Source organism: Mobula birostris, chromosome 13, assembly GCF_030028105.1.
Source record: "Mobula birostris isolate sMobBir1 chromosome 13, sMobBir1.hap1, whole genome shotgun sequence".
NCBI classification, from domain to species: Eukaryota; Metazoa; Chordata; class Chondrichthyes; order Myliobatiformes; family Myliobatidae; genus Mobula; species Mobula birostris.
Genome location: NC_092382.1, coordinates 13087382 through 13159470, shown reverse-complemented (window position 1 = coordinate 13159470; position 72089 = coordinate 13087382). Strand labels below are relative to the sequence as shown.

Genomic DNA, 72089 nt, shown 5'->3' with positions numbered 1-72089 from the left:
TAACACCTCCAATTTTTATCCCATCTAGGTCTTCTATTTCTCTGAGAATCATTTCACTATAGATATTAAATAATTCCAGTGAGACAGCACATCCTTGTCTAACTCCTCTTTGAATTTTAGTCCAACTGCTTATTTTATCATACTTTTTTTAACTGTCGCTGTTTGATTCCAATATAAATTTTGAAGCAGTTGTTGGCCCCTTCCGTCAGTGTTTAGTTCAGCTAGAGTTGAAAGAACTTTTCATGTTTCACTTTGTCGAATGCTTTAGTGAAATCAATAAAACATAAAAAGACATCACTTTGATATTCAATGGCCCTTTCTGAAAGCATTCATAGTATGAAAATTGCGTTCCTAGTTCCTCTATCGTCAATAAACATATATTGCAGTTTAGAAGTTGCTAGACTTAACTTGTTTTTAATTCGACTCAGAACAAGTCTCAACAAAATCTTTATTATGTGATTCACCAGACTGATTGTTGTATAATTTTCGCAGTCAATAGTTTCAGGAATTTTTGGCAGAGTTATAAATACTGACTTCAAGAGATCGTCAGAGCATACACCAGACTCATATATGACATTAAACAGTTCAAAAAGAATATCTATGCCCAGATCCTCCAGGACTTATATCATGTCCACTGAAATTTCATCAGGTCCAGTGGCTTTACCATGTTTTATGCTTTTCATTGCTTTAGTTATTTCTTCTTTGGTAATAGGTGGGCCAGGATTAGGGTGTTTAATATCTGGGAGTTCCCCTCTATTATCTTCAAAAAGCTGATCTATATACTGAATCCACCTCTCACATGCTTTATTTGGGTCTGTTAGCATGCATCTGTCTGCTGATCTTATGCATCCTGTAGAGGAGGTTTTCTTAATTAGATTAGATTATGAGGACACGCAGTCCTCTTTTTTGTCATTTAGTAATGCATGCATGAAGAAATGATACAATATCCCTCCGGCGTGATATCACAGAAACATAGGACAGACCAAGACTTAAAAATTAACAAAAAACACATAATTATAATATATAGTTACAACAGTGCAACAATACCATAACTTGATGAAGAACAGGCCATGAACACAGTAAAAAAAAAATTCAAAGTCTCTCGAAAGTCCCACATCTCACGCAGACGGGAGAAGGAAGAAAACTCTCCCTGCCATGCCCGACCACAATCCAACTTTCAGTCGTCCAAAAACTTCGAGCTCCGATCAGCCATCCGACGCCGAGTACCGAGCGCCATCTCTGCCGAATGCTTCGACCTCAGCCTCGGTCACCAGTGGCAGGCAAAGCCGGGGATTTTGGGGCCTTCCCTCCAGAGATTCTCGATACCACAGTAGCAGCGGCAGCGAACCGGGTATTTCAGAAATTTCCAGATGTTCCTCTGTGCCTTCTCACGTCTGTCTCCATCAAATCAGAATTGTGCACGGTACCCGATTTAACAAATATGATATCATTTCACTGGAGAGCTGTGTGCGCCGCATCACGTCGCCATCTTCTCCTTCTGCCTGAAATTAATTCCTCCCGAAATTAATTACAGTAATTTCCTTAATTTTCTTGTGCATTTCTTTGCTGTTGTTAATATGGCTTTCTACTTCATTGCATTTTTGAATCAGCCATTCATCCTTTGCAATATTGCACAATTGTCTGGTCTATCTGTCTAGCTCTCTGTGTTCCACTTCCTTATTCTTCACTAACCTCCTTTGTTCCATCAGATCCGGAATTTCTTGAGGTATCCTCCCCTTGTTGGTGTGTTGGATTTCTTGTACTGGGATTATCTCCTCTGCTGATTGCTGTATAGCATATTTAATTCCATCCCAAGCAGTTTTGAATTGTTGCTTAGCTATGCTACCATTTTTAAGTTCTCCCAACATATACTTTTTTCTCTTTTTTCCAAGTTTTAGTTTCTTTAATTTTGTTTTAATGGTAGTTACTACTGGATGGTGATCTGAACCACAGTCTACTCCTGGGTAGGTTTTAGAATATGTGATATTATTTCTAAAGCCTTCATAAAACCTGTCGATATCTTCTTCATCTGCATCATTTGTTGGCACATTGGCTTGGATTATGCTAATATTAAAAGGGTTACCGCTAAATTTAACTAAAAGCAGCCCAATATCGCCCAATATCCCATAACACATTCTGATACTTGTTTGTTTAAAATAATTCCAACTCCATACATATGCTGTTGACGTCCAGAGTACATGATCAGAGAACTATTCTCAGTGAATTTGCCACTATTGGTCCATCTAATTTCTGACACGCCTAAGATATCAACTTCCAACCTTTACATTTCAGTTAAAGTGTTGTCCAACTTCCTTTCTGGTAAAGTACACGGATGTTCCATGTTGCTACCCTTAGCCTTTCCCTATTGCTTACAGTCTCTGGATGACGGACTGGTGTCACCTGCAGCACGTGACTACCCCGACCGAGCGAGGTGTTGTTCTGTTCATTAGAATAAACCCCATTCCCGCTGTTGTCTGGTTTCCTTCTTTTGTTTCTTTTCATGACTGAAGAGGCAGAAATTTCAACAGTGGGTTGCCGTTGCCTTCTGTTGCCGCAGTGCTCATCTAACTAGAGCATTTGACCTCTACTGGTGTTCCCGATTGGGAATCATACACTAGGCGTCGCCCTACCTTTGCTGTTGTTGTACAAAGACAATCCTCCACCACAGCTTGAAATCAATCTCCCTGCTGCCAGAGCCTTCAGTGATTTTAGGTGACACCACCAGCGTCGGTCTGGTTATTTTTCTGGCGCTAAACACTCGCCATAGACAGAGCTCCTTCAGCGAGACAGGCTGCACCCGGACCTGAGCCCGACGTGAAGGCGGAGTTGTCTTGGGCGGCAGAAGCTATATAATCGCTATTGCAATTTCCTGATATTTAGTCAGGACCCAACCACCCCATACACCCCCATTGCTTAACAGGATAAAACTCAGAAGAAATACTGGCATGGATAGAGGAATGTCTGGCAGCCAAGAGGCAGTGAGTGAGAATAAAAAGAGCCTTTTCTGGCTGGCTAACAGTGACTCATGGTCTTCAGGGGTCAGTATTCGGTCCGCTATTTTTCACATTATTTGTCGATGATTTGGATAAAGGAATTGATGGCTTTGTGGGAAGGTTTACGGATGATACAAAGATAAGTGGAGGCGTTGGTAGTGCTGAAGAAGCAATGCTATTGCAGCAGGACACAGACAAATTTGGAGAATGGGCAACAAAGTGGCAGATGGAATACAATATTGTGAAATGTACAATAATGCATTTTGGCAAAAGCAACATTAGTGAACTATTATCTGATTGGGCAAACGGTTCAAACAACAGAAGGAAATACAAGTAACACACATCAAAGTTGCTGGTGAACGCAGCAGGCCGGTCAGCATCTCTAGGAAAAGGAACAGTCAACGTTTCGGGCCGAGACCCTTCGTCAGGACGAACTGAAGGAAGAGCTAGTAAGAGATCTGAAAGTGGGAAGGGGAGGGGGAGATCCAAAATGATAGGAGAAGACAGGAGGGGGAGGAATGGAGCCAAGAGCTGGACAGTTGATTGACAAAAGGGATATGAGAGGATCATGGGACAGGAGGCTCAGGGAGAAAGAAAAGGGGGAGGGGGGAAAACCCAGAGGATGGGCAAGGAGTATATTGAGAGGGACCGAGGAAGAAAAAGGAGAGAGAGAAAAAGAATGTGTGTATATACATAAATATCAGATGGGGTACGAGAGGGAGGTGGGGCATTAGCGGAAGTTTGAGAAGTCAATGTTCATGCCATCAGGTTGGAGGCCACCCAGATGGAATAAGGTGTTGTTCCTCCAACCTGAGTGTGGCTTCATCTTTACAGTAGAGGAGGCCGTGGATAGACATATCAGAATGGGAATGGGATGTGGAATTAAAATGTGTGGCCACTGGGAGATCCTGCTTTCTCTGGCGGACAGAGCGTAGGTGTTCAGCGAAACAATCTCCCAGTCTGCGTCGGGTCTCGCCAATATATAGAAGGCCGCATCGGGAGCACCGGACACAGTATATCACCCCAGCCGACTCACAGGTGAAGTGTCGCCTCACCTGGAAGGACTGTCTGGGGCCCCGAATGGTGGTGAGGGAGGAAGTGTAAAGGCATGTGTAGCACTTGTTCTGCTTACAAGGATAAGTGCCAGGAGGGAGATCAGTGGGGAGGGATGGGATCGACGAATGGACAAGGGAGTTGCGTAGGGAGCGATCCCTGCGGAAAGCAGAGGGGGGAGAGAACGATGTGCTTATTGGTGGGATCCCGTTGGAGGTGGCGGAAGTTACGGAGAATAATATGTTGGACCCAGAGGCTGGTGGGGTGGTAGGTGAGGACCAGGGGAACCCTATTCCTAGTGGGGTGGTGGGAGGATGGAGTGAGAGCAGATGTGCGTGAAATGGGGGAGATGCGTTTGAGAGTCAAGTTGGTGGTGGAGGAAGGGAAGCCCCTTTCTTAAAAAAGGAGGACATCTCCCTTGTCCTGGAATGAAAAGCCTCATCCTGAGAGCAGATGCGGCGGAGATGGAGGCATTGCGAGAAGGGGATGGCATTTTTGCAAGAGACAGGGTGAGAAGAGGAACAGTCCAGATAGCTGTGAGAGGCAGTAAGCTTATAGTAAACTTCTGAGTCCTCGGAAATATGGAATATGAGTCCTCGGGCAAGACTCCCAGAAGGTTAATTTACAGGTTGGGTTTGTGGTAAAGGAGGCAAATGCAACGCTGGCATTTATTTAAAGTGAAGTAGCATATATAAGCAAGGAGATAATGCTGGTACTTTCTAAACTCTACTTAAGAGTATTTGGGACCCATATCTCAGAAAAGGTGTGTTGTCATTGGAGAGAGTACAGAGGATATTCAAGAAGATGATTCCGGGAATGAAGGGGTTAAGGTATGAGGAGTGTTTGCCAGCCTTGGTCCTGTACTCCTGCACTGACCTATGTTTAATAAACGCGGGGGGGGGGGGTGTTAAATCTCACTGAAACCCACCGAATGTGGAAAGGTCTCGATGGGGTGGATGAGGAGAGGACTTTTCATATGGTGGGGGTAGCCATAACAGAGGGCACAGCCTCAAAACTGAGCAGCGACCTTTTAGAATAGTTAAGGAGGATTTTATTTAGTCAGAGAGCAGTGAATCCATGGAATTCACTGACACAGACGGCGATGGGGGCCAAGTCTGTTGGTACATTTCAGGCAGAAGCTAATAGTTTGCCGATCAGTCAGGGCATTACAGGACATGTCGAGGAGGCAGGTGTATGGGGCTGAGTGAGAACCGGGATCAGCCATGATAGAACGGCGGAGCAGACTTGATGGGGCTGAATGGCCTAATTCTACTCCTATGTCTTATGGTCTTTTACTGCTAGTGTCTTACACAGTGAAGATTGACACAAAATACTTACTACATTCCACCACTATTTCTTTGCTCTTTTACTAACTCGCAGCATCATCTTCCAGCGGTACAATATCAACTCTTGCCTCTCTTTTGCTCTTTATATATCTGAACAACTTTTGATACTTGATATTATTGGCTCACTTACCTTAATGTTTCATCTTGTCTCTCCTGTGTGTTTTTTTTTTCAGTTGTCTCCTATTGGTTATGTACGTTTGTAAAAGCTTTCCAATCCTCTCATTCCCACTGTTTTCTTGCTATGTTATATGACCCTGCTTTTGCTTTTATCAAAAACAGGAGAAACTCTGTGGATGCTGGAAATCCAACTAACACATAGACAAAATGCTGGAGGAACCTAGGAGGCCAGGCAGCATCTATGGGAAATAGTGAACAGTCAATGTTTTGGGCCGAGACCCTTCATCAGAACTGGGAGAAAAAAGATGACACGTCAGAGTCTGGGGGTGAATTGGGTGGAAGAAGTGGTAGGTGATAGGTGAAACTGGGAGAGGGGGAAAAAACTTCTTAGGATATAATTTCCTTAACGATTCTTGAAAGATCATTGCTAATGCATCCACATCTCTTCAGTCACCGTTTCAGATCTCTGGGGTGTACACCATCTGGTCCAGGTGATCTGTTTACCTCCAGACCATCTCTGTTTCCCAAGACCCTTCTCCCGATTAATGTAACTTTACACATTCTGACCAGTGACATCTGCGACTTCCATATTCCTGCCAGTGTCTTTGAAAGATAAGAGTGATGTACAATACTTATTCAGTTCATCTGCCATCACCTTGCACCCCCACCCCATTACTACCTCTCCAGCATCATTTTCCAGTGGTTTGATATCCACTTCCGCCTCTCTTTTACACTATATGTAACTGAAGAAAAAAATTGGTATCCTCTTTAATATTACTGGCAAGCTCACCTATGTATTCCATCTTTTCCTTCTCAATTATTTTAGTTACATTCTGTTGGGTTTTAAAAGCTTCCCAGTCCTCTAACTTCCTAGTAATTTTTGCTCTGTGCCCTCTCTTATCAGCCATGGGTTTACCACCTTACTATTAGAATACTGCTTCCTCTTTCTGATGTATATATCCTGTGCCTTCTGAATTGCTTCCAGAAATTACAGCCATTGCAAATGTTTTCATCGCTACCTGTGTTCTTTTCAAATCAATATTGACCAATTTTTCTCTCATGCCTCTCTAATTCTCTTTACTCCACATCTGACTTTAGCTTCTCCTTCTCCAATGTCAGGGTGAATCTGATCACATTAAGATGACTTGCCCCTGAGAGTTATTTGAACTAAAGTAACTATATTAATTCCGGTTCATTACAACACCCAATCCAGAATAGCTGAACCCAAAGTGGGATCAACCATGAGCTGCTCTAAAAAAGCATCTTGTAGGCATTCTAGGAATTCCTCCTCTTGACACCAACACCATCCTAATTTTCCTAATCACCTGCATGATAATCCTCCATGACTATTGTAACATTGCCCTTTTGGCAGGCATTTTCTATCTCCCATTGTCATTTGCTCCCCATATCCCTTGACTCCGCTATCATTAAGAGATCTATCTAACTCTTTCTTGAAAGCATCCAGAGAATTGGCCTCCACTGCCTTCCGAGGCAGAGCATTCCACAGATCCACAACTCTGTGGGTGAAAAAGTTTTTCCTCATTTCGGTTCTAAATGGCCTACCCCTTATTCTCAAATTGTGGCCTCTGGTTCTGGACTCACCCATCAGCGGGACATGTTTCCTGCCGCTAGCGTGTCCAATCCCTTAATAATCTTATATGTTTCAGTCAGATCCCCTCTCATCCTTCTAAATTCCAATGTATACAAGCCCAGTCGCTCCAATCTTTCAACGTATGACACTCCCGCCATCCAGGGAATTAACCTGGTGAACCTACGCTGCACTCCTTTAATAGAAAGAATGCCCTTCCTCAAATCTGAAGACTAAAACTGTACACAATATTCCAGGTGTGGTCTCACCAGGGCCCTGTACAGCCGCAGAAGGACCTCTATGCTCCTATACTCAACTCCCCTTGTTATGAAGGCCAACATGCATTAGCTTTCTTCACTGCCTGCTGTACCTGCATGCTTACTTTCAGTGACTGATGAACAAGGACACCTAGATCTCGTTGTACTTACCATTTTCCTAACTTGATACCATTTAAGTAGTAATCTGCCTTCCTGTTCTTGCCACCAAAGTGGATAATCTCATATTTATCAACATTAAACTGCATCTGCCATGCATGTGCCCACTCACCCAACGTGTCCAAGTCATCCTGCGTTATCATAACATCCACCGCACCCTAATTGGGATTTCAAGCGTCCTAAACTTCATGATTATATGATGTTATTTTTCTTCGCAAGAATATCAGTAAACACTCAAATTGTTGAGGAAGAACGCTCGTTTTGTTTTATTATCATTATCATTATCATTATCATGCCGGGGTAGCACTCCGAGTGGACCAGAGAAAGAACGCGTTTCTCGCACAGGGTTACACATCGGTAAGACCTGAGGAATTTGCTACACTTAACACCGAAGAATTTTGTGATTTATAAGTTCAAATTTAAATCTCATCACTGTTCAGTTGATTAGCATATAAAGAACCTGAAGTTACATAATCATCTGCCGATTGTATTCAGTGGCTAGACGTAATGGTGCCGACAGTAGAATCTAGTGATATCTTTCTTCAGCATTTACTGTTTATTGAATGTTACACAACTGTGCTTGTCTGATGTCTTGTGTGACAAAGAAATATGTTTTAATGTAACATATATACATTTAATAAAACGTTTCCCAGCGTTAAACACCTTTCTTTCGAATTTATTGCTATCAACAACGTGCCCGCTGTTTCTATAATTCTAAGATTTATGAGAATTCATTGCAAACCACAACAAAGTTAAATAACAGTCAAGAAAAGAAGCTTTGGTTCACCAGTTTCCGTTCGGCCTTTGTAGGTTCATAAATATACCATGTTATTAGTCTGGGGAAAATGAAAACAACACTGGTTTCCAAAGATTTTGGAATAAGTGATTGCAGATACTGCTCAAGTGAGAGGAAGCATTCCAAGAAACCGAATACATAGGGGAAAAAAAATAAACTGAATAACAGATTTAGAGCACTGGTGGTTTCTGGTTTGTGTGACCTTCAATGAAGGGTAAATTGTACAATGTTACAGCGTCCATTGTGCTTACCAATAAACACAAAGTCATTTTGTAGAAAGATGCCGAATCTCTCGGATTAACGCTTATCCTATCACACCGACTCTTTACACCCAGTGGAACATCATCAGCTCCAACGCAGTGATAATGTGTCTATGACTGCGGCGTTGGCCCTTGTAGGGGATATGGGTATGGGTATGGGCCGCAAGGAAAGCGTTTTCTTTTCTTTCTCCTTTCTGATTCAACAGCATCAGGAATTCGCAAGGAATATATTGAAGATCATCAAACTACTAGTATATCGGGATGGCATGAGAAATAACAATCAGCCACTTGTAAAACCACGGAACCAATGCGCAAGGAATGACGATCGGCCGCTCAGTGATCTGATCCACATCGTGCTGGAGGAAATACAGTTTCCGACAGCTACTTCAATCATTCTCTGCATCTGTCTCTCTCTCTCACTCTCTGCCATGCTTTCCTGCAATGGATTCTGTGGGAGGCATCATATCAGTTCCAATTCCCTTCACCGTATCCTTTGCTCTGTGGTTAACACATTCAACATCTCTCTCTCTCTCTCTCTCTCTCTCTCTCTCTCTCTCTCTCTCTCTCTCTCTCTCTCTCTCTCTCTCTCTCTCTCTCTCTCCCTCTCTCTCTCTCTCTTCCCTTCCTCCCCATGAGAGCATGTTTGCACAGAAGGCTGATAGAATTTTTCTCCGTCATAATCTTCTGAGGTGTGTCTATGTCAATGCAAGGAGTATTGTGGGGAAGGCTGACGAGCTGTGGGCGTGGATTGACTCATGGAATTACTACCTTATAGCCATTCGTGAAACTTGGCTGCAGGAGGGGGAGGACTGGCAGCTTAATGTTTCAGGTTTCCGATGTTTCAGACGTGATAGAGGCAGATTAATGAATGGTGGCGGGGTGGCATTGCTAGTCAAGAGAATGTTACAGCAGTGCTCAGGCAGGACAGATTAGAGGGCTTGTCTACCGAGGCTATATGGGTGGAGCTGAGAAACAGGAAAGGTATGACGACATTAATGAGGTTGGATTATAGACCACTCAATATTCAGCGAGAATTGGAAGAGCAAATCTGCAGAGAGATAGCAGAAAACTGCAGGAAACATATAGTTGTGATAGTAGGGGATTTTAATTTTCCATATGTTGATTGGGACTCCCATACTGTTAAAGGTCTAGACGGTTTAGAGTTTGTAAAATGTGTTCAGGATAGTTTTCTAAATCAATATATAGAGGTGCCAACTAGAGAGGGTGCAATATTAGATCTCCTCTTGCAAACAGGTGGCAGAAGTGTGTGTAGGGGAACACTTTGGTTTCAGTGATCATAACACCATTAGTTTCAACTTGATCATGGATAAAGATGGATCTGGTCCTCGGGTTGAGGTTCTAAACTGGACAAAGGCCAAATTTGAACAAATGACAAAGGATCTAAAAAACGTGGACTGGGACAGGCTGTTCTCTGGCAAGGATGTGATTGGTAAGTGGGAAGCCTTCAAAGGAGACATTTTGAGAGTGCAGAATTTGTATGTTCCTCTCAGGATTAAAGGCAAAGTGAATAAGAATAAGGAACCTTGGTTCTCAAGGGATATTGGAACTCTGATAAAGAAGAAGAGAGAGATGTATGACATGCATAGGAAACAGGGAGCAAATAAGGTGCTTCAGGAGTATAAAAAGTGCAACAAAAATCAGGAGGGCAAAGAGAAGACATGAGGTTGCTTTGGCAGGCACGGTGAAGGATAATCTAAAGAGCTTCTACAGGTATATTAAGAGTAAAAGGACAGTAAGGGATAAAATTGGTCCTCTTGAAGATCAGAGTGGTAGGCTATGTATGAAACTAAAAGAAATACGGAAGATCTTAAATGGTTTTATGGCATCTGCATTTACTAAGGAAACTGGCATGGAGTCAATGGAAATGAGGCAAACAAATAGTGAGGTCATGGAACCTATACAGATTGAAGAGGAGGAGATGCTTGCTATCTTGAAGCAAATCAGAGCAGATAAATCCCCAGGACCTGACAGGGAATTCCCTCGGACCTTGAAGGAGACTCGTGTTTAAATTGCAGGGGCCCTGACAGAAACATTTAAAATGTCGGTATCTACGGGTGAGATGCAAGAGGATTGGAGGATCGCTCATGTTGTTCTGTTGTTTAAAACCACGCTCTAAAGTAATCAGGGAATTATAGGCCGGTAAGTTTGACGTCGGTAGTTGGTAAATTATTGGAAGGAGTACTAATAGATAGGATCTACAAGTATTTGGATGGACAGGGACTTATTAAGGAGAGTCAACATGGCTTTGTGCGTGGTAGATCATGCTTAACAAATGTATTAGAGATTTTCGAGGAGGTTACCTGGAAAGTGGATGAAGGGAAGGCCGTGCAAGTTGACTACATGGACTTCAATAAGGCCGTTGACAAGGTCCCGCATGGGCAGTTAGTTAGGAAGATTCAGTCGCCAGGTATACATGGAGAGGTAGTAAATTGGATTAGACATTGGCTCAATGGAGGAGGCCAGAGAGTGGTAGTAGAGGAGGCCTGTGACTAGTGGTGTGTCACAGGGATCAGTGCTGGGTCCATTGTTATTTGTCATCTATATTAATGACCTGGATGATAATGTGGTAAACTGGATCAGCAAATTTTCTGATGATACAAAGATTGGAGGTGTAGTGGATAGTGAGGAAGGTTTTCAAAGCTTGCAGAGGGATTTGGACCAGCTGGAAAAACGGGCTGAAAAATGGCAGATGGAGTTTAATACTGAAAAGTGTGAGGTATTAGGCTTTGGAAGGACAAACCAAGGTAGAGCATACAAGATAAATGGTAAGGCACTGAGGAGTGCAGTAGAACGGAGGGATCTAGGAATACAGATACAAAATTCCCTAAAAGTGGCGTCACAGGTGGATAGGGTCATAAAGCCTTTATGGTACTTTGGCCTTTATAAATCAAAGTATTGATTTGGAATGTTATGGTGAGGTTGTAAAAGGCATTGGTGAGGCCGAATTTGGAGTATTTTGATCACCAAATTACAGAAAGGATATTAATAAGGTTGAAAGAGTGCGGAGAAGATTTACAAGGATGTTGCCGGGACTTGAGAAACTCAGTTACAGAGAAAGGTTGAATAGGTTAGGACTTTATTCCCTGGAGCGTAGAAGAATGAGGGGAGATTTGACAGAGGTATATAAAATTATGATGGGTATAGATAGAGTGAATGCAAGCAGGCTTTTTCCACTGAGGCAAGGGGAGAAAAAAAACAGAGGACAAGGGTTAAGGGTGAAAGTTTAAAGGAAACATAAGGTGGTGTGGGGGGGTGGTTCTTCACACAGAGAGTGGTGGGAGTGTGGAATGCGCTGCCAGATGAGGTGGTAAATGCGGGTTCTTTTTTAACATTTAAGAATAAATTGGACAGATACATGGATGGGAGGTGTATGGAGGGATATGGTCCGTGTGCAGGTCAGTGGGACTAGGCAGAAAAATGGTTCGGCACAGCCAAGAAGGGCCAACAGGCCTGTTTCTGTGCTGTAGTTTCTATGGTTCTATACAACTTCACATTCCAAGCTAATGCCGCTTGTTTCAGAACCGTTGTTTTCTCTCTCCTGACTTACGGCTGCAATGGAGCAATCAAGTGTAATTTTTGACTAATTTACCGCTTTCCTAACACTGAATTTTTAAATAAAATACTTATATTTGCTTATTCTGTTTGGACCATATTTTCTACTTCAAACTGTCTTAACCCACCGAAATCTTATGAGATATTTTATTTATGTTTTGCAATTTCATGGTATGTACTAGCAGCAGCACTTATCTCCACAGTTGTTTCCTAGGCCACTGGGTAAACCAAGAGTTAACTCTTTCTGGACTTTCATGCAAAATAAATTGCGTAGTTTCAAGAAGCGTTTAACCAATTTCCCCCGGGGATCAATAAAGTAAGATTATGACTATGACTATGACTATGACGTCACCAGAGAGTTTCTCTCACTGAGTTTCCCCAGCTTCAGCGAGAACAACCTCTCCTTCCTGTCACGGACAGAGATCAGGAGCAGCACTGTCAGGGAGCGTAAGGACAGACTGGCTCGATCTGTCATGGATCAGAATTCTGGAAAGACAGCATGGAATATAACAGGAAATGGGAAAAACATCTGGGTGGTTTCATTTATTTTTACACTCGATGCAGTAGATGTTCGAATCGCTCATGCGCTTCCTACCATTCAGGTGGTTTTCTTCCCCGTCCTCGCCATCATTGCTCTTCCCGGTGAGTCAGTTTGTAATTCTTAACCGCACATTTGCCTTCTCACGCGTACCTTTCTAACTATAATAATTAATGCTCCTATCGCACATACTAGTTATTGATTAAGAAAACCCTTGCTCTATGCAGTAGGGTAGTTTTCTGTCCTGAAGATCTCTGTTTCATAAAATATGTGGTGTCAGTGGTGATGATCCAGAACAGGTTTACGAGAAGAATCGACCCAGCGATTGAACGATCTCACGTATGAGGCGTATTTGATGGTCCCGTGTCTGTATTCGCGTAACTTAAGCGGAGGTTAACAACGGCATCAACGTTTATGTAGAGAAAGCAAGAAGACGGCTTTGGGAGGGAAATGCATCGACCATAGCGTGTGGTCCTATGCTGTGGTCATACCGGCGCAGTTTATGCTCCCGATGTGACGGTTAAACCTCTGACTTACAGTTATTCAACACAGCAGCCTGTCACTGAGACGTTAACACATTACATTTTGAAAGGATATCCCCCTTAAACCCAATCTAACCTCGCCTCCTGCCGTCTACGCGCCAGCACCTCCCTGAGCATTAAACAGGTCCCTCCGCTTTTAAGATCTTCTCATGTGTCCACCATATTATCAAAGAGCACATTCGTATTTTATCTCGTAACAGAACTATCTCCCGAGATACCGTCGTTCATTCTTCACGTATCCGCATTAGCTATCGTTCAGCAATAACATTTTGCGCACGTTCTCTAAACTGTGAACGTTTATCTTAATGTCTCCGTTTCTGCCCATTTTGCGTTCGCCTGCTCTGTATCCACGTTTCTTTTGTTCTCATTCCAATCGGCAGTCGGAGGCTGTCGCAGAACGGTGTTGCATAAATCGTCGTATTATCTGTCTTCCCGTCGGAAGAATAATATTATTGTCAACACCCCTCCTCCATTTCTCCCTGGCCATTTAACCACAACGGTCGCAATACAAAACTAATAAATTCGTTAATACCTTTCCAACTGCCATGTGCTGTCCGAGATTCCCCTGAAGCGAAGTAATCATTCCCGCCGCGAATGTAGTCACTGGTTTCCTCTTCCGGCTCTGGCTATCCTCCTCCAAACTGTGTTCGTAAAATGCATTTTCCGATCAGGGACCGGAATCTGTGCTTCAACTAAACCTGGTGGGTGTCCAGGACACTTAGTTCACGACAGCTGAGATCCCGCAGGTTCCTCGGATGCACCATTCAACTCTTTTTCCCTCTGCACGTACAGAGTTTCCCGATCACCACCATCGTTGTCTGTGTTCTTCGCTTTCTAGTTCGTTGCTGATATTCGGTGGAACAGACAGCAGTGAGTTTACACCACTCTGCAAAACGGTTTAATTTTATTAATTGGTAATCGCTACCATTAAATTATTCCGTCAGTTAAAATCATTTCTCTCATTGGTACACAATATATGCTCGCTTTGAGATAAACCTTCTTGGTGTGTTAACCGTAATCGCATATTTTGTTTGGCAGTGAACATGGTGACCATCTTCATCCTGTCTCGGGGAAAGTGCGGCCTCTCCAGAGTTGTCACTTGCTACCTGGTTGCCATGGCAGCGGCGGATCTTCTGGTTCTGATCCTGGACCTGATATTGAGCAAACTTCCACTTACGTACATGTCAAACCCGGTTTTCCTCCGCTCTATGCCCAGTAGCTGTAATGTCCACGCTGCTCTGATGTACACCACAACCGATTGCTCGGTCTGGTTCACCGTCACTTTCACCTTTGATCGGTTCGTCGCTATTTGTTGCCAGAAGCTGAAAACAAAGTATTGCACCGGGAAAACTGCGGCTGTGGTTTTGGGGACAGCGAGTGTGATCAGCTGTTTGAAGAATATTTACTGGTATTTTCGTCTCTTAAGGGAATACACATGGATAATCTCTCCATTCATTTGTTTCGCGAGAGATTATTATTTCTATATCATGAAACAAATTGAACTATTTTATAACTTCATCACCCCTGTGTTCCCATTTGTGCTGGTTCTAGTAACGAATGGCTTCACCGTCAGGCACGTCTTAGTCACCAGCAGACCTCGCAGGAAACTCAGGATTCCCGGCAACGGACAGAGATCCAGAGATCCGGAGATGGAGAAACGCAGGAAATCTCTCGTTTTATTGCTGATCGTCTCGGGCAATTTCATCCTGCTGTGGGCACCTTTCACTGTGTACTCCATGTGGAGTCGGCTATATGATCTTAGCACATCTGTGTATCCGCCAGATTCGCTGCGAGAGCTGGGCAGTATTCTGCAGCTTCTTAGCTGTTGTACAAACATGGCCCTTTACGCCGTTACACAGACCAAGTTCAGAGAGCAGCTAAAGAATGTGGTAAAATCTCCGCTCGCTCTCTTTGTTTCGAAGAAGTCGTGAACTCGCGGCGTCTCCCGCTGTAACCGTACATTTCGGTATTTTCTGTTCCTCTCGGCCCGTCGCTATATTTCTTCCACTTACACTTCCCAAGCGGAAATGACGTACAAAAGCCCGTTATAGAGCCAAAAAGCTCTTCCCTCATTTGCCGGCCTATCTTCCAATCTCTACCCTACAGATCGTAGTGCATTTTGCCCCACAGTTCCACCGTACTGTCCTTCTGGCGCCCCGGACACATTCGTCCTGCTGCAAGGCCATACCCCTGCGAGGTCCCGAAACAACCCGTTCGATCCCGAAAGTGACGACTGAATTGGTGCTGCTAGTCCATTGACTGCTCAATGGGTGCTCCTCCTTGCACGTAGGCTGAGCTCGTCATTTTCATGTACATTCCCTGCACTTTCCCACTCCGCCCTCAGAACGGGCTGGTCCCATTATAACACGACTCTCATCTCTCGATCTCTCTGTCCCCAACTCCAGAGGAAGATCATCAAACAACATCTTTTACAAAGCCAGTCTACTTACTCTCACAGTTACCTTGTCGATCCCTCCTTCCACACGGACACTCGGAAAAGTGCTATTCCATTCTATCATTTCCTTGGGTGAGAATTTCTGCTCAAGGCATTTTTCAGTAAAGGGAGATTCCCCTTCCCCCACGATCGATGCTGTCGTCACCATTTCCTGCAGGCGACATCGATCCAACTCATCACCGTACACCAAGTTCCACCTCTGGAATCCTTGAGAATTAAGCTGCTTATACACTACTACCATTTTTATTTTTCATAATGAGGTCGCTCCTTATCCTGTCGCATCACTAAACATAACGACAACATCTGAATTTAAACACGTCAGTCAGTAGAACCAGACTACCAAAGACGAATCTCAGGCATCACCGACAGCAATGTCGGTTATACAGACCCAACTCAGATTTTTTTTCCCGATAAAATGTATTCAATTCGCAATTCTCGCTGACTTGATAACACATACAATCCCTATGAAAAGTATTCACACCCCCAACCCCTTGGAAAACCCTTGTAGCCGTGTGTATCCCAGCTATGCCTGCCTTTTCATCCAGCACGTGGAAAGGTCTCTGTTGCAGGCCGACACTGGCGTCACTCCCTGATCTTTCCTTGGCGACATCGACGACTGCATTCGGGCTGCTTCCTGCATGCATACGGAGCTCGTCGAATTCTTCGACCACCTCCAACATCCAACCTGCCTTCAGCTTTGCCTGGTCCATTTCCGACAAGTCTTTCCCCTTTCTCAGTCTCTCTGTCTCTATGTCTAGGGGCAGCTTACATACTCTTGTGTTTTACAAACACATCGGTTCTCACAGATACCTGGACTACACCTCTTCCGATCCTGTACTTGTAAAACTGTGATCCCCTTCTCTCAATTCCTCCCATCTCCGCTGCTTATTCTCTCACGATGAGGCGTTTCATTTCAAGACGAAGATGATGTCTTTTTTCTTCAAAGAAAGGGACTTCCCTTCCTTCACCATCAACACTGTCCTCTCATCCTCAGCTCCTCCATTTCACGCAGGTTTGCATTTACATCACCTTCCCGCCACCCCAGCTACGATATGGAACTCTTGTCCCCATCTATCATCCCACCAGCCTTTCGCGTTCAGCACATAATTCTCCGTAACTTCCGCAATCACCAGCGACATCCCACCAAAAAAACACTTGGCGCTTTCTACAGGCATCGTACCTACGCGACTCCCTTGTGCATTCGTCCCTCGCCCCTGATCTCCCTCCTGGCACTTATCCTTCAAGCTAAACAGGTGTCTAACACCCTCCTCTACACAGCCTCGCTCAGTAAGATTCAGATCCTCAAAATGTCCTTCCAGGTGAGGCGACACTTCAACTCTGAGTCTGGTGAAGTCAATGATTTTATCTCCTGTTTATCGGTGAGACGAGATGCTGAATGGGAGAATGCTTCACCGAAAACATTTGCTCCCTCTATCAGAAAATGTGGGACCTCCCAGTTGCCATCGACTTAAATTCTCCTTCGTATTGCCCATTCCAACATGTGTGTCCATGGCCTCCTCGACTGTCGAGATGAAGCCGCTCTCTTGTTGGTGGAGCGACACCTTATATCCCGCCTGGGTCGCCTGCAACTAGGTGGCGTGAACATCCATTCCTCGAATTTTTGGTAATGCTCCCCCATTTCACCATTCCCCATTCCCATTCCCCACTCCAACCTTATCTCCAATCCTGCCCCTCACCTCCCTCCGGTCCTCCTCCCCCTTTTCTGTCTTCTATGCCATTCTGTCTTCTCCTAATAGATTCCCTTCTCCATCCTGTTTTACTTTCACTAGTCTACTACCCAGCTCTTTACCTAACCCTTGTCTCCATCCGTGTTTCACCTTTCCCCCTGTGATTCTTCCTCAGCTTCCCCAAACGTCTACATCCGTCTCCTCACCTTTTGTCTCGAGTCCCGCCGGAGGGTCTCGGCTTGAAACGTCGACCATCACCTTTCCACAGATGCGGAGTTCCTCCAGCATTTTGGGTGTGTTTCTCAATAAAGATAATTCCCTGAGTATTTATGGTTGGTAGGCGGTGGGAGAGTGCAATGCCCTGGTTCAGAGCATTACTGCCAGGCCGTATGTGTTTCCTTCAGCAGCTCTGTAAGAGCAGTCTGTTCTGCTTTCAGTCTGTTCGGGTCATCGTTGAAGATGAGGAATCTGTGCCATCCAGTTAGGAACTAGGAGGCGGGGGGGGGGGCGGGGAGGAGATTTTTTTTATTGTTGTTGTTGTTGAGGGGAAATGAGGTCGATCCCGAGGTTTTTTTCGGCGGAAGATGAAGAGGGAAGACGCTGGGGAAAAGCGGTGGGAGACCCGTTTGTTCGAGATGGATTGCGAGCAGCGTTGGGAAGCGGGGTGTGAGTTCTCACGCAGACCGACGACCCAGCGCGTGTGGACGGAGATGTATAAGATGAGCTCCAACTTGTGCAATTTGTTCAAATAAATTTGGCTTTTTCGGTTTTTTTTTCTTTCCTTTTCTCATGCTTAGGTTAAGATTCATAAATATAATTCCTTTATCGTATGTAGTGCACTGTCTTTTACTTCTGTTCCACAAATCTAATATCTAAATAGAATAACCGTAACAAGTGGATGTTGCAACTATTTGGTTTCGCTTGAACAAATGGACCCAGACTTGGCAGTTCCTCCGAGACTCTCTTTATTGTTAATTTAAGACATCCGTTAGTCTTACGAGACCATGGATCTGCGCCTGGAAAGTCTTCACTCTCCAGGGTGCAGGCCTGGGCAAGGTTGTATGGAAGACCAGCAGTTGCCTATGCTGCAAGTCTCCCCTCTCCACGACACTGATGTTGTCCAGGGGAAAGGCATTAGGACCCATACAGCTTGGCACCAGTGTCGTCACAGAGCGATGTGTGATTAAGTGCCTTGCTGAAGGACACAACACGTTCCCTCGGCTGGGGCTCGAACTCATGACCTTCATGGCTCTAGTCCAATGCCTTAACCACTTGGCCACGTGCCCACTATTGTTAATACATAGAAGAAAATAGAGTTGCGAGAAATGCTTTATGTTGTACACTACCTACACCACAAACAGGTAGGGCTAACTGAAGCAACCCCTAGTAGTCTACACCGCCCAGTATACTTAGCAATGTCTGCGTGGTCCCTGAGGCAGGCGATCGACCGTGGACTGGCTGGGGTGGAGGTCCTTGGCGCCGGTTCGGCTGCTCGGCCCGAAGCTGGGGCCCAGGCGAGTGGTCGGCGCAAGAAAGAACTTCCACACCTTTATAGCTGTATTGCCACCTCCTAGTCCAGCTGGTAGGGCCCTGGCATCCAATCCGACGCCTGCACATCTCCCCTTGTTTAGTATCAATGGTCAATCTGCCCAGCAACATGAATTCCTACTTGTTAACCATTTCTTTACCGCATCCATTGTCATACCCACTCAATCCACCCATACACTACACACTTACCTGTACACTCCACCCCCTGACCCTGGTGCAGCGGATCACGGACGCCTGAAAGCAATTACAGCAGCACACATTGACTTCAGCACATGCACAATAACTACTGTAACGACTAATATTATTACAATCCATATTACCCATTGCTGTATCTTATGTCCAATGCCCCTAAAGGCGTTAGATAACCAGGAAAAGGATATTTGGATCATAGGAGCCCCTCCCAATGCATGCAATGCTCCCATTGAACACACCCAACATTTTGATACATTCAATCGTACAACATATTCATAACTCATTCTCAAAAACGCAATTGGATGCCCGATACTATCACCAAAGTCCTCAATTCCTGAATCCTTTGACGCGGACGGCCCATCCAGACCTCCTCAGTCCATATGCGTCGACGAGGAGGGACGGCAGAGGGAATCCGCGACTCCGGACGGTGACCTATAGACCAAAGGTGTTTTCTTCGCGCCTTAAAGCATCTGTATCACTCATTGATCTGGGAGAACGGCTGTATTGATCGCGCAAGGTTCCACTTTCTTTTTTGATCGGCTGGGGAGGGGTTCCAAGCTCAGACCCCAGGCTCTTCCCCTCAAGTGCCCTTAATAGAGCACTGTACCTTAGCAACATTCCAGCCATCGGTCTGTAATACACAAGAAAACATTAATTCTAGTTCCGAGCTGTCAGGCGTTCGGAATTTAAACCTTACAATTCTACCTGTCCTTCTATAGCGACCCACCGAGTGCTGCCCTGTGCGGGGCTACTATTTCCCCCTTCTGCTGTTCCCCTATTGGCCCTGTCACCCATGCTTTACCAGCTACCTGACTTATCTCACTTAGACACAGGATAAGTCTGCGTCAAACGGGAAATAGGGGAACCTCCTGTTGTGGTCGATTGTTCAGAACATTCACCGCTTGTTGCAGCACTGAATGCCATCTCTTCATGGGTGGGTCATCAATCGAATCTGCTGCTTCACAAGTCCATTTAATCGTTCAATCAAGCCAGCTACTTGGGGGTAATAAAGTATATGGTGGACCCAATAAATACCTTGCTCTTTCGCCCAGTCCTGGATCTGTTGCCCTGTAAAATGGGATCGATTATCAGACTCTATTTCCTCGGGTGTGCCATAATGTGACATCAGGAGTTCCACCCCCGGAATAGTGGACTCCTGACTGGCACTAGAAAACGGTCTGGCCAACAGGAATCCAGAATAAGTGTCCACCATTGTCAACAAATATTTATCATTCTTATGTGGGGGCAGGGGTCCAATGTAATCAATCTGACATACTTTCGCCGGGTACGGAGCTCCTCTTAATATGGCCGAAAGGTCCACGCGGGACAGAGCGAGACTTGACTTGCTGGAAATAGACATTCCGACACAGTAGTCCGACAGTCATCCACCGTCAAAGGTCTCGTCCCCACTCTCGCCTCCCCTTCTCTCCGGGACGGCCGGACTGCTCGTGGGCCCACCTAACTAGAGGCACTGTAATCGCAGATACCGCAGCCAATCCATCTACCTGACTATTGTAGAGCGTCGTAGGGCTAATGTCCTCCTGGTGAGCATTCACAAGATACACATAAATATCGCGCCTCTGCACCTCTTGCCATATCTGTTGCCAATATTCCTTGCCCTAGATAGGTTTATTATGAACTGTCCACTGGTGCATCTGTCAGCTCACCATCCAGATAGCCATTCCAGTAGCCACCACCCGCGAGTCGTTATATATTCTAATTTCCTTGGTGGGGAGTGAAGAGGGCAGGGTAACAGCTACAGGTTCCGGCAGCTGACTGGATCCGCCCTCTCCTTCTTGTATTAGCTGAGAATCGTCCGAGGGTCGCAGGGCAGCGGTCTTTCACCGTTGGCGCCCCGACACCCAACGGTTCCAGCCGTCCGTAAACCAGGCACCAGCCTTTTCATCCGATGTCAATTCCTCGTCCGGCCGGCCCCATCGAATGGAGGAGGGTTCGAGGTGGGGAGACGCCTTCTCTTTCTTGGTTCCCGCTGTCATAGGTCATCTGGCTACTTGTTCATGAAAACGGCTTTGTCGGCCCGGTCCTGTATACACCATTTCCACTTCACCGTGGATGACAGCTGTGCACACCCCTGTCTCACCTTCGTATCTGGGCGAGCACCCAGAACATAATAGGCAAATCGGGTCGCAACACCGTGGGGTCCGATCCCGTGATGGACTCCGTTTCCACCAGGGCCTAGTAACAAGCCAGGAGCTGTCGTTCTAACGTGGTATATCGCCCGGCAGCCTCCGGCATAGTGCGTGACCAGAACCGGAGGGGCACCCTCCTTCCATTCTGCAGTTGCCACAGACTCCATACGGCCACGTTATCGTGAACAGACACCCGTAATTCATACGGGCCCCCGGGAGCCGAAGTGAAAGGGGAAGAGTCTCTTCAACTGCCATTTTGGACTGCTCGAATGCCTCCTTTTGCTCATCTCCCCATGTGAATTCACTCCTCTTACGAGTGACCGCGTACAACGGTTTCAGTAGGAGAGTCAATTCGGGAATATGTCTTCTCCAATATCCTAATAACCCCACAAAGCGCTGAGCTTCTTGCTTATTAGTGGGGATAGCTGTGGTTTGTATTTTATTTCGTACCTTTTCCGGTATAATCCTCTCCCCAGCATGCCAGTGGATGCCCAGAAACGTCACGGATTGACTGGGACCTTGCACCTTATCTTCACTCACACCCCATCCCCTCTCTCACACACTGTAACAGGGACCGCAGCGCCTCTGCGACACTCTCCCCGTCCGGTCCCTGCAACATGACATCATCGATGTAGTGGTGAACTCCGACGTTAGGGGGCAGTGCGCAGGTCTCCAGATCACCTGCCACTATCCCGCGGCATGAGGTCGGACTATGGACAGGTCCCTGTGGCAAACGAGTGAAGGGATATTGCCGACCGTTCCAGGTGAAAGCCAACTGCTCCTGTGATGCCTCCTCCAAGGGAATCGAACAGAAGGCGCTGGCCAGATCAATAACAACATACCATCGACCATCTGCATCATCCGGAATATCATCTACCAGCGTCACTATGTCGGGCACAGCAGAACTCAACGGGGAAGAGTATCGATTCAATTGTCGATGATCAACAGTCATTTGCCAGGACCTGTCTGGCTTCTTTATCAGCCAGACTGGGCTATTGTACGGGGACGTGGCGGGTCGAATAACCCCAGCTTGCTCCAAGGAGGCAATAGTTTCAGTCATTTCCTTGTGACCTCCCGGGATCCGGTATTGTGGAACCGACACTAACTGCGTCGGTGGAGGCATAAACAGGGGCTCCCACTTTGCCCTCCCGACTACACCCGCATGCTCCGGATCCCAAAACTAAAGGTCCCTAACGATGTCTTCAATTGCACTCCCCGTAACGCATTCATTCCGAAGATACGCTCGGTGGTTACAGCAATTAGGACAGACACAGAACGCGGGACGTTTTTGTCAATCGTTACTCGTACCGTTACTTCCTGGGCCCTCGTAAGGGCACCCCCCCCCCATCCCTTCAATATTATACTCGGGTCCCCTCCACTTATTGGGGTCTCCCGGGATCACAGTATGTTCTGCCCCAGTGTGGACCAGGACAATCCGTTGATCATTTCTCTTAGCCTAATGGACATAATGGTATATAACGCCTACGGTCCCCCGGGTCCACATCGAATGGATCTTATATGTCGGGGGAACCCGGTCACCCCCTAGGGGTTGGGAGGCCACCATTTTCCGGTCTCCTCCAGCTGACAATGGGTACGGTGAGAAGGCAGGAGGAGCAGGAGGGTCCACCGGCGTCTTCCCAGCTTTCATGTGCTCACGATACATAGCATACAATACACTAGTGGGCACACCGTCAATCTTCTCCTTACTGATGCCTGCTTTCAAAAGGGTAGGGAACATCTCCCCTGCGCATCAGGGCAGGTTTCCTAGTCCCATTGGTACCGTTAGTACCTCCCCCTCCCCCCCAACTCCAACATTCGTTAGCCGTGTCGAACGGACTCGGGGTTTAACCACCTGCAAGTCCGAAAGGTTCGCCAAGGCATTAGTCACGTCCTCCACATCCTCCTGAACTGAGGGCCCCAATAATGCAAGAACCACACCCCGAATGGATGGAGCGGCTGACCGCACCAATCTCCTGTACATCCCTCTGGTGAATTCCTCTTGGTCGGGATCTCGACCCAGTGGCCACTGTGCACCCCAGTCCCCATACATCCTATTGACCAGGGCCTGTTGTCTTCAGCGGTGAATGCCTTCAGCGGCAGTCTCCCAGTCCCACTGTACCTGTGAATCCCAATCAAGGGGGTGCCGAATACCTTCTTAACAGCATCCAATACTTGCAATAAGAACCTATCCGCACGGGGAGATTGGCGTAACTCAATGTTAATACGGGTATTCGAGGTTAAAGACCCTAGCCTCGCTTGTTCTTCAGGATGAAAGGTTATACTAGCCCCTCTCTCATCCCACAAGGGGAGTAACCATTCCGCTAGCGACTCCCCAGACCTTTGTTTAAAACGGGCAGCCATTTCAGGTAGCTCCTTATCATTATACTCGAGAGTCTGTACTCCCGGCTGCCCGGGTACAGTCTTTTGAGAATTCATCACAGCAGGCCGAGCCTGCAATGGTTCTGGGGGAAAAGCAGTTTCCCCCTCACCGAAGGTCCCAATACCATTATCATCATACCATACATCCCCATCCCAGGTATCTAGATCTCCCTTGGGTAACAACATTGATCTTATCTTCATGGCATCGGGGGTATAATTCTGGCGGTGAGCGCCTCCTGATGTTTAATTCGCACTAGCCTACATGCCATCTGAATTCCCTTCTCCTCAGCTTCCTGCGCCCTATTCTGACTGGTCCTCACCACCTCAATCATGACTGAGCACCTCTCCTTCACAGCAATCCGTCATCCCTCGACATATCTCTTTCTTGTTCCACCTCACGGGTCCTTTCCAACTGTTGGCACAAGGCTGTGGCCAGCAGCCAATAGCCATCGGTATGAGAACCTCGGTTCGATGGAAAATTTATTTCTCGCAACAACCTAGCCATCTTACTTCCCCATTTCTCGCCAGTATTATCTAGGCGATCATCCCAGTTTATGGGAGGTCCCAGCTTAGCAAGGGTGTTAGCAAGTACAGCAAAACCATCAGTATTATCCGCCCACCTTCTTCTTACAGAAACATCTGACTGATGCTAAGCTGGGACACATCATCAGTGACGTTACCTGGGGTCGTCAGGTGTTTCGGGTCTTTCAACATCATACACCCTCGCCCAGGCGACCCACCCGGGGTTGATCAGACCCCGGCCTGTGTCCTAGCAGCTACCCACGGATCTGCCCTCTTTATCCAGAGCCATCCTGACGCTTTCTCTGCCGCATCTATGGTGGTAGAAATGGCTCTCCTTCTTCTCCCTCCCGTGATTCCAAGTGCAGTGTGTACTTTGCAGAGCGACAGGCCTGCAAATCCACGACACCCGACCTCCACGGGCCAGCACTCTGCTCTCCAGCCTCTTCTCTGCAAGTTGTTCTTCAGATCTTCATACTTGGCTCTTTTCTGCTCGTAGACCCCCTCCATGCGTTCTTCCCGCGGCACGGTAAGCTCCAGCATAGGGACGTGCTTCAATGAGTCGGACCACAACACAGTGTTACCGCAGTGTAGTCTCTGTGATGTGGGGAGGAAACTACAGCTGTTTTCCCAGGTCTGCCTTTAGCTCCAGTCCTGCGCAGTGAAGAGCAACCCGCTTGCTTTCTGGTGCTCTGTTGGTCTTTCCCCCTCTTTGACACAGCAGATGGTATTCTTGACCAGACTTTTTTTCCAGCAGATGTTCGATCCCCTGATTTGTCCGGAGGACCAAGTCATGGCGCCACCGATAACGGCCATCAGCAAGAGCTCTGGGGCAGCAGCTCAGAATGTGCTCTAGCGTACCGGTCTTCTCACAGAGGGGGCAAGCTGGTCATTCTGCAAGGCCCCAGCAGTGCAGGTTGGACGGACTAGGAAGGACGGCATAAACAGCCTGGATAAGGAACCTGATGCGGTGTGAATCCACCTTCCAGAGATCATTCCACGTGATCTTTCGCTCGATCACCTGCTCCCATTTGGTCCAGGCTCCTTGCTGTTTCATTGCCACCGCTCTGCTGGTCCTCTCCTCCTCTACAGCTGCCCTTACTTCATTCTGAAGCAGTTCTCGTTGCTCTTTCCCTTGTACTTTGTCAAAATGGGGGACTTCAAGGCTTCCGAGTCCAACTCTTCCCTTGGCGACCGCCCCCACCAGCACTTTGTGACGCAGTCGCGCCTCAGCTTCTCCCACCGCAGCTTCCGCTCTCCACTCTCTTCCAGTTCTCACCGCCACTCTTGCTCCGGCAACCTGTGGATCTGAAGATTCCCGAAACTGCAGCACCTCTCTTGCTCGCAAAACCTTGAACTCCTCCTCGAAGGATTTCAGGAGGAGCCTCGGTTTGCAGTTACTCCCGTACAGAGCGATGTTGCTGATGTTCCTTGGTAAACCCAGCCATCTTCGCAGGAACCGGCTGACGACCCTCTCTAATTCAGCAACAGTGGGAATTGGAAACTCATAGAGAAGCAGTGGCCAGAGGATTCTGGGTCGTACACCGTGCTGGTAGATCCATGTCTTAAACCACCCTGGAAGGCCAGTCCTGTCAACCTCTTGCAGCCATTGTTCAAGCTCCCCACAGGTATTTCTTATTGCCGCCTTATCTCTGAGTGTTGCATCAAACCTCTTCCCAAGACTTTTAACAGGGTTCTCTGTGATGGTAGGGGCTGGAATGTCCTCAATAGAGAAATCTCTCCTGTGCTCTCCCCCTTCTTCAGCACTACAGATCCTGATTTTGCAGGCTTAAAGGACATCCTTGCCCACCTCATCACCCTTTCCACCCCCTTCAGAATCCACCTAGCACCAGGCACTGACTCCGTAGTGATGGTCAGATCATCAACCAAGGTTCGTATTGGTGGTTGGCGGATCCCAGATCTTCATTTCGGACCTCGACACTCTGGCTCTGCAGATTTTACCAGCGTGTTCATTGCCAGGTATGCGATATTGTTCCGGGACAACCTCTTTGTTCCAGCGAAACATTTTCGGCAATCCACGTATCCTGCTGCCACGCCGCCAATTGTTTCACAGAACTGATACCCAATAAGAATAACCGTGACGGGTGGATGCTGCGACTATTTGGTTTCGCTTGAACAAATGAACCCAGACTCAGTAGTTCCTCCGAGTACTCGCTTTATTGTTAATACAGAGAAGAAAATAGAGAGTTGTGAGAAATGCTTTTTTATTGTACACTACCTACACCACAAACAGGTAGGGCTAACTTAAGCAACCCCTGGTAGTCTACACCTCCGAGTATACTTAGCAACGCCTGCGTGGTCCCTGAGGCAGGCGATCGACCGTGGACTGGCTGGGGTGGAGGTCCTTGGCGCCGGTTCGGCTGCTCGGCCCGAAGCTGGAGCCCAGGCGAGTGGTCGGCCCAAGAACGGACTTTCCCACCTTTATACCTGTATCGCCATCCCCTCCCCCCCTCCAGTCGATGGTCGGGTGACATGCAACAACCGGCCTTTGCCTCCTTCAGGGACAATACATCCTATTAATCTTACAAACAAACAATGTTAAGAAAAACATTCTTTAGAGACAAGGTGATTAATTACTTTTAAACAAATCAGCACTTTTAGTTTGCTCTGAGGCATATGATCGGTAGACCAGAGTCACATATATCGTTCTCCCCTTATCTAGTATCAAGAGTCAATCTGCCCAACAACATAACAGACCCACAGATTTGTAATTGTTAACCATTTCCTTGCCGTGCCAATTTTCATACATCATACGCTTACCTATACAAGTAGTTAAGGAGGATTTTACTTAGTCAGAGAGCAGTGAATCTGTGGAATTCCCTGACACAGACGGCAGTGGGGGCCACATCTGTGAGTAAATTTCAGGCAGAAGCTAATAGTTTGCCTATTAGTCAGGGCATTATAGGATATGCCGAGGAGGAAGGTGCATGGGGTTGAGTGAGAACCGGGATCAGCCATGATAGAACGGCGGAGCAGACTCGATGGGGCTGAATGGCCTAATTCTGCTTATGGTCTTATACTGCTAGTGTCTTACACAGTGAAGATTGACACAAAATACTTACTACATTCAGCCGCTGTTTCTTTGTTCTGTTACTAACTCGCCAGTATCATCTTCCAACGGTACAATATCAACTCTTGCCTCCCATTTACTCTTTATATGTCTGAAAAACTTTTGATACTTGATATTATTGGCTCACTTGCCTCAATTTTTCACCTTGTCTCCCCTGTGTGTTTTTTCTAGTTGTCTCCTGTTGGTTATGTAAAAGCTTTTCAATCCTCTAACTTCCCATTTTCTTGCTATATTATATGACCCACTTTTACTTTTATCAAACCCAGGAGAAAATCCGTGGATGATGGAAATCCAAGCAACACATACACACAATGCTTGAGGAACCTAGGAGGCCAGGCAGCATATATGGGAAATAGTAAACAGGCGATGTTTCGGGATGGGACGCTTCATCAGGACTGGGGAAAAAAAAAGATGAGACGTCAGAGGAAGAATTGTGGGAGTGAAAGGGGTGGAAGAAGTGGTAGGTGATCGGTGTAACTAGGAGAGGGGGACTAGTGAAGGAAAAAAAACATCTTAGGATATAATTTCCTTAATGATTCTCGAAAGATCATTGCTAATGCCTCCACATCTCTTCAGCCACCGCTTTCAGATCTCTGAGGTGTACACCATCTGGTCCACGTGACCTATTCACCTTCAGACCATCTCTGTTTCCCAAGAACCTTCTCTCAAGTAACCTAACTTTACACATTCTGACCACTGATATCTGGGAATTACATATCCTCGTCAGTGTCTTCGACAGATAAGAGTGATATACAATACTTATTCAGATCATCTGCCATCACCTTGCACCCCCACCCCATTACTACCTCTACAACATCATTCTTCAGTGGTTTGATATCCACTTCCTCCTCTTTTACAGTAAACGTACCTGAAAAAAACATTTGGTATCCTCTTTAATATTATTGGCTAGCTCACCTATGTATTCCATCATTTCCTTCTTAATTATTTTAGTTGCATTCTTTTGATTTTTAAAAGCTTCCCAATGCTCTAACTTCCGAGTATTTTTTTGCAATATGCCCTCTCTTCGGTTTTTATATTGTCTTTGATTTCTCGTATCAGCCACGGTTTTGTCACCTGACCATTGGAATAAAACTTCCTCTTTGTGACGTGCATATCCTGCGCCTTCCGAATTGCTTCCGGCCGTCACTGTCCTGTTTTCATCCCTGCCTGTGTTCTTTTCAAATCAATTTTGACCAATTCTACTCTCATGCCTCTCAAATTCTCTTTATTCCACCTGTGACTTTAGCTTCTCCTTCTCTATTGTCAGGGTGAATTTTATCATATTAAGATCACTCTCCACTGAGGGTTCTTTGAACATAAGCGACCTAACTAATTCCGGTTCATTACAACACCCAATCTAGATTAGCAGATCCCCAAGTGGGTTCAACCACGAGCTGCTCCAAAAAAAACATCTTGTTGGCATTTTAGGAATTCCTCCTATTGAGACCAACACCATCCTAATTTTCCTAATCAGCTGCATGATAATCCCCCATGACGATTGTAAGATTGCCCTTTTGGCAGGCACTTTCTATCTCCCATTGTCATTTGTGGACCACAGACTTACTGCTGTTTGGGGGTCTCTACACAATTCCCATCAGGGATTTTTTTTTTTTTACATTTGCTCTTCCTTAATTCTACCCACAGATTCTACACCTTCCAACCCCATGCCACCTCTTTCTAATGATTTTATTTAATATTTTACCAACAGAGCCACACAACCCCACTACTGGCTTGTTATTTCAAGAAACATATAAGTATCTGGGAAACAAGAGGACCTGCAGATGCTAGAAGTCTAGAGAACTACACACAAAGTACTGGAAGAGCTCAGCTTGTCAGGCAGCATCTGATGGGATGGGAATCAACATTTCAGGCCAAGACCCCTCTTTGGGACTCTTGATACCCATGTATCTGGAATGTCAACAAGCAAAGACAATAGAAAGTAGTATGAAATAGGGAAAACCTTTGACAAAATTTAGTTCAAGGCTTAAAAAAAAACCTGCCAAACAGAGATCAATAGCTAACAAATACAACAAAGGCAGTAAACACTTTCATCAAAAAGGACATTGACTTCCTTTTAATAAAAATATCTTAGTCCCATTTCAATCCATAAAATTTACAAACGTAAATAAGAAATTTAGAAAAGCATATTTACACTTAAACCCACTTGGATTAACACTACCTTGGACAGAAGGAGGGAGAGAAATAACACACATGGAAAAAAAACACAACGATCAGATAAAACTTCTAGGTAAACATTTTCATCAAAACTGAACTGGATTCAGCACTCCCTGTGTGTATCTGCAATTGTGATAAGAAATACCAGAAAACTTAAATGAGAGGCCCATTCAGAAAAAAGAATCATCACTATGGAAGAAAACATTAACAGTGGAATGAGTATGACCCTCCATGGGAGACATCCCAGTGATCTGAGCAGATGAGATGGTGACAAGGAAGCATCGAGCACCTGACTGAGAGTTGGAGACCTCTTCCCAGAAACAGAGGGGTTCCTTTCAGAAATACAGGACAAGGTGGTTAACAAAAGGCAAAAAAAAATCAAAATTACATGAAATGCCAAGAAAAACCAGACACAATCCAACATATTCCAGGATCCTGCAGCAGTTTAACTCAGTTTGATTACTTATGAAGGTACAATCAAGTGGAAAGTATCATTGACCAAAATCGTGCTTTAAAATGCAAACTCATGAATGCCCTCCATCACTTCATAAAGGCACCATAAATTCAAGCCTGATCCAGTTTTGGAGTCAAAATCTTACAAATTATTTGATAATCAACACATTATTTCAGATAGGACAATCCATAATAACCATGGGGATATAATATTACAGGATAAACAAGCAGGAACAACCCCCGCAATAGAAAAAAACATTCCCAACACACACGTTCCTCGACCAGTGGAGCACCTCACCAATGGTGTTGTTTGTGTCATCAGTCACACAATCGAAATATTTTCTGTCAATCAGCTTCCAAATGTTGCTACTCTGTCATTCGTCGCCACACCCCACTGCTGATTCCCTTCTCCTCATCATACGTTCTTACCCCGACCATCGTCCAGAGCCCCAAACTCTGCCCTGTGCAGACCCGCCTCTGGTTTCTGACCCTGCTTCATTGAGCATCCAACTAATGGTTTCCCATTCTGCTTTCAGTCTTTAGAGGACAGTGGTGTTTTCAACAACCCTTCAGAAGCAGGGAAAATGACCCATAACGTGGAAATGAGTCGTGATTAAGGAGGTTAACTACCAATGTCATGCTTCTCAGCACAGAGATTAGAGGGGCGAAGAGCATCCCAGACAGAACTGCAGTCAGCTCCACTTCTTCAGTCTGCAGAGAATTCAAGGGAAACCCATCACCACAGGGAGAGTGAGAGATGAACAACAGGGGAGGATTTAAAAGGCCTGTCGTGGAACAGAATTACTGGCAGGGTCCAGCCGGCCTGAGTTGACTCTCTCCTGTACACTAGTTGTGTTATAAATTCACTAAGTAATGGAGACAGAGTTTAAAATAGAACTGATTTATTTGTCTCAGATACAGGAATATTAATCTCCAGTCCCATTAGAGGTGAATGTGCAGCAGAAGAAACTCCTCCCATGCCCAGTGACCAGGGTGCAGAACTGGGTGTGGTGAGCGGCAGCAATAATTGCAGAGTTCAGCACCGACAGACACTCTCGAAATTGCATTCAGCAACGGTGATGGACAAATATCCAGCATGCAGCTTATTGAAACTTTCTGCCAGTGTGAACCCAGCAGTCTGCCACAAGTGTATCACACTGTAAGGTTTCACCACTCATTTAATGGCCTCTCTGTAATGTTTCACTGCTGAAGTAACAGTTTCAGTGCAGCAGCAATGTTTAGGTTATGAATAGAGATAACAGGGTTTTAGATTGCGGTGCTATCCAATGTTACGTAACCGCACTAATGAATGTCAATTGAGGCAGATTATATCCAAACAACCAAACATTTAGTAAATATCGATAAACACTGGGGAAAGAATGAAAACCTTAACCGGAAGTAAACTGCTACATGGCCCTTCAACAAACCGCCACTCGGTACTATTTCTTAAAACGATAAATGCGAAAACAGTTCTTAAAGCGATAAATTCAAACACAGTTCTGAAAATGGTAAATTCAAAAATCCAAGAGATTTATACAGTCAATTGGGAGAGACTTCTCTGGAGAAGGATTTTCTTCATAGATGCGACTTTCCTGCAGGTTCTGTCCAAAGGATTCACAACGAAGGAAATAGACGGCTTAAAGCAACTGACCTTTCTTCTGGCGAGCAAATCCTACATGAACTACCTTGCTCTTTTGGCAGCAGTTATCTTTGATGCAGGTCGCTACTTCTTCAATGAAGACTCAATAAGGTCAATCCTTTATTAAACTGCCAATCGATACCAACTTTTCTTAATCTTTCAGATCCTGTACTTCGATAAAGTCTTCACTCTCCAATACGACTGAAAAGGTACATCAACAAATCTGGCAGAAATTGGGTAAATTACAAGTCCAGCACTTTAGTACCTTACAACAGAACGTAAACCTCCGTTTGAAAAATGAAACAGCGTCATAAGCAAATACACAACAGAACGGAGTCTCCAGCTAACGTTCTAGCTGGAAAACTAACTGCGTCACCAGAGTCTCCCTCTTATATACCTGTTCAGAACAGGTCATCATGTGACCTCACATCGGCAGGAAAATTACATCCGGTGACCTCCAAAAAAAAACAAAAACCATTACATCATACTCACAAGACAGTCACAAGATATCCATGAGCAAAGTAACACCAATGACAGAAATGTTCTTTCTTGTGAGTCTGGAACAGAGATTTTCATGGTCTTTTGCCAGGGAGAGTTGAGAAGATGTGAATGGAGAGAGAGGGGCCTTTCTCCTTTTTTTTTGTTTTCTTTACTAACCCTATAGTCAAAGTAAGAATTATAAAGCTCAATTGTTTAATCACATATTGTGTACCATTTGTTATTTTGGGGTACTGATTCGTAAAAGGGGACATATCGAGCAGCATCCACCCAAATGAGATTTCTTAAGTTTGGCCGGGCTGGGGGACTATCACCCCCTATATTAATCTGCTAGCTGAAGCAAGAGTTACATAAGGTTAGATGACTGAGTGAATCGCTTACCACATTCACAGCAGGTGAACGGCCTCTCCCCAGTATGAACTCAGCGATGCACATTTGATTGATTTGGCTAAGAGAATCTCTTCCCAAAGTCTGAGCAGGTGAGTAGTCTCTCTCCAGTGTGAACTCTCTGATGTACCTTCAGTTGGGATGACCAACTGAATCACTTCCCTTCAGTCTGAGCAGATGAATGGCCTCTCTCCAGTGTGAACTCTCTGATGTACCTTCAGTATAGATAACCGAGTGAATCCCTTCCCACAGTCCAAGCAGGTGAACGGCCGCTCCCCGGTGTGAACTCGCTGGTGTGCCATTAGGTCGGATGACCGAGTGAATCCTTTAGCACAGTCTGAGCAGGTGAACGGCCTCTCTCCAGTGTGAACTCTCTGATGTACCTTTAGTTGGGATGAGGAAGTGACTCCCTTCCCACAGTCTGAGCAAGTGAACGGCCACTCCCCGGTGTGAACTGACCGGTGTGCTTGTAGGTGGGATGATCGAGTGAATCCCTTCCCACAGTCTGAGCAGGTGAACGGCCTCAGCCCAGTGTGAAATTGCTGATGTACCTTCAGTTGAGATGACGATGTGAATCCCTTCCCACAGTCTGAGCAGGTGAACGGCCTCTCTCCAGTGTGAACTGACTGGTGTGCTTGCATTTGGGATGATCGATTGAATCCCTTCCCGCAGTCTGAGCAGGCGAACGGCCTCTCTCCATTGTGAACTCTCTGATGCACCTTCAGTTTAGATAACCGAGTGAATCCTTTCCCACAGTCTGAGCAGGTGAACGGCCTCTCCCCTGTGTGAAGTGACTTGTGTACCAGTAGGTCGGATGACCGAGTGAATCCTTTCCCACAGTCTGAGCAGGTGAACGGCCTCTCTCCAGTGTGAAGTCTCTGATGTATCTTTAGTTGGGATGAGCAAGTGACTCCCTTCCCACAGTCTGAGCAGGTGAACGGCCACTCCCCGGTGTGAACTGACTTGTGCACCAGTAGATCGGATGAATTAGTGAATCCTTTCCCACAGTCTGAGCAGGTGAATGGCCGCTCTCCAGTGTGAACTGACCGGTGTGCTTGTAGGTGGGATGACTGAGTGAATCCCTTCCCGCAGTCTGAGCAGGTGAATGGCCTCTCTCCAGTGTGAACTCTCTGATGTACCTTCAGTTTAGATGCCTGAGTGAATCCCTTCCCACAATCTGAGCAGGTGAACGGCCGCTCCCCGGTGTGAACTCGCTGGTGACCCATTAGGTCAGATGACCGTGTGAATTCTTCCCCACAAATTCAGCAGATGATCAGCCTCTGCCCAGTGAGTACTGACTGGTGTGTCCACAGGTGGGAATACCAACTGAATCCCTTCTCACACACAGAACAGGTGAATGGCCTTGTCCCAGTGTGAACTTGCTGATGTACCTTCAGTTGAAATGACCCACTGAATCCATTCCCATTGTCTGATCAGATGAATGGGTTCCCCTGTGTAAAATGACAGGAATACCAGTCGGTCAGATAACCGAGTGAGTCCTTCCCCAGAGTCTGAGCAGGAAGGATGATCGAGTGAATCCCTTGCCCCACTTCTTAAATATCTGGACGAAGACAGCAAAACTGGTGTGTTGTGTTCGAGATTCCCGTAGACAAATTCCTTGTTGTTTTTAATCTGTAAAAAGATTTACAAAATCGATCAATGAATGAAGGACAACATTTCAGATGAGATCACTTGAGTTGCCAAGGTGTGATCTGGCATCACACCGTTACAGTGAGGTTCAACCCAAGTTAGAGAGAGAAATCACCTTCTAACTGGGCACAGTGCTGGTATCTGTAATGACCATCAAACTCTCTGATGCTCTTCTTGTCTCTATAAGAATGGGGCATTTCTGCCATCTCCAATCTGTGACCTGGCTCAGTTTGACTCTCTCCATTGGTATTATTCCCTGTTCCCACTGAGCTGCATGGGTTCCTGTCCCCACAGTAACTGAAACACTCTCACACAAATAGCCGGCAGTGCATTCCACGCACCCACCACTCTCTGGGTAAAAAACTTACCCCTGACATCCCCTCGGTATCTATTTCCAAGCACCTTAAAACTATGCCCCCTCGTGTTAGCCATTTCAGCCCTGGGAATAAACCTCTGGCTATCCACACGATTAATGCCCCTCATCATCTTATACACCAAAAAAGGCTCTAAACATGAACAAGGAAATTATACATTGCTTTGAGGATTTGCCAGAAATACTGTATACAAAATTATGAGGGTATAGATAGGGTAAATACAAGCAGCTTTTTCCACTGAGGTTGGGTGGGATGACAACCAGAGGTCATGGGTAAATGGGGAAGGTAAAAATTTTACGGGAACATTTGGAAAAGCTCTTTCCTGAAATGGTCATGAGAGTGTGGAATGAGATGTCAGCACAAGTGAAGAATATGAGCTCAGTTTCACTATTTAGAAGAAGTTTGTTTGGGAGCCTGGATGGTGGGGGTATGGAGGGCGATGGTCCCGGTGCAGGTAGTTGCATTAGACAGCCTAAGTGTTTTTTCAGTATTGACTAGATGGGCTAAATAACCTGTATCTGTACTGAACTTCTCCATGTTTCTATGACAGAGAAGCTGGTCAAACTTGTTTGGAAGGAAAAGGTAGGAGTGACAACGGAGCAGCAATGGCTGGAGTTTCTGGGAGCAATTCGGGAGCTGAGCGATCAATACATCCCAAAGAAGTGGAAGCATTGGAAAGGCAGGAGGACACAACTGTGGATGAAATGAGAAGACAAAGCCAACATAAAAGCCAAAGAGAGGGCAAACAGAAGAGCAAAAACTATTGGGAAGCTTTCAGAAACCAACAGAAGACAACAAAAAAAAAGTCGGATGAGCTCGGGGGTGGAATTATGATATTGTAGTCATTAATGAGTCTTGGTAGCACCCAACAGTCTGAGGCATTTGGAGGAACAAAATATCTGGGGCCTCAATATCTCTTGAAAACTGAGGTTCCCTGCACCAGTTACCTTTCAACTTTTATTTTGGCAGGCACATACAAACTAGACACCCTCAAAATTTCACGTCTGAAGGCCTCCCACTTACCAAGTACTCCTTTGTCAGAAAACGCCTGTCCCAAACCACACTTGCCAGATCCTGTCTGATACCATCAAGATTGACCTTTCTCCAATTTAGAATCTCAACCCGCGGTTCAGACCATTCTTTTTCCATATTTACTTTGAATCTCATGGCATTATGATCACTAATTTCTGTCACCAGCCCTGGATCATTTCCTAACAGCTTATTGCACACTTCTATGTTGGGAATTCTACGAACTGATTAAGGACATATTTGACAAATTCTACCCCATCTAGTCCTTTTACAGTATGGGAGTCCTAATCAATCTATGGAAAGTTAAAATCATTCACTGAATCAACCTTTGTTTCTTGGTATGGTCTGCAATCTCTCTACAAATTTGTTCCTCTAAATCCCTCAGACTGTTGGGTGCAACCAAGTCCCAATAATGGCTACTATATCATAATTCCCTGTCCTGAGCTCATCTGACTATCCTACGATGCTTCTTGCATTGTGATATACACAGCTCAGCACATTCATTGCACCATGCTCAACCATTTGGTTGTTGACTCTATCTGAGGTCTAAACAACATCTGACTGGTGTCAAGAAAACAAACTCTCCCTCATTGTCACAAAAACAAAGGAGCTGATTGTGGACGACAGGAGGAATGGAGACAGGCTAACCCCTATTGACATCAGTGGATCTGGGGTTGAGAGGGTGAACAGCTTTAAGTTTCTTGGCATAAACATCACCGAGGATCTCACATGGTCTGTACATACCAGCTGTGTCATGAAAAAAGCACAACAGCACCTCTTTCACCTCAGATGGTTGAAGAAGTTTGGGATGGGGTGCCAAATCCTAAGAACTTTCTACAGGGACACAATTGGGAGCATCCTGACCGGCTGCATCACTGCCTGGTATGGGAACTGTACTTCCCTTAATCGCAGGAACCTGCAGAGAGTGGTGCAGACAGCCCAGCACATCTGTAGATGTGAACTTCCCACTATTCAGGACATTTACAGAGACAGGTGTGTAAAAAGGGCCCAAAGGATATTAGGGATGCAATTCACCACAACCCCAAGCTGTTCCTGCTGCTACCATCCAGGAAATGGTACCACAGCAAAAGGACCAACAGGACATCATCTTCTACCTGGCCATCAGACTGATTAATTCATGCTGATACAATTGCATAACTATGTTATATTGACTGTCCTATGTACAAACTATTTATTATAATTTACTATAAATTACACATTGCACATTTAGATGGAGACGTAACGTAAAGATTTCTACTCCTCATGTATATGAAGGATGTATGTCATTAAGTCAATTCAATTCAATTCAGCCTCTCCACTATCTGTTCTGTCATTCTGGCTCCCATTCCCCCTACAACTTATTTTAACCACATCACCCCACTCCCCCAACTCTAGCACTAGCGAGCCTTATCACTAGGATATTGGTCCCCTCTTGTTCTGTTCCTCTAACTAACGAATCCCCTATCACCCGTTTGACTTTCCTCTGCCAGGTAATTCCCCCAAAATGTTTCTAAAGTGGTTCCACCTGTTGTTGTGTGGGATGGACAAAAGAGTACTCTGCAATGGCTATTTAACCTCATTCCCCTTCCTGACTCTCACCCAGTTTGCTGTGTCCTGCACCTTGGGTGTAACTCACCTCTCTTCATGTCATATCTATCACCCCCTCCGACTCCCAGCTGATCCAAAATTCATCCATTTCAAGTTCCCAATCTGTAAAGTGCAGGGTTACAAGCTGCAGCTGGATGCACATCTTGTATGTGAGGGCATCAGGGACACTGGAGGTCTCCCCACCTTCCCACCAATATCCCCTCTAATTTGTCATGACCAGTGTGCACATAAATCTTGTACTGTACATTTTTTTACCCGGTGACAACATGTGCACAGTGAATTTTATATAGAGAGGTATTTATTTTAACAGCTGGCATATCACTGTCAGTAAGAACTTTGATCTCCTCTGGGTTTGATCGAGTTCATCTGCACTCTCACACAACCTATGTAGCAGGCCTGAAACCGTTAATGAAGGATTTTTTCACCAGAACTTTTGCACATTGTCCATACCTGATTTGCTTGCTAAATGACACTTTAAAAAGTCAGAATTCCAAATATCACTCCACTTCCTCCCACTTACAAATTCTCCAGCAACTTTTGCATCACCACAATACACACAGGTAACACCAGTTTCTGTATTGTACATAAATATTTCCCCTGAACCCTCCCCCAGGTGACTGACGGTGGTGAACTCAGTGATGGCAATGCCAATGAATATGAAGGGAAGGGCAGTAGTCTGTCTCATTGGAGTCTGGCACATTTGTGATGTGAAAGCTACTTGTTGCCCAGGACAAAGGTGTTTGATATCATTATGTACCCAGAGAGAATAGGACAAAACATGTTCTCACGGGTAGAAAGTCCAGAACAAGAGGAGGTAGAACAAGCAACAGACACAAAATGCTGGAGGAACTCAGCAGGCCAGGCAGCATCTATGGAAAAGAGTACTAATGCTGAGTTCCTCCAGCAATTTGTGTGTGTTGCTCGGATTTCCAGCATCTGCAGATTTTCTCTTGTTTGTGACTGGAGGCAGAACAAAGGTGATTTTCACAACAGCTGATGTAAAAGATTTTGTTCCCTTTCTCCGAGTTCCCGATCCTTGCATTTAGACAGCTGGAGCTCAGCTCTGTTTGAGAGACCCATCGGTTCCCATTCCCTCATCAGCCGGAAGCTCCCCGGGGCCCGGATATTGGATATTCTCCATAACTTCCGCCACCTCCAACCGGATCCCACCACTAAGCACATCTTCCCCACACCCGCCCCCCCCGCTTTCCGCAAGGATCGCTCCCTAAGCGACTCCTTTGTCCAGTCGTCCTCCCCCATCCCTCCCTACTGATCTCCCTCCTGGCACTTATCCGTGTAAGCAGAACAAGTGCTACACATGCCCTTACACTTCCTCCCTCACCACCATTCATGGCCCCAAACAGTCCTTCCAGGTGAGGCGACACTTCACCTGTGAGTCGGCTGGGGTGATATACTGCGTCCAGTGCTCCCGATGTGGCCTTCTATATATTGGCGAGACCCGACGCAGACTGGGAGACCGCTTTGCTGAACCCCTACGCTCTGTCCGCCAGAGAAAGCAGGATCTCCCAGTGGCCACACATTTTAATTCCACATCCCATTCCCATTCTGACATGTCTATCCATGGCCTCCTCTACTGTAAAGATGAAGCCACACTCAAGTTGGAGGAACAACACCTTATATTCCGTCTGGGTAGCCTCCAACCTGATGGCATGAACATCGACTTCCACTAATGCCCCACCTCCTCCTCGTACCCCATCCGTTATTTATTTATATACACACATTCTTTCTCTCTCTATCCTTTTTCTCCCTCTGTCCCTCTGACTATATACCCCTTGCCCATCCTCTGGTTCACACCCCCCCCTTGTCTTTCTCCCCGGACCTCCTGTCCCATGATCCTCTCATATCCCCTTTGCCAATCACCTGTCCAGCTCTTGGCTCCATCCCTCCCCCTCCTGTCTTCTCCTATCATTTTGGATCTCCCCCTCCCCCTCCAACTTTCAAATCTCTTAATAGCTCTTCTTTCAGTTAGTCCTGACGAAGGGTCTCGGCCTGAAACGTCGACAGTACCTCTTCCTAGAGATGCTGCCCGGCCTGCTGCATTCACCAGCAACTTTGATGTGTGTTGCTTGAATCCCTTCTTAACTTGGTTAGACCTCTCAGTCCTTAACTGAGCCGCAACAGAATGTTCAGAACCCTGTGGGTTTATAGGTGCTTCAACATACTGATCACAGGCATGTGGGACTGCCTCCTTTTCTTTTTTCTTCTTCAGGACAGAACAATTAGCCATCATATGACCAGCTTTCTTACAATAGTAACAAGAGAGACCAGAATATTTCTCCTTCAACTGCTTCCCTTCATCCTTACTCTTGTCACTAGTCCCAGCTTTAATTTCTGGTTATCCCTGCTACTCTTTTGGAAACTCTCCTGAGTCAGGGTAAACATAACCTTGTGGGTTAAAGCAAACTCATCTGCTAATCTAGCAGACTCCTGCAAAGTGGCAGTGTCCTTTTCATCTAATTAGATCTCTATGTCACCAGGGACGAACATTTTGAATTCTTCAATTAAAACCAACTTTTTCCAGCTGTTAAAATTATCATTTACATTTTTATATATGCACCAGCGGTCAAAACACACAAACTTCTCTTAAGCAAATTCCATATAGGTCTGGTTCACAGGTTTCCTCAAATTTCTAAACTTTTGCCTGTATGCTTCTGGGACCAACTCGTAAGCTTTGAGTACAGCCTGTTTCACTATGTCATAATCAGCTGCTTCAACAACTGTGAAAGCAGAATAGGCTTGCTGAGCCTTTCCCTTAATTACACTTTGTAAGATAATGAGCTAATCCTCTTTTTACCATTTTAAACTCTGAGCAACCTTCTCAAAATGCTGTAAGTATTTATCAACCTCTGCCTCGTCAAATGGGGGTACCAATTTATCTTCACGACTGGCCTCAAACTTATCACCAGAGTCTAACGCGAGACCCTTTTGCTGCAATCTCTCTATCTTTTCCAGCTCGAACAGCCACTGTCTTTCTGCTTCCTCCCTGTTTTTCTGCCTCTTCTCTGTTTTTCCACCTCTTCTCTCCGTTTTCCTGCCTCTCTAGCCTCAACCTGCCTCTGCCTTTCCACAGCCTCCATCTTTATTTTGTCTAACTTGTACTGGAGCTCAAGCTCACTAGGTTTACTTTCAGGAAACACCTCCAACTCCTCCACGTTAAACACACCCTTAGATACGTAATGCTCAGTTATGATCTTCTGCATCTGTGCCCTTCTCATTGTCAATTTCACCTTAGCAAGTTTTAACCTTTTTGCAATACTCAACAACTCAATCCTTCTGATGTCCTTTAGTGCCTCAGAGGTTGGCGCTTCCAGACATCTATCAACATCCATTGCTGCTGAATTTCCACACACAAATATATCAAAAGGGATTTCCCCAATGAAATCGATAATTAATCAATATGCCTCCAAATCTGTTCCTATCCCGGATGCAGGCCCCAATTTTGTTATGAACCGTAACGCTTTAGAAATGAGTCAGCAGCAATAGACTACACCTAGAGTCTGTTTTTGATGTTAAATCCATTATCTTTATTAGTACCTACTAACAATATAGTAACTTAAGCAAGATAAACAAAAGTTAACAGTGTTATGTGTATTCATGTGGGTAAATATAACTCCCAAACTATTGAGCTCAGGGGAAACAAGGCTTGGAGTCTTGAGATGGTAAAGTATGAAAGTTCAGTACAACCACAGAATAGTTGAGGAGAGAGAGATATTTGTAATCCAGAGTAAATGTCGAGAGAAGGCAATAACGTTGAATTCCACAGTTTCCACCGTGGTAAAACGAGAGAACAGTCGCTGTAGGTTTTATCCGTCGTTGTTCCAAGTCCACATACAAATTATCACCGAAAGTGACTTGTCACAAGGGGTATCGTCTTCAAGTGAATTACCACACCACACCCAGGCAAGGGTTAACACATAAGTGGTCTTCACAGGATACCCCAAATCCGATCCACTCCTATAGATCAAACGAGGTGACAACCACACATTCGATATACACTGAATTGATAATTAACCCACACTTGTGGGCATAGGAAAGTTCTAAACAGTGACCCTTGGCCACTAATTCCCTTGTTTCAATCCTTCCATTTTTCCTCCTTCATCTCCGTCTGACTCTGAGTGTCTGTGTCCTTGATTAAAACTAAACAAGCTGTGAGCGATGTAAACAAGATGCAAGTCAGACTGATTCACCTTCTTAATCTCTCTCTTTCTCTCTCAGAATGACAGTCCACAGCAAACAAACCCTAGGGATTCATAACAATGGCCACTCCCCATTGTGAACTGACTGGTGTGCTAGTAGCTTGGATGACTGAGTGAATCTCTTCCCACAGACTGAGCAGGTGAACGGCTTCTCCCCAGTGTGAACTCGCTGATGACTCTGTAGGTTGGATGACTGAGTGAATCCTTTCCCACATTCTGAGCAGGTGAACGGCTTCTCCCCAGTGTGAACTCGCTGGTGTCTCTGTAGGGTGGATGATCGAGCGAATCTCTTCCCACATTCTGAGCAGGTGAATGGCTTCTCCCCAGTGTGAACTCGCTGATGACTCTGTAGGTCGGAAGACCAAGTGAATCTCTTCTCACAGACTGAGCAGGTGAATGGCCACTCCCCAGTGTGAACTGACTGGTGTGCCAGTAGTTGGGATGACTGAGTGAATCTCTTCCCACAGACTGAGCAGGTGAACGGCTTCTCCCCTGTGTGAACTTGCTGATGACTCTGTAGGTGGGATGACCGAGTGAATCCCTTCCCGCAGTCTGAGCAGGTGAACGGCTTCTCCCCAGTGTGAACTCGCTGATGACTCTGCAGGGTGGATGACAGTGTGAATCCCTTCCCACAGACTGAGCAGGTGAACGGCTTCTCCCCAGTGTGAACTCGCTGATGACTCTGCAGGTTGGATGACTGAGTGAATCCCTTCCCGCAGACTGAGCAGGTAAATGGCTTCTCTCCAGTGTGAACTCGCTGATGTACCAGTAGGTTGGATGACTCAGTGAATCTCTTCCCACAGTCTGAGCAAGCGAACGGCCTCTCCCCAGTGTGAACTCGATGGTGCCTCTGTAGGTCAGATGACTGAGTGAATCTCTTCCCACACTCTGAGCAGGTGAATGGCTTCTTCCCAGTGTGAACTTGCTGGTGTGTCAGTAGGTGAGATGACAAAGTGAATCCTTTCCCACAGACTGAACAGGTGAACGGCCGCTCCCTGGTGTGAACTTGCTGGTGTGCCATTTGTTCAGATGACCGAGTAAATCCTTCCCCACAAATTCAGCAGATGACCGGCCTCTGCCCGGTGTGAACTGACTGGTGTGTCCACAGGTGGGAAGACCGACAGAATCCTTTCTCACACACTGAATAGATGAGTGACCTTGCCCAGTGTGAACTTGCTGATGTACCTTCAATTGAGATGACCGAGTGAATCCCTCCCCACAGTCTGAGCAGGAAGGATGGTCGAATGAATCCCTTGCTCCACTTCTTAAATATCTAGACAGAGACAGCAAAACTGGCGTGTTGTGTTTGCGATTCCTTGAGACAAATTCCTTCTTATTTTTAACCTGTGAAAAGATCATCAAAATCCATCAGTGGGTGTAGGACATTTCGGATGAGATTACTTGAGTTGCCAAGATTTGATCTGGTATCACACTGTTACAGTGAGGTTCAACCCAAGTTCGACAGAGAAATCATCTTCTGACTGGTCACAGTGCTGGTATCTGGAATGACCATCAATTCCCTGATGCTCTTCCTGTCTCTATCAGAATGGGGCATTTCTGCCGTCTCCAATCTGTGACTTGGCTCAGTTTGACTCTCTCCATTGTTATTATTCCCTGGTCCTGCTGAGCAGCATGGGTGCCTGGCCCCACAGTAACTGAAACAGTCTCACGCAAATTGTCTTTCTTGACGTGCAGCAAGGATTTTCTTTTATGTATTATTAACTTGAAGTGCCACAGTTTTAACGCCATATAAAAAATTCCTGCTGAGATGAATGGTTGGTCCACACAGCTATGAAAAGGACTTAGAGTGAATTTTTGTATTATTTCAGGTTCTTGTCACAGTCACAGAAAATTACAGCACAGAAACAGGCCCTTTGGGCCATCTGGGTTTGTGCTGAACTATTTAAACCACCCACTTCCATACCCCTACCATCCAGGTACCTGTGCAAACCTCTTAAATGTTGAAATTGAGCTCGCATGCACCACTTGTGCTGGCTGCTCATTCCACACCCGGATGACCGTCTGTGTGAAGAAGTTTCCCCTCATGTTCCCCTTAACGTTTCACCTTTCACCCTTAACCCATGTCCTCTAGTTGTAGTCCTACCCCATCTCAGTGGTAAAAGCCAGCTTGCTTTTACCCTGTCTATGCTCCTCTATCACAAACAAATCGCCCCTCAGTATTCCACATTCCAAGGAATAAATTCCTGACCTGTTCAATTTTTCCTTATAACCCAAGTCCTCCAGACCTGGTAACATCCTTGTGAATTTTCTCACAACTCTTTCAACATCTTTTACATCTTTCCTGTAAGTAGGTGACCAAAACTGCACACAATACTTCAAATTAGGCCTCACCAATGTCTTATACAACTCAACATAACATCCATTTATTGTTGTCATTACTTTAGTTCACGAAGGCCAATGGACTGAAATCCTGCTTTCCGTCTCTATCTTACTGTGACACCACTTTCTGTGAACTAAGGACTTGTATTCCCAGGTCCCTTTCTTCTACAACACTCCTCCGTGCCCGACCAGTCACGGTGAAAAACCTGCCCTGGTAGGTCATACCAAAGTGGAACAACTCACACTTGTCTGCATTAAATTCAATTTTCCGCTTCTCAAACCATTTTCCCAGCTGGTCCAGATCGCACTGCAAGTCATGATAGTCTTCCTCGCTGTCCACTACACCACCAATCTTGGTGTCATTCTCAAATTTGCTGATCCAGTTAACCACACTATCATCCAGATTACTGATATAAATGACAAACAACAACAGATCCAGCACTGATCCCCATGACACACCACTAGTCACAGGCTTCTAGTCAGAGAGGCAACCATGTGCTACCACACTCTGGCTTCTCCCAAAGCCAGTGTCTCATCCAATTTACTATCTCATCTTGAATGCTGAGTGACTGAACCTTCTTGACCAACCTCCCATATGAGACTTTGTCAAGTGCCTTGCTAAAGTCCATGTAGACAACATCCACTGCCTTGCCTTCATCCACTTTCCTGATAACTTCCTCCAGAGACTCTATAAGATTGGTTAGACATGACCTACCGTGCACAAAACCATGCTGTCTATCCGTTATCAGTCCACACCTATCCAAATACTTACAGTATATATCCGGTTCCTGCACATACATTCCAATAACTTACCCAAAAACTATTGGGAAACTTTCAGAAACCAACAGCAGACAACTAAAATAAAGTCAAATGAGCTCAGGGCATGGAATCATGATATTGTAGTCATTAATGGGTCTTGGTAGTACCCAACAGTCTGAGGCATTTAGAGGAACAAAATATCCCGGGCCTCAATATTTCTTGAAAAGCAAGGTTCCCTGCACCTGTAACTTTACAACTTTTATTTTGGCAGGCACATACAAACTCTACACCCTCAAAATTTCACTTCTGAAGGCCTCCCACTTACCAAGTACTCTTTTGCCAGAAAGCAGCCTGTCCCAAACCACACTTGTCAGAGCCTTTCTCATACCATCAAAATTGACCTTTCTCCAATTTAGAATCTCAACCCGTGGTCCAGACCTCTCTTTTTCCATATTTACTTTGAATCTCACGGCATTATGATCACTAATTTCTGTCACCAGCCCTGGATCATTTCCTAACAGCTTATTGCACACTTCTACGTCAGAAATTCTAATTACTGATTAAGGGCACATTTGACAAACTCTACCCCATCTAGTCCTTTTACAGTATGGGAGTCCCAGTCAATATATGGAAAGTTAAAATCACTTACTGGAACAACATTTGTATCCTGGCATGGTGCAATCTCTCTACAAATCTATTCCTCTAAATCCCTCAGACTGTTGGATGCAACCAAGTCCCAACAATGGATACAACTTCATAATTCCCTGTCCTGAGCTCATCTGGCTTTCCTACGATATTTCTTGCATTGTGATATACACAGCTCAGCACATTCATCGCCCCATGCTCAACCATTTGATTGCTGACTCTGTCTGAGGTCTGAACAACATCTGACTGGTGTCAAGAAAACAAACTCTCCCTCTTTGTCACAAAAACAAAAGAGCTGATTGTGGACGGCAGGAGGAATGGAGACAGGCTAACCCCTATTGACATCAATGGATCTGGGGGTTAAGAAGGTGAACAGCTTTAAGTACCTCAGTATAAACATCACCAAGGATCTCACATGTAACCATATAACAATTACAGCATGGAAACAGGCCATCTTGGCCCTTCTAATCCGTGCTGAATGCTTACTCTCACCTAGTCCCACCAACCTGCACTCAGCCCATAACCCTCCACTCCTTTCCTGTCCATATAGCTATCCAATTTTACTTTAAATGACAATATCGAGCCTGCCTCAACCACTTCTGCTGGAAGCTCATTCCACACAGCTACCACTCTCTGAGTAAAGAAGTTCCTCTCATGTTACCCCTAAACTTCTGCCCCCTAACTCTCAACTCATGTCTTGTTTGAATCTCACCTACTCTCAATGGAAAAAGCTATACACGTCAACTCTATCTATCCCCCTCATAATTTTAAATGCCTCTGTCAAGTCCCCCCTCAACCTTCTACGCTCCAAAAAATAAAGACACGACTTGTTCAACCTTTCTCTGTAACTGAGGTGCTGAAACCCAGGTAACATTCTAGTACATCTCCTCTGTACTCTCTCTATTTTGTTGACATCTTTCCTGTAACTCGGTGACCAGAACTGTACACAATACTCCAAATCTGGCCTTACCAATGCCTTGTACAATTTTAATATTACATCCCAACTCCTATACTCAATGTTCTGATTTATAAAGGCCAGCACACCAAAAGCTTTCTTCACCACCCTATCCACATGAGATTCCACCTTCAGGGAATGATGCACCATTACTCCTAGATCCCTCTGTTCTACTGCATTCTTCAATGCCCTACCATTTACCATGTATGTCCTATTTTGATTAGTCCTACCAAAATGTAGCACCTCACACTTACCAGCATTAAACTCCATTTGCCATCTTTCATGTACATGGTCTGTACATACCGGCTGTGTTGTGAAAAGAGCACAACAGCACCTCTTTCACCTCAGATGGTTGAAGAAGTTGGGGATGGGGCCCAAAATCCAAAGGTCTTTCTACAGGGACACAATTGAGAGCATCCTGACCAGCTGCATCACTGCCTGGTATGGGAACTGTACTTCCCTTAATCACAGGAACCTGCAGAGAGTGGTGCGGACAGCCCAGCGCATCTGTAGATGGGAACTTCCCACTATTCAGGACATTTACAGAGACAGGTGTGTGAAAAGGGGCCAAAGGATATTGGGGACCTAATTCACCACAACCACAAACTGTTCCTGCTGCTACCATCCAGGAAATGGTACCACAGCAAAAGGACCAACAGGCTCTGGGACATCATCTTCCACCAGGCCATCAGACTGATTAATTCATGCTGATACAATTGTAAACTATGTTATATTGACTGTCCTATGTATAAACTATCTGTTATAAATTACTATGAATTACACTTTGCACATTTAGATGGAGATGTAAAGATTTCTACTCCTCATGTATATGAAAGATGTATGTAATAAAGTCAATTCCATTCAATTCACCCTCTCCACTATATGTTCTGTCATTCTGGCTCCCATTTCCCCTACAACTTATTTTAACCACATCATCCCTCCCCCCAACACTAGCACGAGCAAGCCTTACCACTAGGATGTTAGACCCCTCTTGTTTTGTTCCCCTAACTAACAAATCCCCTATCACCCCTTTGACTTTTCTCTGCCAGGTAAAGTGGTTCCACCTGTTGTTGTGTGGGATGGACACAAGAGTACTCTGCGATGGCTATTTAACCTCATTCCCCTTCCTGACTCTCACCCAGTTTCCTGTGTCCTGCACCTTGGGTGTAACTCACCTCTCTTCATGTCATATCTATCACCCCCTCCAACTCCTGGATGATCCAGAATTCATCCATTTCAAGTTTCAACTCCTTAAAGTGCAGGGTTACAAGCTGTAGCTGGATGCACATAGAAACATACAAAATAGGTGCAGGAGTAGCCATTCGGCGCTTCGAGCCTGCACCGCCATTCAGTATGATCATGGCTGATCATCCAACTCAGAACCCTGCACCAGCCTTCCCTCCATACCCCCTGATCCCCGTAGCCACAAGGGCCATATCCAACTCCCTCTTAAATATAGCCAATGAACTGGCCTCAACAGTTTCCTGTGGCAGAGAATTCCACAGATTCACCACTCTCTGTGTGAAGAAGTTTTTCCTAATCTCAGTCCTAAAAGGCTTCCCCTTTATCCTCAAACTGTGACCCCTCGTTCTGGACTTCCCCAACATCGGGAATAATCTTCCTGCATCTAGCCTGTCCAATCCCTTTAGGATTATATACGTTTCAATCAGATCCCTCCTCAATCTTGTACATCTTGTACATGAGGGCAGCAGGGACACTAGAGGTGTCCATACCTTCCCACCAATCTCCCCTCAAATTTGTAATGACCAGTGTGCACATAAAGCTTGTATTATGCAATTTTTCCACATGTGCACAGTGAATTTTATATAGAGAGGTATTCATTTTAACAGCTATCAAATCACTGTCTATAAGAACTTTGATCTCTTCTGGGTTTAAGTTCATCTGCACTCTCACACAACCTATGTTGCAGGCCTGTAACAGGTAATGAAGGATTTTCTCGCCAGAGCTTTTGCACACCGTCCATATGTGGTTTGCTTGCTAAATGACACTTAAAATGTCAGATTTCTAAATAACACTCCTTCCCACTTGCAAATTCTCCAGCAACTTTTGCATCGCCACAATACACACAGGTAACACCAGTTTCTGTATTGTACATAAATATTTCCCCTGAACCCTCCCCCAGGTGACTGACGGTGGTGAACTCAGTGATGGCAATGCCAATGAATATGGAGGGAAGGGCAGTAGTCTGTCTCATTGGAGTCTGGCACATTTGTGATGTGAAAGCTACTTGCTGCCCAGGGCAAAGGTGTTTGATATCATTATGTACCCAGAGAGAATGGGTCAAAACATGTCGTCCCGGGTAGAAAGTCCAGAACAGTAGGAGGTGGAACCAGCAACACACACAAAATTTTGGAGGAACTCAGCAGGCCAGGCAGCATCTATGGAAAAGAGTACTGCCTTGCAGAGGGTGGTTAGGGGAGCAGAGAAGGTTATTGGGGTCTCCCTACCTTCTGTCCAAGACCTCTTTCAGGGGCAATGCCTCCAGAAAACACGGTACATCATTAAGACCCCTCACACCCTCTCCATGAACTGTTTGTTCTTCTGCCATCAGGCAAACGTTACAGGAGCATCAAAACTAAAAGCACAAGGCTACTAAACAGCTTCCTCCCACAGCCAGTCAGACTGCTAAATAGCTGCTCCACCTGACTCTGCTTTGGACACTTTTCACTTGCACTGGACATTTATCACTGATTTTAACTGACATGTGACTGTTGTGTTTTACTATTTATTGTTATGTTTATTATTTAGTGTTGTGTTTGTTATGTTATGATTGCACTGCCCCTGTGAAACGCTGTCTCATTCTGCCCTGCAGAGCTGATGTGCGGTGAGAATGACAATAAAGTTTCTTGAATCTTGAATCTAATGCTGAGTTCCTCCAGCAATTTGTGTGTGTTGCTCGGATTTCCAGCATCTGCAGATTTTCTCTTGTTTGTGACTGGAGGCAGAACAAAGGTGATTTTCACAACAGCTGATGTAAAAGATTTTGTTCCCTTTCTCCGAGTTCCCGATCCTTGCATTTAGACAGCTGGAGCTCAGCTCTGTCTGAGAGACCCATCGGTTCCCATTCCCTCATCAGCCGGAAGCTCCCCGGGGCCCGTGTACGGATGGTGGGGCTGAGAGAGAGGGAAGAGAGCAGGACTGTCCCGGGATTGCGGGTCACGGAGTCCGGAGTCACAGCAACTACCCGAAGTCGGTGTTGAAAACGCCGCCCGGTGAGACCCCCAACCCGGAGATCCCTTCTCACCTCAACCGATCATCCGGGGCCTTTTGTGCCCCGCGCGCTGGTGAGCTCGAGCTTGGTCGGTTTAACGGCTGGGCTACTAATCACGTGACCAGCCCCTCCCCCACCACTGTCAACAGAGGAGTCACGCGCTGCGCTATTCCCATTGGTCCGAAGCGATGTCAATCACTGCTTCCAACCAATAGCGGAGGCGGACCAGCCGAGAGGGCGTTACCCCCGATGACTCCGTCTCCCGAACTTTCCGTCACGGCGGGACAACCGTCAAAGTAAATGTCCGCTTTCTGATTTATTTCCATTTCCCTCCGAGGGAAGTTGGGGCGTTTGTGAAGCGTCTCCTGCGGCCGGAGTCTGATGTGTCGCTGAGAGGTAGGAGGAGACCGCTCGGCCCGTCGGTTTGATGCCGGTTCCCCGGGGAGGGAGAGGATGAAGACGGGGAGAGAGGGGGCGGACAGGATGTTTGTCCCGGTGGGGACAGGAGGGGCTCATCTGTGGAAATGTCTGAGCCCACGGTGGTGGCGATTCACCACATTGGGGGGCAAACACCGGCAGACTGTTGCCCTGCAAGCGGGGCCAATGGTTCGGGCAAAGTGACAATTATTTGTGTTTTGTTGAGACTGTACCGGGAATATGGTGTAAAATCCCGCTCCCCACACTAACACGGGTCACACAGACCAAAGAACAAACTGCCGGAGGAACTCAGTGGGTCGGGCAGCATCTGTGGAGGGAAATGGACCGTCATCATTTCGGGCCGAGACCCTCCCTCTGGACTGAGAGTGGACGGGAAATAGTCCGAGAAAAGAGGTGAGGGGTGGGGATGGGGCAAGAGCTGGGGAGTGAGAGGTGGATCCAGGTGAGGGGGAGGTGGGAAGGTGGAAATAGTGACGGGGTGGGAGGTGAGTGGTTGGGGCAACACGGGGCTGCAGAAGATGGAAATTAATTCCATAGAGGATTAACAAAGAGGTTGGAGAGTATTTGTTATGGAGAGTGCAATGAAGATTCACCAGACTGATCCCTGGAGTGGTGGGGTCATCATATGAAGAAAGATCAAATGTGATAACTCTTTCATTTAGAGAATCGAGGACTGAGAGGTGAACACATTGAAATGCACAACATCATTACCGGCTGAACCAGGGATCCCAGTCTCTGAAAAAGGGGGTGGACTGTCCGGGACTGAGATGAGGGGAAACATCTCCACTCCAAGGGTGGTGAATGTCTGTAAATCCCCACCACAGAGGCCGGTGAAGACTCAGTGATCGTTCTCACATAAAACAGAGGCCGGCAGATGTGTGGAGACCGGTGGGATCGAGGAAATGAGGATTGGGTAGAAACATGTGGCTGAGATGGGAGAGCAGCCATCATCTTGTTGATGGTTAGAGGGGCTGAATGGCCACCTCCTTCTGTTTCTCACTTGATGTTTCAGTGTTCCTGTCCAGTGAGGCTGGAGGAATGTGAATAGAAATTAGTGTTTATAAACATGGACAGATTTAAATGAAACCTGCACATTTCCGGTTTGGGTCTGAATTGTGTGTTGGACCAGGATGGGAATCGAGCCTGTGACTCTGTGACCTTGGGGTGGAGGGAAAGGGACAGGGAAGATATGGAGGGAAGAAGTAAAAATGTATCTGGTGTAAATATGGAATAATGTGGGAAATGCGGCGGATGGGTCGGGCAGCGTGTGAGGGGCGAAGGGCAGAGTCACCGGATCAGATGGGAGACCCTCCACCCGTCACCTGATCCTGTTTCCTGTTCACGTTTTTCCACAAATCTGCAGCATCTGCCAGTCACTGCTCTACGTGTCCGTGTAGCTTCATCTTTCGCCCGTTCAGAAAAGGCAGTGAGATCCGGATCTATCACGTCCTCTCGTTGTGGGTGGACAATGATTTATTCTGCAATATTTTCAGCATGTTTCCATATAACCACATAACAATTACAGCACAGAAACAGGCCATCTTGGCCCTTCTAGTCCGTGCCAAATGCTTTCTCTCACCTCGTCCCAGACCTCAAACCATAACCACTGGACTGAGGCCTGGGATTAGGCCTCATTCCACTGTTTTTACCTGCTGAAGAGCAGCCAATGTTTCTGGCTATATGACCCATTTATGTGAGAACTTAGCCTTTTGTATTTATCTGAGCTTTTCATAAGTTTAGTTATAGTTTAGTACAGTTTCGTTAAGCTTCACTCCAGAATTTCCAAAGCAATAACCCATTCAGTCAAATAGTTCCACACAATTAAAATAGTTTACAGTATTACATTCTTAAAATGTTTATGTTGTACTACTTATATAATTTAACTATTTAATATGTATATTCTTATTTTAAATCACAATGGTTAAAATCTATTGTTATGAATTAGGTTCTATTGCTGCCGCAGAGACAACAAATTACATGACATCTGCCAGTGCTATTAAACCTGATTCTGATAATTGGTCTGGGAGACCCACCACTGGTCACCTGATCCTAGTTACCGCAGATCGTAATACGAGATTGAAGCCTTTTCTATTTCTTCGTGTTCCTCAGTTGTGTTAAGTTTCCTTCTGTGCTTCCAAAGCAGAAGCTCAGTCTATCTAATATTTCCACAAAACTAAAATGGGGAATTTGTTTATTCTTATCACGTATTGAGCTACAGTGAAAATCTTGCCTGACCTGCCATCCACACAGATCGATACATTACAACAGTACATTGAGCTGATATACGACAAAACAATAACTGTAACAAAGCATTGTGGCTGCAGAGAAAGTGCAGTGCAGATAGACATATGGTGCAGGGTCACGTCGAGTTACATTGTGAGGTCGAGTCTATTTTATTGGACCGGAGACCATTAATTTGGCTTACAATTGCAAACAGGAAGCCGTCCATGAGCCTGGTGGTACGCGTTTTAAGGCTTTTGTATCTCTTCCGCGATGGGGGATTGGGTTTGCGGCATCTTTGAGTACATGGCCTGCTTTTCCAATGCAGGGGAAGTGTAGGAAGAGTCCATAGAGGGGAGGCTTGTTTCTATGATGTTCCCAGATGAGACCAAAGTTCTCTGCAGTTCCTTGCAGTCATGGGCAGAGCTTTAGCCATACGAAGGCGTGAAGTATCGACAAGAAGCTCAGAGACCTCGGCCTTCTCCCTGCCTTGTGCAGCTGGATCCTGGACTTCCTGTCAGATCACCGGCAGGTGGTAAGAGAGGGATCCCTCACCTCTGTCTCTTTGACCCTCAGCACACATGCCCCACAGGGTTGAATCCTTGGCCCCCTCTTTTACTCTCTGTGCACCCATGACTTGTGTCGCCACCCACAGCTCCAATCTGTTAATTAAATTTGCTGACGACACTACATTGATTGGCCTAATCCCAAATAATAACTTTCAATCGATCAAATGCTTCCTGACAAGGCTTGGTCCAAACAAACTTTTCACCCTTCTTCAGGAGATTAGTCAGAGGAAGAGCGATATCAGCAAAGTTCTTCCAGAACTTATGATAATATCCAACCATTCCCAGAAAACTTCCAAGAGCCTTCTTACCAGTCTGTCACAAAAACTGTGGGTCAACTGTCTAAGAAAAATAACAAGATGGCTTGAGTCGCAAAAATGGTTTCAGGTGCTTTTATTTACAAAAATAGTGGAAACTTGGATGTCCACATCAAAACAAGAAATTTTTTAAAAAATGCAATATATATATATATATATATATATATATATACACAGCTTGCAGTTGTCACCTGTCTGGTTAACAGCCACCCTCAAATTAAACAAAAAAAGAACCCAAAGCGCTAAGCTGATCCCCCTAGACAAACCAAAAGCTAATTAACTCAATTATCTTCCATTTCACGCAATCTGAAACTCTACCACCAGTTCTCACAATAAACACATATACTTCATCACAGGATTCACCATTTCCCGGTTAAATAACTTAAATAAACCCCATGAGTAATTAGGTAACATAACCCTTGTCCCAGGTAAAGATGGTATCCTCCACCATCGGCACACCTGTGCAGGTTGCTGCTGCCTCTATATAAGACAGCTCTATGCAGCAGCTCTGTTTCAGACCCAGTGACTGTGGAGGAGAGAGACGTCAGATTATCATGACACTTCGGCAAAACACTTACTGGAAAGATGAATATGAATAAATTGACCTGAGATAATAAAACTGTGACATAGTGTGTTTCTTTTTTCCATGCCTGTTACAGCTGGGGATGAGTGTAAAATTGTGACTGTTGATTTATTGTGACGCGTGCACTCACCACAATAACAGAGAGGAATAATGTGTGTGGATGACCCTTTGAGTGTTTTACTGAGTGTGCCATGAAACATCTGTAATCAGTGACCGGCCTTCGTCACACAGTCGCAATAGGAACTTGAGAAATTGCCTGGATTTTGCCTGCACAGGAGCCAACTTGCCTTGACCTACAACACAGCCAAGACAGATCACAGTGGCATGGCCAAATTCACTCTTAGCTAAGTCAGCTGTAAGGTTGGCCCTGGAAAGCCTGTCAAACAGCTCTTCTACTACAGAGATATGCTCTTCCCAAGTGTCACTCCCTGTGACTAAGTCATCAATATAGGCATCTGTGTGTCCTAACCCTCAAATTACAGGATCAATCATTCTCTGGAATGTTCCTGGAGCATATTTCATTCCAAATGGTGAAACATTGTATTCATACAACCCAGAAGGTGTAACAAATGCAGAAATTTCTCTACCTCAGTCCGTCAATGGAACACACCAATACCCTTTCAACAGATCAATCTTTGTAAGAAATTACCTTTTCCAACCTTATCAATGCAATCATCCACCCTAGGGATAGGATAGGCATCTGTTTTTGTTACTGCATTTACCTTCCTATAATCAGTGCAAAATCTAACACTACCATCAGGTTTGGGCACAATAACACAGGATGAGTTCCAATCTGATGTTGAAGGCCTAATAATACCATTTTTCAGCATATATTCAATTTCTTGCTCAGCCAATTTACATTTCTCTACGTTCATGCGATATGGGTGTTGTTTAATCGGTTTGGCTTGACCAATATCTACGTCATGTACTGCGACCCTGGTTTGCCTGGGAACATCGGGAAATAAATCTTTAAACTTCAGCTGTTGTTGTTGCTTTGACTGCAGATGAGCCAACTTGTTTTGAATGTTTTCGAGAACAGCCGAGTTCGTTAGCCTAACTGGGACCATGTTTGGCTTGTGAAAACTCTCAGACGAGTCAATTGTTTCATTCTCAGGGTTGCCAGATTGATATGTTTGACAACACTCACCGATGGTGCCTGCTTGTCAGAATAAGGCTTTGTCATATTGATGTGTACCACCTGTGTTAGTTTACGTCAGTGGTGTGTTTTAATAACATAATTCACATCATTAATTTGAGAGACTATTTCATACAGTCCATTGAACTTCACCTGAAGTGGATGCGTCAACATTGGAGATAAGGCAACACATTATCCCCCACCTAGTATTTTCTTTTGTTTTGGTCTGCTTATCAAACCAACACTTCATTTTGTTTTGAGAAATCTTTATGTTTTGTCTCGCTAGACGACAGGCGGTGTAGTTTATTTTTGAACTTCAAAACATAGTCTAACAAGTTAACATGTACATCCCCATCAATCCACTGTTCCTTTAACAAGGTCAAAGATCCCCTCACTCTATGACCAAATACAAGTTCAAATGGACTAAAGCCCAGTGATTCCTGTACCGACTCTCTTAAGCCTCATTTATACTTGTGCGTCAAGTGTACGCCATAGGCATCACGTACCCTACGCCGTACCCACGCTGTAGGGTGACGTGCATCTCCTCTAAAAAGTAACTCACACGTCGCGGCGACGCAGACCGCAACAACTGTGATTGGAGACAATGAGCCAAATTGTTAAAATTTCTGTCCTATGAAATTTAGGAACTACAACTTGGTGAACAACTGCCCATTCCTCACTCGCAGGTATAGCTGGTGGCCTCCACTTCCCCATTAACACTCCATCCTTGAGATAATACCCTACTGCCATTTTCTTAATCTCATCATCTGAGAGAGATGTTTCTTATAAAGCTTCAATCTCAGGGTCTCGGTTCTGTTCTGCTATAAACTCCTTCCTAGACAGGGATAAATCTTTCTCATCAGACTTACTACCTGAATCCTGTTGGAAAAATGAAGGCAAAAAAGTCCCTGACAAGTCATCATAACCTGAATCCCAACTTTGGCTATCTTGGGTATCAGAATCGTGCTGCACAGAACCGTCTGCATCGGGAGAATTTTTAGCCATACTTCGAGTTACTGCACAGGAAGGATAAATGTTAAAATCCATCTGTGGGTCGTCACTGGTTGGTTTAGTTGTCAACTGCACTGCAGGAACAACTTTACCATCTGCCAGGTCATTCCCTAACAGCAAAGTAACATCTTCCACAGGTAAACTGGAGCATAATCCGATCCTAACAGGTCCTGAAACAAACCCTGACTGTAAAGTTACCTTGTACAATGGCACAGATACAATGCTGCCCCCAATGCCTTTAATAAGATTTACCTCACCTATCTCAGTCTCATCACCAAACTTTAGAACGCTGTCTAATATAAGTGACTGAGAAGCCCCAGTATCTTGAAGAATTTTCACTGATACCGGGGTTGACCCTTCCATTACTAATACAAACCCATTTGACATAAAATGATCGAATCCCTTAACTTGGTCAGACCTCTCAGTCCTTAACTGAGCCGCAACAGAATGTTCAGAACCCTGTGGGTTTATAGGTGCTTCAACATACAGATCAGAGGTATTTGGGACTGCCTCCTTTTCCTTTTTCTTCTTCAGGACAGAACAATTAGCCATCATATGACCAGCTTTCTTACAATAGTAACAAGAGAGACCAGAATATTTCTCCTTCAACTGCTTCCCTTCATCCTTACTCTTGTCACTAGTCCCAGTTTTAATTTCTGGTTTACCCTGGTTATCCCTGCTACTCTTCTGGAAACTCTTACTCGGGGTAAACATAACCTTGTGGGTTAAAGCAAACTCATCTGCTAATCTAGCAGACTCCTGCAAAGCAGCAGCATCCTTTTCATCTAAGTACATCTTTATGTCATCAGGGATGCACATTTTGAATTCTTCAATTAAAACCAACTCTTTCAAGCTGTTAAAATCATCATTTACATTTTTATATGTGCACCAGTGGTCAAAACACACAAACTTCTCATAAGCAAATTCCATATAAGTCTGGTTCACAGGTTTCCTCAAATTTCTAAACTTTTGCCTGTATGCTTCTGGTACCAACTCGTAAGCCTTGAGCACAGCCTGTTTCACTATGTCATAATCAGCTGCTTCAACAACTGTCAAAGCAGAATAGGCTTGCTGAGCCTCCCCCTTAGTTACACTTTGTAAGAGAATAGGCCAACCCTCTTTTGGGCACTTTAAACTCTGAGCAACCTTATCAAAATGCTGAAAGTATTTATCAACCTCTGCATCATCAAATGGAGGTACCAATTTAACTTCCTGACTGCCCTCAAACTTATCACCAGAGTCTAACGTTATAACCCTTTGCTGCAATCTCTCTATCTTTTCCAGCTCGAACAGCCACTGTCTTTCTGCTTCCTCCCTGTTTTTCTGCCTCTTCTGTTTTCCTGCCTCTCTAGCCTCAACCTGCCTCTGCCTTTCCACAGCCTCCATCTTCAATTTTTCTAACTTGTACGGGAGGCCAAGCTCACTAGGTTTACTTTCAGGAAACACCTCCAACTCCTCCACTTTAAACACACCCTCAGATACATAATGTTCAGCTATTATCCTCTGCATCTGTGACCTCCTCATTGTCGATTTCACCTTAGCAAGTTTTAACCATTTAACAATACTCAACAACTCAATCCTTCTGGTGTCCTTCAGTGCCTCAGAGGTTGGCGCTTCCAGAAATCTATCAACATCCATTGCTGCTGATTTTCCACACACAAATAAATCAAAAGGGATTTCTCCAATGAAATCGATAATTAATCAATATGCCTCCAAATCTTTTCCTATATCGGATGCAGGTCCCAATTTTGTCCCCGTAACACTTTAGAAATGAGTCAGCAGCAATAGACTACACCTAGAGTCTGTTTTTGATGTTACATCCACTATCTTTATTAGTACCTACTAACAATATAGTAACTTAAGCAAGATAAACAAAAGTTAACAGTGTTATGTGTATATATGTGGGTAAATATAACTCCCAAACTAATGAGCTCAGGGGAAACAAGGCTTGGAGTCTTGAGATGGTAAACTATGAAAGTTCAGTTCAACCACAGAATAGTTGAGGAGAGAGAGATATTTGTAATCCAGGGTAAATGTCGAGAGAAGGCAATAATGTTGACTTCCACAACATCCATGGTGGTAAAACGAGAGAACAGTCACTGTAGATTTTATCTGTCATCGTTCCAAATCCACATACAAATTATCACCAAAAGTGACTTTTCACAGGGGGTATCGTCTTCAAGTGAATTTCCACACCACACCCAGGCAAGGGTTAACACATAAGTGGTCTTCACAGGATACCCCAAATCCAATCCACTCCTATGGATCAAACGAGGTGACAACCACACATTCAACGTATGCTGAATCAATAATTAACCCACCCTTGTGGGCATAGGAAAGTTCTAAACAATGACCCTTGGCCACTGGTCCCTTGTTCCGATACTTCCATTTTTCCTCCTTCATCTCCGTCTGACTCTGAGTGTCTGTGTCCGTGGTTAAAACTAATCAAGCTGCGAGCAATGTAAACAAGATGCAAGTCAGACTGATTTCCATTCTTAATCTCTCTCAAAATGACAGTCCACAGCAAACGAAATCTAGGGATTTATAACAATGGCCATTCCCCAGTGTGAACTCGCTGATGTCTCAGTAGGGTGGATGACTGAGTGAATCTCTTCCCACAGACTGAGCAGGTGAATGGCTTTTCCCCAGTGTGAACTCGCTGATGTCTCTGTAGGGTGGATGATCGAGCGAATCTGTTCCCACATTCTGAGCAGGTGAATGGCTTCTCCCCAGTGTGAACTCGCTGATGAATCTGTAGGTCGGATGACCAAGTGAATCTCTTCTCACAGACTGAGCAGCTGAATAGCTTCTCCCCAGTGTGAACTCGCTGATGACTCTGTAGGTGAGATGACTCAGTGAATCTCTTCCCACATTCCAAGCAGGTGAACGGCTTCTCTCCAGTGTGGACTCGCTGGTGTCTCTGTAGGGTGGAAGAGTAAGTGAATCTCTTCTCACAGACTGAACAGGTGAATGGCCACTCCCCAGTGTGAACTGACTGGTGTGCTAGTAGTTGGGAAGACTGAGTGAATCTTTTCCCACATTCTGAGCAGGTGAACGGCTTCTCCCCAGTGTGAACTCGCTGATGACTCTGCAGGGCGGATGACTCAGTGAATCCCTTCCCACAGACTGAGCAGGTGAACGACTTCTCCCCAGTGTGAACTCGCTGATGACTCCGTAGGTTGGATGACTGAGTGAATCCCTTCCCGCAGACTGAGCAGGTGAATGGCTTCTCTCCAGTGTGAACTCGCTGATGTACCATTAGGTTGGATGACTCAGTGAATCTCTTCCCACAGACTGAGCAAGCGAACGGCTTCTCCCCAGTGTGAACTCGATGGTGTCTCTGTAGGTCGGATGACCAAGTGAATCTCTTCCCACATTCTGAGCAGGTGAATGGCTTCTTCCCAGTGTGAACTCGCTGGTGTGTCAGTAGGTGAGATGACCAAGTGAATCCTTTCCCACAGACTGAACAGGTGAACGGCCGCTCCCTGGTGTGAACTTGCTGGTGTGCCATTTGTTCAGATGACTGAGTAAATCCTTCCCCACAAATTCAGCAGATAACCAACCTCTGCCCAGAGTGAACTGACTGGTGTGTCCACAGGTGGGAAGACCGACAGAATCCTTTCTCACACACTGAATAGTTGAATGACCTTGCCCAGTGTGAACTTGCTGATGTACCTTCAATTGAGATGACCGAGTGAATCCCTCCCCACAGTCTGAACAGGAAGGATGGTCGAATGAATCCCTTGCTCCACTTCTTAAATATCTAGACAGAGACAGCAAAACTGGCGTGTCGTGTTTGAGATTCCTGGAGACAAATTCCTTCTTATTTTTAACCTGTAAAAAGATTTATAAAATCCATCAGTGGGTGTAGGACAACATTTCAGATGATATTACTTGAGTTGCCAAGGTTTGATCTGGTATCACACTGTTACAGTGAGGTTCAACCCAAGTTGGAGAGATAAATCATCTTCTAACTGGGCACAGTGCTGGTATCTGGAATGGCCATCAATTCCCTGATGCTCTTCCTGTCTCTATAAGAATGGGGCATTTCTGCCGTCTCCAATTTGTGACTTGGCTCAGTCTGACTCTCTCCATTGGTATTATTCCCTGTTCCTGCTGAGCAGCATGGGTGCCTGGCCCCACAGTAACTGAAACAGTCTCACACAAATAGTCTTTCTTGACGTGCAGCAAGGATTTTCTTTTATGTATTATTAACTTAAAGTGCCACAGTTTTAAGTTTTAATGCCATATAAAAAATTCCTGCTGAGATGAATGGTTGGTCCACACAGCTGTGAAAAGGACTTAGAGGGAAGTTTTGTATTATTTCAGGTTCTTGTCACAGTCACAGAAAAGGACAACACAGAAACAGGCCCTTTTGTTTGTGCTGAACTATCTAAACTGCCCACTCCCGTACCCCTACCATCCAGGTACCTAAGCAAACCTCTTAAATGTTGAAATTGAGCTTGCTTGCACCACTTGTGCTGGCTGCTCATTCCACACCCGGATGACCGTCTGTGTGAAGAAATTTCCCCTCATGTTCCCCTTAACGTTTCACCTTTCACCCTTAACCCATGGCCTCTGGTTGTCGTCCCACCCAATCCCAGTGGAGTAAGTCAGCTTGCTTTTACCCTGTCTATGCCCCTCTATCACAAACAAATCGCCCCTCAGTCTTCTACATTCCAAGGAATAAATTCCTGACCTGTTCAATCTTTCCTAACAACCCAAGTCCTCTAGACCTGGCGACATCCTTGTGAATTTTCTCTGAACTCTTTCAACCTCTTTTACAACTTTCTTGTAGGTAGGTGACCAAAACTGTACACAATACTCCAAAGTAGGCCTCACAACTGTCTTCTACAAGTCAACATAACGTTCATCTATTGTTGTCAGTACTTTGGTTCATGAAGGCCAATGGGCCAAAATCTTTCTTTCGATCCCATCTATGACACCATTTTCAATAGACAATAGGTGCAGGAGTAGGCCATTCGGCTCTTCGAGCCAGCAGTGCCATTCACTGTGATCATGGCTGATCATCCACAATCAATACCCTGTTCCTGCCTTCTCCCCATATCCCTTGACTCCGCTATCATTAAGAGCTCTATCTAACTCTTTCTTGAAAGCATCCAGAGAATTGGCCTCGAGGCAGAGCATTTCACTGACCCACAACCCTCTGGGTGAAAAAGTTTTTCCTCAACTCCGTTTTAAGTGGCCTACCCTTTATTCTCAAATTGTGGCCTCTGGTTCTGGACTCCCCTAATATCAGTGAATTAAAGACTTGTATTCCCAGATCCCTTTCTTCTGCAAAACTCCTCAGTGCCCGACCAGTCACTGTGAAAGACCTACCTTGATAGGTCCTACCAAAGTGCAACACCTCACACTTGTCTGCATTAAATTCCATTTTCCATTTCTCAAACCATTTTCCCAGTTGGTCCAGATCGCACTGCACGTCATGATATCTTTCCTCGCTGACCACTACACCACCAACCTTGGTGTCATACAGAAATTTGCTGATCCAGTTAACCACACTATCATCCAGATTACTGATATAGATGAAAAACAACAACAGATCCAGCACTGATCCCTGTGGCACACCACTAGTCACAGGCCTCCAGTCAGAGAGGCAACCATCTGCTACCACACACTGGCTTCTCCCAAAGACAGTGTCTCATTCAATTTACTATCTCCTCTTGAATGCTGAGTGACTGAACCTTCTTGACCAACCTCCCATATCAGACTTTGTCAAGTGCCTTGCTAAAGTCCATGTAGACAACATCCACTGCCTTGCCTTCATCCACTTTCCTGATAACTTCCTCGAGAGACTCTACAAGATTGGTTAGATATGACCTACCGTGCACAAAGCCATGCTGTCTATCCTTAAACAATCCACATCTATCCAAGTACTTACAGTATATATCTGGTTCCTGCACACACGTTCCAATAACTTTCCCACTACTGATGTCACCAATGTACAATTTCTTAGTTTATTTTTAGAGCCCTTCTTGAACAGTGGAACAACATTGGCTGTCCTCCAATCTGCCAGTCCCTCACGTGTCACTGAGGATGATTTAAATATCTGTGCTTGTGCCCCAACAATTTCTGCACTTGTCTGCCGCAGAGTCCCAGGGAACAACTTGTCAGGCCCTGGGGATTGATCCACGCTAACTTGCCTGAAGACAGCAAACACCTCCACCTCTGTAATCTGTACAGGGTCCATGAAGTTGATGCTGCTTTGCCTCACTTCTATAGATTCTGTCACCATCTCTTAAGTAAATATGGATGCAAAAACATCTGCCACATCTATTTTGTCTCCTCATATGGATTAACGTTCTGATCTTGCAGCGGATTAATTTTTCCCTTGCAATCTTTTCGCACTTAACATACCTGCAGAATCCATGAGCATTCTCCTTCACTTTAGTCTGCTGGGGCAACCTCATCACTTCTTTTATTTCTTTCATAAGTGTTCACTTGAATTTCCTGTAACTCATCAGTACCCCATTTGTTCCGATCCACCTGTACCTGGTATGCGCCTCCTTTTTATTGATCTGGGGGAGGAAAGCCAAAGGGGTGATAGAGCTGCATGGTGGGAGGTGGGGGTGGGGGGGGTGATAAACTAAAGTTGCAGGGGGAATGGGAGCCTGAATAACAGAACAGAGAGGGGAGGGGTTGTGGAGACAGTTGTTGTTCAGTCCTCAGACAAAGTCAGGAATGAAAAGGTTGTGCATGGTGCAGTGGATATGCTGAGCCCTGTATATTTCAATACAAGGAGCAGTGTAGGAAAGGCGGATGTGTTCAGGGCATGGATCAACATCTGGAATTATGACACTAGGATCTGGCCACTGGGGACTGGGACAGGCTGCTTTCTGGCAAAGGTGTGCTTGGTAAATGGGAGGCCTTCAAAGCAAAATTTGATAGTACAAAGCGGGTGTGTGTTTGTCAGAATAAAAGGTGAATATAGAAACTGTAGGAACCTTGGATTTCAAGAGATATTGAGACCCTGGTGAAGCACAAAATGGAGTTGGATAACGGGTATAAGCAGGCAGATTCTTATGGAGTATAAGAAATGCAAGAGAATACATAAGAAATAAATCAGGATGGCTAAAAGAAGGCATGAGGTTGCACTCGCAGAAAAGCTGAAGGATAATCCTCAGGGATTCTAGAGATAGGTTAAGAGCAAAAGGATTGCAAGGGACAAATTCGGTCCTCTGGAAGACCGGAATGGCAAACCACGTGTGGAAGCAAAGCAGATGCGGGAGATCTTAAATACTTATTCATCTCTGTTTACTGCATCTGTATTTACTAAGGAAACTGGCATGAAGTCCATGGAGTTAAGGGAAACAAGTAGTGAGATCATGGAAACTGTACAGATTGAAAAGGAGGAGGTGCTTGCTACCTTGAGGAAAATTAAAGTGGATAAATCCCCAGGACCTGACAGGGTGTTCCCTCGGACCTTGAAGGAGACTTGTGTTGAAATTGCAGGGGCCCTGGCAGAAATATTTAAAATGTTGGTGTCTACAGGTGAGGTGCCGGAGGATTGGAGAGTGGCTCATGTTGTTCTGTTGTTTAAAAAAGGATCAAAAAGTAATCCGGGAAATTATCGGCCGGTAAGTTTGATGTTGTTAGTGGGTAAGTTATTGGAGGGAGTACTAAGAGACAGAATCTATAAGCATTTGGATAGACAGGGACTTATTAGGGAGAGTCAACATGGCTTTGTGCGTGGTAGGTCATGTTTGACCAATCTGTTGGAGTTTTTCGAGGAGGTTACCAGGAAAGTTGATGAAGCGAAGGCAGTGGATGTTGTCTACATGGACTTCAGTAAGGCCTTTGACAAGGTCCCGCATGGAAGGTTAGTTAGGAAAATTCAGTCGCTAGGTATACATGGAGAGGTGGTAAATTGGATTAGACATTGGCTCGATGGAAGAAGCCAGAGAGTGGTGGTAGAGAATTGCTTCTCAGAGTGGAGGCCTGTGACTAGTGGTGTGCCACAGGGATCAGTGCTGGGTCCATTGTTATTTGTCATCTATATCAATGATCTGGATGATAATGTGGTAAATTGGATCAGCAAATTTGTTGATGATACAAAGATTGGAGTTGTAGTAGACAAAGAGAAAGGTTTTCAGCACCTGCAGAGGGACTTGGACCAGCTGGAAAAATGGGCTGAAAAATGGCAGAAGGAGTTTAATACAGACAAGTGTGAGGTATTGCACTTTGGAAGGACAAACCAAGGTAGAACATACAGGGTAAATGGTAAAGCACTGAGGAGTGCAGTAGAACAGAGGGATCTGGGAATACAGATACAAAATTCCCTAAAAGTGGCATCACAGGTAGATAGTGTCGTAAAGAGAGCTTTTGGTACATTGGCCTTTATTAATCAAAGTATTGAGTATAAGAGCTGGAATGTTATGATGAGGTTGTATAAGGCATTAGTGAGGCTGAATCTGGAGTATTGTATTCAGTTTTGGTCACCAAATTACAGGATGGATATTAATAAGGTTGAAAGAGTGCAGAGAAGGTTTACAAGGATGTTGCCGGGACTTGAGAAACTCAGTTACAGAGAAAGGTTGAATAGGTTTGGACTTTATTCCCTGGAGCGTAGAAGAATGAGGGGAGATTTGATAGAGGTATATAAAATTATGATGGGTATAGATAGAGTAAATGCAAGCTGGCTTTTTCCACTGAGGCAAGGGGAGAAAAAAAAGAGGACATGGGTTCAGGGTGAGGGGGGAAAAGTTTAAAGGGAACATTAGGGGTGGGCTTCTTCACACAGAGAGTGGTGGGAGTATGGAATAAGCTGGCAAACGAGGTGGTAAATGCGGGTTCTATTTTAACATTTAAGAATAAATTGGACAGCTACATGGATGGGAGGTGTATGGAGAGATATGGTCCGTGTGCAGGTCAGTGGGACTAGGCAGAAAATGGTTTGGCACAGCCAAGCAGGGCCAAAAGGCCTGTTTCTGTGCTGTAGTTTTTCTATGGTTTCTACTCAGGAGGTGGACAAAGAGTGTATGGGAGTGTGGAAAAGCGGCATTAAAATCGTGGGCCCTGTACAGATTAAAGAAGAGGAGATGTTTGCTATCCTGAGGCAGATTAGGCTGGATAAATCTCCGGGGCATGACAGGGTGCTCCCTCGGACCCTACGGGAGGCAAGTGCAGAAATTGTCAGGGCCCCAGCAGAGATAATTAAATCATCCTTAGTGACAGGAGAGTAATCAGAGGATTGTAGGATAGCCAAAGTTATTTCGCTGTTCAACATAGAACATAGAAATCTACAGCATATTCCAGGCCATTCAGCCCACAATGTTGTTCCAACCATGAAACTTACTCTGGAAACTGCCTGGAATTTCCCTAGCACATAGACCTCTATTTTACTGAGCTCCATGTACCTATCTAGGAGGCTGTTAAAATACCCTATTTTATCTGCCTCGACCACCGCTACTGGCAGTGCATTCCACACACCCACCACTCTCTGTGTAAGAAAAGATACCCCTGACATCCCCTCGGTACCTACTTCCAAGCACTTTAAAACTATGCCCCTCGTGTTAGCCATTTCAGCCCTGGGTAAAAACCTCTGGCTATCCACATGATCAATGCCCCTCATCATCTTATCCATCTGAAAAAGGCTCTAAGCATAAACAAGGAAATTATACATTGTTTTGAGGACTTGTTGGAAGTGTACAAAAGTATGAGGGTATAGATAGGGTAAATGCAAGCAGCTTTTTCCATTGATGTTGGGTGGGACGACAACCAGAGGTCATGGGTAAGTGACTTCCCCATGTATACAATACAGAATACAGAATACAATACAGCACAATACAGGCCCTTCGGCCCACAATGCTGTGCCGAACATTACTTTAGAAATTATCTGGAGTTCCCCATAGCCCTCTATTTTTCTACGCACCATGTACCTATCCAGGAGCCTCTTAAAAGACCCTATTGTATCCGGCTTCATCACAGTCGCCGGCAGCCCATTCCACGCACTCACCACTCTGTGTAAAAAAAACGCACCCCTTGAGGTGATATCACGTGTCAGGACGTGACTGGACAGAGTTCCCAGCATGCGCAGAAATGAAGACTGATCGAGAAGCATGGCAGTGTAAACCGTGGTTTTGTTGCTGTTAAATAAAAGTTCAATTCTGCCAGAATATGGTTTGTTATTAGTAACCCACGGTACGTATAAAGAACACAACACCCCTGATATCTCCCTCGTACCTACTAACAAGCACCTTAAAACTGTGCCCTCTCTGAAGATTTTCTCTTGTTTGTGATTGGAGGCAGAACAAAGGTGATTTTCTCAACAGCTGATGTAAAAGATTTTGTTCCCTTTCTCCGGGTTCCCGATCCTTGCATTTAGACAGTTGGAGCTCAGCTTTGTCTGAGAGATCCATCGGTTCCCATTCCCTCATCAGCCGGAAGCTCCCCGGGGCCCGTGTACGGATCGTGGGGCTGAGAGAGAGGGAAGAGAGCAGGACTGTCCCGGGATTGCGGCTCACGGTGTCTGGAGTCACAGTAATTGTCCCGAAGTCAGTGTTGAAACACCCCCCAACCCCCCCCTCCCCCTGCCCCCCTCACCCTCTCTCCCTTCTTCCCCCCCCTCACCCTCTCTCCCTTCTCCCCCCCTCACCCTCTCTCCCTTCTCCCCCCCCTCACCCTCTCTCCCTTCTCCCCCCTCACCCTCTCTCCCTTCTCCCCCCCCTCACCCTCTCTCCCTTCTCCCCCCCCTCACCCTCTCTCCCTTCTCCCCCCCTCACCCTCTCTCCCTTCTCCCCCCCCTCACCCTCTCTCCCTTCTCCCCCCCCCTCACCCTCTCTCCCTTCTCCCCCCCTCACCCTCTCTCCCTTCTCTCCCCCCCTCACCCTCTCTCCCTTCTCCCCCCCCTCACCCTCTCTCCCTTCTCCCCTACCCCCGGAGAGTCGCTCTTACCTGCCGCTGCTCTTCTGAGGCCTTTGTGCACTGCGCGCATGCGTGATATTCGGGAACGTCACAACGCTGACGCCTGTGCATTTGATCGGTGCTTCGGCGACGGCGATATTTGTAACGCAGGGATTTATGGGTAATCACGGTGCCATTAAAAGTTTCTGCAAGCACCAGTTCCATGTTCGTAGCTCAGTTTTTGTGTGTGTGTGCATAGAAAATTCAGCAGCTGTTTTAGCGCAGAAAGCGTTTCCCATAAACAGTATACTCAATATCAACGTGTATCTAATGCCAAAGTACAATCCTTTTACAAGTGTAGATATAAAACACAAGAGATTCTGCAGTTGCAGGAAATACGGTACAGAGACGCGCACACAAAATGCTGGAGGAACTCCGCAGTTCAGGCAGCTACAAAGCAGAGGAGTACACAGTCTCGACATGCTGAAGGGGCTCAGCATAAATATTGTCTATTTATTCCTCTCCGCATTTGCAGCCAGATCTGTTGATTTCCTCCAGTATTCTGCAGAAATTAACCACCTTTTTTTTTCAAACTGTTTGAAAATGTTTCTGATCTTTCATTTGCAGCCACATCCTACCAGTCTGATTCCTCTTCCTGCTCCTCCTGGTAAACTCTAGGTCCCATCTCTTTCAGGAGCCCCAAAGCCCTGATTCAGGCTGATTTCTGACTCTACTCCATCGATGATTCACTCACTAGTCTGCTGTCAGACTTTAGAGGTGCATTGCAACAACCCAGCTGTCTGAGACACAGTCCTTTGAAATGAGTGAAAATGATACAAGACGTTGAAAAGAGCGGGGAGGAAGGAGTTTAACCAACTTCATCCAGAGCCCTGAAGGACGTCAAAAGCACAGTGAGCTTATCGTTTTATTCAGCCTGGAGAGAAACATGCAGGAAATTCATGCAGGTGTACAGGATGATGAGAGACATTGGTCGTGTGGATAGCTACAGGCTTGTTCCTAGGGCTTTAGATTTAGATTATGAAGACACACAGTCCTCTCTTATTGTCATTTAGTAATGCATGCATTAAGAAATGATACAATATTTCCTCCAGTGTGATATCACAAAACACAGGACAGAACAAGACTCAAAAATCTAACAAAATCACATAATTATAACATATAGTTACAACAGTGCAACAATACCATAACTTGATGAAGAAGTCCATGAGCACAGTAAAAAGTTCAAAGTCTCTCAAATGTCCCACATCTCACGCAGACGGGAGAAAGAAGAAAAACTCTCCCTGCCATGCCAACCACAGTCCGACTCCGAGTCGTCCGAAAACTTCGAGCCTCCGATCAGCTATCCAACACCGAGTACCGAGTATTATCTCTATCCGAGCGATTCGACCTCAATCTCTGTCGCCAACAGCAGGCACAGCCGGGGATTTTGAGGCCTTCCCTCTGGAAGATTCACGATCGCGCAGTAACGACAACAGCGAACGGGCGTTTCAGAAATTTGTCCAGATGTTCCTCTGTACTTTCACGCCCCTCTCCATCAAATCAGAATTGTCCACGGCCCCTATTTAACGGATACGATATCGTTTTTCACCGAAGGACTGCACGCGCGGAACCTGCACTCGCTCCTCCCGCCGAACCGGCTGAACACGAGGGGGCAGAGTTTTAACTTGCTTGGAAGTAGGTGCAGAGCAGATGTCAGAGCTAAGTGGTGTGTGTGTTGAATGCACTGCCAGCGACAGTGGTAGAGGCGGATACAACAGGGTCTTTTCAGAGACTCTTAGATATTACATAGATGTTAGATAGTACATGGAGTCTAGAAAAATAGAGGGCGACGCGGGAGGGTAATTCGTGGCAGTTTCTGGAGTAGGTTACATGGTCGGAACAACACTGCGGGCCGAAGGGCCTGTAACGTGCTGTAGATTTCTATGATTCTGTGAAATTCAAGGGAAATCTCTTCTCCCACGGTGTGGTGACCAGCTGCAACCTGTCATCACAGGGAGGGTGAGAGGGGAGCGGCAGGATTGTCCGAACTTGAACTCCCATTGGGATCGCACCCCTTCTCATTCACTACCATCATCCGCACCCCCGTGGACTCCATCCCTTCCCACCCACTCCCACCATTTGCACTCTCAATGAGCTCTCTTTCCGTTCATTTCCAACGGGACTGCGACGCTGGAAACTGGAGGGGTTGCTGAAATCCCCATTTGCAAGAACCCAGGACACCATCAGCGACACGAAACAGCTTACCAGCAAAGTCACCGTGACCACACTCACGGTGAGAGAGAGAGGGGAGCGGGGAAAGGTTGGAGAAGGAGATGTTGGGAGGAACTCGGCCGGTAGAGTAGAGAGAGGGGAGCGGGGAAAGGTTGGAGAAGGAGATGTTGGGAGGAACTCGGCCGGTAGAGTAGAGAGAGGGGAGCGGGGAAAGGTTGGAGAAGGAGATGTTGGGAGGAACTCGGCCGGTAGAGTAGAGAGAGGGATAGACCGAGAGGCAGAGACGGGGGGATAGCGAGAGATCGAGAGATACAGTAGATGGGTGGCGAGATGGAAGGTGAGAGAGAAGGGAGAGAGAGGGTGAGAAGGGTGGGAGAGAATGCTGAGACAGCGGTAGAGGAAGAGGGATGGGGAGGCAGAGGGAGAATGGGGTTAAAAGGGAGGAAGAGATAGAGGTGAGAGTGGAGTGTCCTATCCACTGTGTGGGCGTTATTAGTCTGTCATCTGACATCACGGGATCTGTCGATGTCGCCGGTTTCTCCATCTATCGATTCGCGTTTGACCTGCAAATTCTGTGCGTGTGAACATGTTTTTTTTTCTGCGTGATTACAAGTCAAGCAGACCTGTTCAGCTGCAATGGACACGATTAACGTTCTTAGTAAAACAGTGGTGACGGGGATGGGATCTGTGACACTCGCTCTTTTGGAATCGATGTTCACATTTGAACAATGACCATCATTGGACAAGCTCAGGAATATTATGATTCACAGACCACGGGAAGATTTACATTGAAATGTTTGGCTAGTTATTCGCGGCAAACAACATCACTGAGCCCAATCAAAAGGATAGTATCTTGCTTGGTTGTTGCGGTCCGGAAACACACAATATCGTCCGAGGTCTGATGAATCCCGATTTGCTCTCTTCGAAATCGTATGTGGGACTTCTGAGATTTGATCTCATTACAATCCTAAACTGTCCTATATTGTACAATCCTATATTGTGCAGCGCGTTAGATTCAGCTCTCGTTTTCAGTTAGAAAACGAACCAACAGCAACGTTTGTTGCTGAATGAAGAAAACTGACTGAACTTTGTGTTTACGTTGATGTTCGAGAAGTAACGATACGAGATCGCTCAGTCGTCGGCGTGATGTTCGCATTCAGCGTCGCTTATCGGCAGAATCGGAGCTCTCACTTCAGTCAGCTTTTGATATCGCAAATGGCATGCAAACGGCAGATAAAAATGCAGTTTTGTCGCAAGAGTCCCACGTACAAAGAGCGGTGACATCTCCATCACCTACAACTGCCGCAGATTGTACTGACGCTAACAAAGTGTCCCCAGCTAAGAATCAAAAGAATTATACTCCAGGGTTTCCGATGTTACCTTTGCGCTGAATTTCACCGGAAGCCTACAGACTGTTGACACCGAGGCTCATTCCGCTTTACTTGCCGAAAGAAAGGACACTTGACCAGAGTTTGCCGATCTCGGCCTCCATCCAAATCAAAACGTTCCACAGCATCTGATCTCTTCTTATTGATCATGACGTGTCTGACCAAGCTACGTTCTGGTCAATGGTGACCAAGTCCACTTTCCCTTCATCAAATCCAATGCAAAAAAAGAGGTGTTGAAATTCACTGTTGATGTATGTCACCATTCCATAAATGCGGTGTGATCTGAAAGCTCGAAAGCGCTGGACAGTGCTGCCTTGAAAGCCGAATCCAGCCGTCGGGGTCCGGGTCGGAGATCCGAGAACGAGCCAATTGCCGGCGCCGACATAGAGGCGATTCGATGTGGCGGAACAGAGGCGAGCGGAGGCGAGGCAGAGACCGGCCCCGTGCCCGACAGCGAGGACAGATCCGAGATTTGATCGATTTTAAAGTGGGGCCGAATTGGAAAGATTGGAACGAGCAGAATCGAAGCGGTGAGGCCAGGCCCGAGGGAGTAACGAAACAGCACGGCCCGGGTCCGAAAGCGAGGAACGACGCGATGTTCAAACGTTTTCAACGACGGAACAGATTGGACGATGGACGGGACGCTTCGGCTCGGTGCTCCGCGACGTTTTCTCGGCGCTACGTTCAACAGAGGCAGGGACATGTTCTGGAATCGGTTGATGCAATATCTGGCTTCCTGTCCGTGGAGGGACTCAATTTTCCGAACTTCAGTTCTGAATGTTATTTGGTGAAGTTTATCGTTTGCAGCTTTGGTATTTTTGTGTTTTATTCTCTGCGCGTCGGGTGTTTGACGATTTTCTTTCTTAACCGGTCCTATTGGTTTTCTTTGTTTCGTGGTTATTTGTAAGGAGCCGAATCTAAATGTTGAAAAAGTATAATAAATGCACTTTGAATTTTGAACTGTGAACAGGTACGTCTTCATCGACAGGTCAGCAGAGGAAAGGCCGAGGAGCTTCCATTTCCCGTGGGTCCACAGCTCTGTAGGTGATGAGTTGGAGATGAAGAATTGATGCAATTACGGAAAAGTTTGAGAAGATTAGTGATGTACCCCGGACAGTGTGCGGGCTGTTGCATCCGGTCAGGTGTGGAGGCGCTAATGCAGAAGATCGGAAAAAGCCACAACGCGTTGTAAAGTCAGTCAGCTCCAGCAAAGGCATCAGGCTCCCCGCCATATTCAAAAAGCAATGTCTGAAGAAGACGGCATCCATCATTGAGGACCCTGAAGATCCAGAACACTTTGCATTGCTGGCATCAGTAAGGAGGTACCTGGTCACAAGGCACACCCTGTACGTTTCACTAACACATGATCGCATAATGCATACAGCAACGTGGCATCGTAGGGACTCGGTTGTGCCCACGTTTTAGTCGATTCCAAGATCAATCTGACCCTTTCCGACTACATCACCCTCATCTTTCCCATTCATCCACCCGCCTATCTGAGAGTCTGTGGAATGTCCATAACGGAAATGACGCCACGCCGCTGATTACAGAGCGTCACACGTACACACCCCTCAGTGTGTAAAAGAAATGCCTCCGCCATCACCACAATACCTTCCGCCCAACTCCATAAAGTTATACCTCCGTGTATTCGCCATTTCCGCCTGGGAAACATACAGTATCTCTTGCTGTACAATCGACCGCTGTCTCTTATCATTGTGTACACCTTCCCAACGTCACAGCTCATTTTCTGTCCTCCTAAAGCAAAACCCTAGCTCGGTCAACCGCTCTTCATAATCCTGGTGTCATCGCAGTGAAACTCCTCTGCTCCATCTCTAACGATTCGACATCCTTCCTATAATGTGACCACCGGAACGGAACAGAAGACAGGAAGTGCGGATTCAGCAGGGTTTTCTAAGGCTACAAAATTATTTCACGGCTCTTACCCTCATTCCCCCGTCTAATGAAGACCACCGCAGCCTCTGCCTTTTGCGGCCAAACCAATTCTGAATCCACACGGGCAATTTTCCCTGGAACTGGTGCCTCCCACCTTCCTGAATGAGCTTATCGTTCGGCGAACATACCATACTAAAATCCATATCCACAACCTCCAATC

At 45.7% G+C, this 72089-nt stretch overlaps 4 protein-coding genes across 5 annotated transcripts; 1 reads left to right on the top strand and 3 right to left on the bottom strand.

The window, feature by feature from the left end:
- Positions 1 to 12633: 12633 nt before the first annotated feature.
- LOC140207812 (probable G-protein coupled receptor 139) lies at positions 12634 to 15171 on the top strand. Its single transcript, XM_072276375.1, has 2 exons — positions 12634 to 12802; positions 14279 to 15171. The coding sequence occupies exons 1-2, from the start codon at positions 12634 to 12636 to the stop codon at positions 15169 to 15171; spliced, it is 1062 nt and encodes a 353-aa protein (XP_072132476.1).
- A 14117-nt stretch (positions 15172 to 29288) lies between these two features.
- Positions 29289 to 49328, bottom strand: LOC140208399 (uncharacterized). The gene is made up of 2 exons (XM_072277064.1): positions 49257 to 49328; positions 29289 to 34046 (listed from the first exon to the last, which is right to left on the bottom strand). Exon 2 carries the CDS (start codon positions 33638 to 33640, stop codon positions 32579 to 32581), a length of 1062 nt encoding a protein of 353 aa, XP_072133165.1. The 5' UTR covers positions 33641 to 34046; positions 49257 to 49328; the 3' UTR covers positions 29289 to 32578.
- Positions 40504 to 46303, bottom strand: LOC140208401 (uncharacterized). Its single transcript, XM_072277068.1, has 2 exons — positions 46246 to 46303; positions 40504 to 42636 (listed from the first exon to the last, which is right to left on the bottom strand). The coding sequence occupies exon 2, from the start codon at positions 42311 to 42313 to the stop codon at positions 41345 to 41347; it is 969 nt and encodes a 322-aa protein (XP_072133169.1). The 5' UTR covers positions 42314 to 42636; positions 46246 to 46303; the 3' UTR covers positions 40504 to 41344.
- Positions 49329 to 57408: 8080 nt separating the features above from the next.
- Positions 57409 to 65776, bottom strand: LOC140208400 (uncharacterized). Of its 2 annotated transcripts, XM_072277065.1 has the most exons (3): positions 65338 to 65423; positions 61872 to 62032; positions 57409 to 59327 (listed from the first exon to the last, which is right to left on the bottom strand). In XM_072277065.1, exon 3 carries the CDS (start codon positions 59002 to 59004, stop codon positions 58036 to 58038), a length of 969 nt encoding a protein of 322 aa, XP_072133166.1. In that variant the 5' UTR covers positions 59005 to 59327; positions 61872 to 62032; positions 65338 to 65423; the 3' UTR covers positions 57409 to 58035. The 2 variants fall into 2 exon arrangements, with proteins under 2 accessions (XP_072133166.1, XP_072133167.1); XM_072277066.1 differs by lacking the exons at positions 61872 to 62032; positions 65338 to 65423 and adding an exon at positions 65711 to 65776.
- Between the last annotated feature and the right edge of the window lie 6313 nt (positions 65777 to 72089).

What these genes read in the sequence shown, in the direction of transcription:
- LOC140207812 (XM_072276375.1), top strand. Translation starts at nt 12,634, where the DNA reads ATGGATCAGAATTCTGGAAAGACAGCATGGAATATAACAGGAAATGGG. An exon ending in CGCCATCATTGCTCTTCCCG is followed by an intron (nt 12,803 to 14,278) that starts GTGAGTCAGTTT and finishes TTTGTTTGGCAG; the next exon opens with TGAACATGGTGACCATCTTC.
- LOC140208399 (XM_072277064.1), bottom strand. Translation starts at nt 33,640, where the DNA reads ATGGGTCACCAGCGAGTTCACACCGGGGAGCGGCCGTTCACCTGCTCA.
- LOC140208400 (XM_072277066.1), bottom strand. Translation starts at nt 59,004, where the DNA reads ATGGCACACCAGCAAGTTCACACCAGGGAGCGGCCGTTCACCTGTTCA.
- LOC140208401 (XM_072277068.1), bottom strand. Translation starts at nt 42,313, where the DNA reads ATGGCACACCAGCAAGTTCACACCAGGGAGCGGCCGTTCACCTGTTCA.